We start from the raw sequence: 66,736 nt of genomic DNA, 5'->3' as shown, positions 1-66,736 counted from the left end.
ACATTTACATTTAAAAAATAAATTTTAAATCTAATTCAATTCACATATTTATATTTAAAAATAAATTTTAAATCTAATTCAATTCGATCCTATAAAATTGACTTATAAAAGAAGGTTTATATATATTTATATATTTTAAATTAATTTTATTTTTAGTTAACATGAGATTTTCAATAATTATTTTTGTTTATAAGTTGAAATAGGAGATATTATTTATAACAGATTTCAACCAGTTTTATAATATGTGTGACTTATAACATGAACAAGAAAACAACAAATAAATTGCAACAGAAAGAATCAAACGCTATTGAATTAGGTATTCCCCTGAGATATATGGTTCCACATGAAGAAGAAGAATAGGAGTGAATGGGATTGATTCTGTTTCAGAGAGAAGAGAAGTCAGTAGAGAAGAGAAAGCAAAAAAGGGGTTCATACCAAATTAATGTCCCTCTTACATAACAAAATCCTTTAATAAAACGTTCTCTCTACATAATCTCACATTTTTACACATGTCCCTTCTTAAAGTCTCTTCTTCCACACTTCCTTGCATTTGCATTTCTCGCATCATCCCCTTTATTGGTTAAGTTTTCTTTGTAATTTATACAATTTCTTCAAACATTATTGAAATTTGTTGATACTTCTTCTTTTCATATTTAGAATTATCTTAACCTTTTAAGTTATTCACATATTAGTGTTTTATGCATCAGTTTTTTTAGAAAAATTTGTTTACATTTGAAACATTTTATCTTTATAATTTTCTTTAATCCTATGTGTTACTAAGGGCTCATGGCCGACCGAACGGTAAAGGTGTAGAAGAGTCTCTAAGTTATTTTGGATTCATGGCCGACTGAACGGTAAAGGTACAGAAGAACCTCTGAGTTACTTTGGGCTCATGGCCGGCCGACCGATCGATCGAATGATATACGACCCTAAGGAATCGAACGGTCAACGTGCAGGAGAAAGCCTCTAAGTCGTTCGGTTCCGACAACCGTTGAGTAGAGTTAAGGCACAATAAATGTGATAACGACTATTGTTAAACAGTTAAGGTTTGCATTAATGACCATTAAGAGGTAAATTAATTGATCAGATTCTTTTAAACTGTATAATTAAGGGTTTAAGTTCGAGGTAAACTCATGTTTTTACTCATTACTTAATCATAAAACACCTACAGAGAAAATTTCAGACTTGAGCGTCGGAGTGTCTTCGTCACCCCCCTTTCCATGTTCGGTTAACTGGAGCTAGGAGAAGCAGAACGCTCGGTACGCAGGATTACCAGACCGATCAAAGATCAAAGGCTGGAGATGTTCGGCAACAATAAGAGGACGTTCAGCGGGGTTAACTGGAGCTAGGAGAAGCAAAACGCTCAGTACGCAGGATTACCAGACCGATCAAAGATAAGGCTGGAGATGTTCGGCAGCGACAAGAGGACGTTCAGCGAGATCCTCATTCCATTTCAGCAGAAACACTATGTTTTAAATTTACTTCCATTCTCTTCGTGTTCACTATTCTTTCGTGTTTGGACGAAAACTTTAAGAGAATAATTCATCAGTATAGAAAATATGAAGTAAATTATATATGTTGTTTGGATTCAAAAGACATTGAAATTCAAAATTTTTATGAAATTAGTTGGATTACATAAAATTAGACAATTTCAAATACCATTTAAATGGTAACAATTTTAAATATTTCACATTTTCAAACACCTAAACTATGCTAGTTCGATTTTGGTATGAGAGTCTTCGATGTGAATAAAATAAAAACATTGATAGGATCATTATTTTTCGACAAATGACGATTAGAATTTTTCTTATTAATCTTTATATTTATTCTTATTTAATTTTTTTGAATTATTTTTGTTATTATTATAAATTACTATATTTAATACTCAGTATCAATTAAAATTTTTCATTTTTTTTAATATCAACACAAATATTATTATTTATCAATAGTTTGTTTTAATTTTTTTAAACGTTGACTGAAAAAATTTCAGCAACATTAATTACGAATGTTTTTCATTTAAATAATTGTATGTATTAATAATTGAAATATCTCATCTGAATAAAAAAAATCAAATTTAAATTTACTTATCCAAATAAATGATGAAAAATAAAATAATTTAAAATAATATCAATTTAAATTCAATATATGTAAATATGTCACGTCCATTAAATTCACTGCTGAATCACCACTCTGCTTCCATTAATGCCCGGGACACGTGTTCAGTGCCATTAACGACACGCACGTACTCACTTGCATGCGACGACCAGATGTCATTTTTGGAACGTTCCAAAACGTTAATGGAAGACGTGTGGCAGCAGAAGAATGGACGCACGTCCTGCCTGAGAAGAGAAAATTGATTTCTGGAAAACTCTTCCTCTTTCTCTGCACACTTCATCTTCTTCCCCAGGATTTCTGAATCTCAATTCTCCCTCTTCTCTCTAGAACTCTTCTTCTTCTCTCTTCCACAACTCACCATTCTCTGCTCCGTTCACGTTTCAGCACCGTGAGAACGATCCCTGCACCGTGAGCTTCGTCTGGAACCGATCGGTTTTGGATTCTGAAACGGGTAAGTTTCAGACTCTTCATTGTTCTTCCTTAGCTACATGCAAGCCTCGTTCTGAATTTGCATGCACCTTCTCTGAACCAATATTGGTTTTCTGTGATTTTAGCTTAAGGAGTTTTGGGTTGAACGTTAAGGGTAGAAGGGTGTACTGGAATCTGGTTTTCCTTCCGTAGAACGAACGCACAATCCGGGTAAGGGAAGCTTATTAAATTTCATTCTTGAGTTATGCTGTGTTGCATGAATGATCTGTGATGTATAATGTGTTGGATGCATGTTCTGTGAATATTATTGAGTATGTATTATAGTATCAGATTTTACTATATGATTTTTGATGATGAGATTTTGCATGAGAATTATGAACTATACTATGATCTGATTTAGGAAATGTATGAGAATTTGTATTGAAAAATATGGTTACTGTATGTTGAAATTGAATATGAAAAATGAACGTTCATTAGCGAAACGGTCATTGACCGTTCGGTATTCATAGTAAATTCCTTGAAGTAGTCGAACCATTTCATTTGGAAAGGATTTCCTTTTTAGGACGAACGCCCTCTTTTATCTAGCTTTACGTTTGAGCGCTCGGCCGAACGTGAACATCAGGAGTGTTTGTAAGAATTTGAGAAGCCTGAAAATATACCTTTGAACTCTTGATCAAATTATTAGAACATAAACTTTCATTATCCCATCTTATGTAAATTCCAAATTTCTATGATTTTGAATCAGTGAATAAAGTTCAGACTTAAAAGCGTACGTTCTAAGTGGCGCTCGGTCTCAGACCGAACGCTCGTCCAAAAAGTGTAAATAATAAGTAGCGCTCGGTCTTACACCGAACGCTCGTTCTTTCCGTAATTATCAAACGAGCGGTAATAGCGTTCGTCCTGCATCGAAATAGCGTCCGTCCTGACTTGAAATAGCGTCTGTCCTGAATCGAAATAGCGTCCGTCCTGAATCGAAATAGCGTCCGTCCTGAATCGAAATAGTGTCCGTCCTGAATTGAAATAGCGTTCGTCCTGATTTGAATAGCGTTCGTCCAATCGATCTATTGACGTTCGTCCTCTATTACAAAGAGGGCTGGACGTTCGTCTTTTTATGGAAGTGGGACTAAGAATGAAAGTGTGAATAAGAGGAAAGATTAAGATGTGCGAATGGTGTAAGAGAGGAAATTATGATTGTGGAATTTGAACGAGCGTTCCAGGGAGGAACGACTCTTGGTTGGAAATTTAGATTGTAAAGTATGAATGTGGCAAGCTTAGCTGGCGGGTCATCCTGATATTCCGTGAGTGCTCGTTCTCAAGTAGAGAGGAGTATGTCATGCGTGGGAATGGCAGGAGGTCTTAGTCCATAACTGTAACTTGGACAGAACGGACTTATCTCAGGTGGCTGCTGACGAGTATTACAGCTATCCCACCTGGGTGCACGGACGTCGTAGCTACACAGAATTCATACAGTCCGGACAGTCGGTCTAGTATCAGGATTTTGATTGAGTTATGGATGAATTGAATGTATGTGTTATGATTCATTTGATATATTTGATATGTATGAAATGTATGTTTTGGCTTGAATTAAATTCAATAAGCTTACCCTGTGTTATTTCCTTGTGTTGTTGTTCGTCCATGAACTTTCGTCTTGTCTATGCAATGATCATCCTTGTGGATGTGAGCAGATGGAGAGGCGTTACTTGAAGAAACACTGGAAGAAGAAAATTTGGAGGACGTCAATCTCGTAGAAGTAGAAGTGAAGGCCGAACAGTAAGGGCGTTCGGTTTTTAGATATAGTAGTTGAATGGCGAGCGGCTGTGAGTGAGCGCTCTTTTTGATTGTGTAAATATTAGGACGTTCGGTAGTAGTTTTTGTAAACCGTTCGTCCTCTTTTATTTTGTGAACGCTCGTTAAATTATGTGCATGAAAGGCCGTTCGGCCACTTTCGTTATTGTCGTTCCCTTTGTTTTAAAACTGTTTTGAATTATTAATATATGTGATTATTCTAAGTATATAGTTGATGACGGTATAATTTTGGGATGTTACAAAATATCTTTTGAAAAATCTCTATAAAATTCAACAAAATACTTACACTTTACAGTATTGTACGATTTACATTTGTCACAAAGTTTCAATTCAAAGTCCATTTACAGTATTATTATTATTTTTTTAATTTTTGATTGGGTTTATAGATAAAATTGTTGTTATAAAGCTCTTTCATTACTTTTTTTTATTCAAATTAAAATCTGAAAACGGTCTGAGCATCATCATTATCTTGAACTTTTAATAACCGTTGAATTTAATCGTCATTACAATTTTAGCAATATAATGACAGTTAAATATAACTGTTGTTGTTTGAGAACTACTTTTAATGAAGACTTATTCAACGATGGTTTTAGAATCGTAGTGGAAAGAAGTTTTTAACCATTGTGGTAGGCCTCTACAATAGTGGTACTACCCAAATCATGCATGTATTCCAATTTCACCTTTTCTTTTATCGAGCCTATTCTTATTTTTGGAATATAGAAGTTGCAGAAATCACTGAAAATTTCTCTAGCAAGTGTAACGATAAATTATTTAAATATTTTTCTTTTTATCGAGATGAGACATTCATTTTTAATCAGATTTAGACAAAAACTTTTAATTCAGTTCATTGTATATACAATTATTTTTAACGTTATCTTTAGTGTTTGCTTTTACTATGATACTACTACTGCAGAATGCTTGGAAACTATAGAATGGAGTGTGCGACAGCTTTAGGGGACAGAGATGGCGGTGGACTGTTTGAACCTACAACTTTGTTTAGAGACACTCAGTGTTTCTATCATGTAACGAAAACAATTAATTAAAAACATTATCTTAAAATTATATCACACGACTTTGCCATGAATACAAAAGTAATTGTTGTCAAACACCACTGAAGATTTTGAATATAAAACACAACTTTTACGTCACAAAATTGTACAACTTACTTATTATTATAAAATTGTTAAGATTTATTCATTTCAATCATGTATAAGCTCAATGGGTTCACTAACTCGTTCCGCTGTAAAAAATTTCTTTCGTCGAACCATTTTGCTATACACATAAATAATGTTTTTTAGGTCTTGAAATTCAAACAAATTATTTAGTATGTATTCTGCGAAAAGCACACATGGTTAGATATACAATCTATTTAAAGCGAGAAAAAATTTAAGCAAAATTTTCAAAAATGGAGTTGTTTATCCGTAAATTAAAAATGTGATAATTGATTTAAAATTTACAGATTAAGAATGAGTCATCAAAAGTATTGATGAATTTCCAATTGAAGTCATAGTTAATTTTGATGAGCTCTTCATAAAATTCTGAAAAAGTAAAATTGACTTATGAGAATTTTTTATAAATACAATAAAAGAAATTCGTTAGAAATTGTGACAATTTTCAATTTATAAGATGTTATCGGATAACAACTTTCAATTGAATTCAAGTTGTTGTGACTTATGACAACTTTAGTTTAACATATATTAAAAAAAATTGTTGAGTCACACGGACTTCACTTACGAATCAGCCATCAAAACTTATGAAAATTTTATAGTGAGGACTCATTACAACTTATCTTTAATATGTAAATTTTAATTTAATTATTCTTTTTATAATTTACAGGATAAATTATCCTATTTTTTTTAATTTTTTCAAATTTAAAACAATAGTGTTCACAGATAAAGAATACTAGAAGAGTGTATGTAAAAAGAACTCTAAAGAGAGTGTTGAGAATCCAACTATATAATAATAAGTTATTGTGTTCGTCGGTTACACAGAATTTAGTAAAACAAATTGAAGCAAAGAAACAACACGAGGAGGAAAGTAAAACTAGCGATAAATAGAAATCTAGTGGCTTCTACAGGGTACCTTTTGTCTGATGAATTGGTTTGAGAAAGTAGATCAAGCAAAAGGAAGATAAAAACACCGGACCATGTCAAATTTGAGCAAGACTAGGCAACCATAAAAGTGGACTATGCTCTCATGATTAGGTTACTTGTAGGGAATATAGAATGTACAATGTTAACAAAAACAACAAAAGCAAACCGAACCCTTCAACAACGGGACCTGCATCATGTCACATTAACCAACTCTAAGTGCTTTCAGAAGCTCAAAAAGAAAACCTTAGAACCATTAGTTTTCCAAAGAGAATGCTTCCAAACAGACCAGGCTGGTCTTCAGTGCTCTCTGCTACCACTGTCTGGCATGCATTACCCTGTTACTTGTGTCCCCAACAAAGTGCATTCCAAGTGCTTGGACAAACGTATACCCATTATTGCTTTCCAAGTGCTTAGCCTCAAGGTTTCTCATATGTCCTTCTCTCTTTATACACTGAATGAGCTTGTTTAGCTTCAAAATGGTTTGCAATCACAATTATTTTCAATTTCTTTACTTTCTACCAACACATACTTACTTCATTTATATATACTAGTTAACCCCACGAGCAGGAACAAGAGATAACGTGGGTCTTAGGCGCACGGCTACATTTTAAAGCTATACACGTTACCCTTTTCTTCTTTCAAAAGTTTGCCAGACGTTGTCTCCTAAGCAGCTGTGTGTTTTGATTTAGGCTGCAGTGAGGAAGAGTGAACATTTGGTCGTGAAACACACCAGATGACCAATTAAGAATTGTCAGTTGTACCACTTCACTCACCACAACAAGTAAACAACTAAAGGAAAAATGTTCATTTACAACACACTTTCTAGTGCTTCACAAGTTATCCAAATTCTAATCATACAAACACGCACACCCCAAAGGTGTATCAGATTCAAGTCTAGAGAGATGGCCAAAGTTGTGCATTCTTCACCTTGGATACACTCGCCAGTACCCCCATTGGTGTCACGTCTCCGATTATCGTCACTTTCTTTGTCTCCATTTCTATGCTGAATGATGTCACTCCTACAAACCCATATAATATTCTCAACAAATCACTCTTTCTTTCATGCAAGATTAGTTTATATAAATGATTATAGTAGCATTACCATAAACATCAAACTTTAATGTTTACAAAGAACATAAAATTCAACTATACCGGAGTAACGATACTGCTACGTAAACTCCTAAACTAAGTATGGATTAACCAGACTCACCTTCCATTTTTGAAATATGTTTTCTAACTTTTCCTTCGCAGGCCTTGCAATGCAACGACACCCTCAAAACCACGACCTGATAAAGGTTTCAGAAAAAGTGGTAACTGGTGAGTATCATTTTGAGAAAAAAGAAACAAAGGTTGGAAAAGAAAAGAAAAACCTGGTCCTTGGAGCGAGCTGAAGAAGAGGAGCGAAGAGTAGGAGCATGGTTTCTTTTGATAACCATGGGCCTGTCTTCGACATCATGTTGAGAAGGAACCATTTGTGTGAATTTATTAGACTCTGATACCCACTCAATGAATGGCGCGTCAGCAAGGAGATATCTTCTGGATGAACGCTCAGCACTGGCATGAGTATATAGGTCATTAACATCAACAGAACTTTTTCTACGCGTGTCACTGTTACCCTTATCAGCCGAGCTCTTTCTGTGCTTCTCCGACTGAGGCTTAGGAGTTAAGGGCAATTGGGATGAACAAGGTACACAGAGTTGGCTTTTCCTTCCATCATGGTCGTAGCTTTTTGTTCTTCCACGCGCCGTAGAACGATGGTGCATGCTAGAAGTAACAGCTGTGGAAGCTGAGGGAGAACATAACAAATCAATTCCTTTCATGGTTATTTTCCTAGTAGTTAATTTCTTTGCTTGCATATAGTTATATAAGCTTATAGACAAGAGAGAATAAAATGGAAGCAATGAACTTTGGTGTAGTAGGTAGTAGCTGAAGTCAGAGCAGAGGCAAAGAGAGCAACATAAAAATCTTAACTAGGTAGGGGAAAAGGAAAATAATGCATTTGGTCCCACTAGGGTAATGATGGCTTAGACAGAAGATTAATCTAGATTATTACCATTTGCTTTTGTTAACCATCATTACAAATTATAATGAGATAATAATAAAAGTGGGTTGATCTTTGTTGCGATATGATTACTACCACTAGTTGTGGAACTAAGAAAGTTTAGAGGGTGACGAGGACGTTGTATTATTGACGCATCATTGTTCTACAGTGGGCTCCTTCTTTCGTTTTCTTTTAATTAGCCCTTTTCTCGTGCTTTTCAAACACTGGTAATGGATGAATGGCTGCAAATCAGTCACATTGGTTGGTGCATTTTCGTCCCAATTATTAATGCCTGTCATATTACTACTTCTTGTCATTTAGTACTTAATCTCATTCAAATGGTTACGTGTGCTTTTCTTCAACTTTAGTGGGAATATCGTAATCGTGATAATCACATAGCTGTGACGAATAATGCATGTTGTGGCCTTAAATCCAACTATGCTATGAATCACAACTTGAAACTGCCACCAAAGTGTTTGTGTTTATGTTTGTGTTGCGTTTGGTCTCTGAAAGAAACAAAGTTCATTTCCGTGAAGAAGCATAACATTTAATCTAAATTAAACCCTTTGTTAGGGTTTGAAATAAAAATGTTATCCGATTGAACTTTGATCACCACACAAATCTTGTGCAAGATTTTGGGGATTACTTGGGAAGAAAGGACAAATGATAGGTCAAAGGTCGGCTACTAGAAAGTTTCAAACAAATGCAAAGAAACAAGAAAAAAAAAGGTGGGTCTTTCACCCTGCACCTTCAATTTCCTACAATATCCCTAATTAATTAAGTGATTATTTATTAATTTTATGTTTATTGATTATTTCTGTGTCTAGCACTGACTGCACCTCTATTTTTCCCTTATTACAAAACATGCACTGCACCCCTTTCATTTGTATAAAGAAACTCTACACCCAACATCTCATTTGAATTGCATCTCTGATCATCTTTTCTCCTCCTTAATATTTTTTCTGTCCATTCCATTTGAAGTTTTCCTTTTCCAATTGTGAGTGTTTTACTGTAGCTTGGAGTGGTGCTTCGGAGTGGTGTGGTGGTGCGTTCCTGGTGCGGTTGGAGTGCTTCGTGGTAGTGTCTGGGATGCTTCTTCTTGCTGTTGTTGGTGGTTGCGTTGGTTGGTGGGATATTGTTGTTGCATTGCTTCGAAAAAGGTTAGGATTTTATCTGTGTTAATCTGCTTGCATGAAATACACAACATATAATTCGAAAATGAGTTTATCGGCTATTGAGATCCGATGTGTGCCAAATTAGACATGGACATCCTATGGAGCGTTTTTCAACTTTTCAATTCTGATAAATATTTAATATAGGTTTAAATTATATTCTTTATATATTTAATTATTATTATATTAATTTATAATTATTTATAAATTTATGTATGAATTTATAATGTAAATATATAATTTTTAATTAACATAAATTTAATTGTATATGTCAGAACCAGTAAAATCCACGCACGTATCGCTTAGTGGAATTCACGTGTCAAGAGGGAGGCTCGACACTCAAATGACGAACGCCAGGTGTCAAGCGAAGAGGATCAGAAATTCAGTTAGTGAAAAACAGGTGTCGACTGAAGAGGGGACGTTCGTTCTGACGCGCGGAGCAAAACTTGAATTTTCAGAAAAATCTACCCCACTCTCTGCATGCACCCCTTTCCAGATTTCTGAAAAATCTCATTCTCTCCTCCTTCTCTCTACGTCTTCTTCATCTTCTCTCTGAGAAAATACTCACTTTCTCTCCTCCGATCATTATTCCGGCACCGTAGGATCACTTCCGGCGTTCCAAGCTTTAGTTTGATCCGATTGGTTTCAAATTCTGAACGGGTAAGTTTTTCTTGACTTAACCGTTCGTTCTTATAAACATGCAAACCAAGTTCTGGTTGCATGAGCCCTTAGTTTCATTCTGAACGAGTTTGGTTTGTTGTTTTACTTTGGATCGAAGAGTCATTGAGCGTTGAGGGTAGAAAGGATCGTAGTTCAGCGAACTGAGTCCAAGTCTGGAAACGTTCGTTCACGTTCTGAGGTAAGGGAAGCTTATTTAATTTAATTTGTATGCTGTTGAAATGTTTGAACGTTCGTTTAGTTGATTGAATGATTTTGATGCATGATGACTGATGTGAATGGAATGAATGAACGTTCGTTGAGTTACTAAATTGAAGTGAAGTATGATTATTGTGATATTTGACTATATGATATATGATGGTTGCCATGTCTGATGTATGAAAAATATGAAACTTATATGATATGGATTGTACGAAGTATGAAAGTTGATTATGATATAAAGGTATAAAGTTATGAAACTATATGTTAAGAAATGAGTTTGAAAATAAACAAGTCTGGTATGACATTTCTCATATAAAAGTGTACGTTCGTTACTGAATGGTCATTGACCGTTCGGTTTTCCTGGTGAACCTAGTTGAAACGGGATTCTTTCATTTGGAGAGCATCCTAGTTGAGGACGAGCGTCCTCGGGTGGTAATACTATGCTTGAGCGTTCGGCCAAGCACAGTTGTATCTGGGTATCCTGTGATAAACTCAATATATATATATATATATATATATATATATATATATATATATATATATATATATATATATATATATATATATATATATATATATATATATATATATGTAATTGTATATTATTGTTGTTCGTAAACACCACTTCAATAGTAACTTAATATATTTACCAAACCTTTTATTATAAGTTTAGTAGTGCTCGGTCTTACACCTAGCGCTCGTACTGAGTAGTGCTCGGTCTTACACCAAGCGCTCGTGCTTGTTTCCTTATATAATCTATCTTGATCAAAAATAACGTTCGTCTAACTTCAATAGAATTTTCTTATCTACCGTGCTCGGTCATTTACTGGCATTCGGATTTCTTGATTGTAAAATCAAATAAGTTAAACATTCATAAGCGTTCGGTTTCTTCATGAGAATTCTTCTAAGTATTTTTATTGGAATATCTTGAAGTGTCTGTATCGATTGGTTTCAGCATAGAGTCGTAGCCTTTGGCGAGGTCTTTTCAGCGTTCGGTCAGAGTTATCAAGAGTCAGTTCATATAATTGATTTACTTTGTAATGAACATTCGGTTCATTCGTTCCTTGCTATATCTATTACACTCGGTTTCTCTCTCAAACTGATAGTAAACCTCTTGGTCTTATTCTGTTATGGAATTGGAGACCTATCCGTATCGTCTCTAGTGTTCGTCCTCGTTCTGAGTGAGGATTAACGTTCGGTATTTAGTGCCTTTTATAAACTTTTGGTCAAAGAGGAAATTTAAATAATGGATAATGAAAGATGAAACTAAAGTGATTGGTAATGAAAGATGGAATTGAGAATGATTATGAATGAAATAAGAAGAGAATGTGATATGAATGAAATGATGTGAAGTTGAACGAGCGTTCCAGGGAGGAACGACTCATGGATGAATGTTGGAATTTGTAAAGTATGATTGTGGGAAGCTAATGCTGGCTGTTCATCCTGATGTTTCGTGGGTACTCGTCCTCACGTAGAGGAGGGTAGGTCATGTGTGGAAACGACAGGATGTCCCATCCTTAGGGGTACTTTGGATGAATAGGACTAACCTCGGGTGGCAACTGATGAGAGTATTTCAGTTACTACATCACCCGGGTGCACGAACGCCTGTAGCTACGCAGATTTCATACAGTCCGGACAGTCAGTCTAGTGATAGGCTTTGTATGATACGTTCGTTGAAATTTATTTGGTGTTGGATTATTTGAAATGTATGTTTATGCATGAATTAAATTACATAAGCTTACCCTACGTTTCCTGTTGTGTCTGGTTTTGTACGTCCGTCCTTGTCATTGCAATGATCATCCGTGTGGATGTGAGCAGAAGGAGACGAGCGGCTGGAAGAGGCGCTGGAAGAAGAAAATTTGATAGAAGTGGAAGTGAAGAACGAGTAGTAGGAACGTTCGGCTAGTAGATGATTAGTGTTATCGTGAGGTGATCGTTCGGTCACCCCCCTCTTTTGTTTTTATCTGACCGTTCGGTATTTTTCTTTTGTAAACTGTTCGGTCAGGTTTGCTTATCTTGTACGGATTTAACTTTGTAATCCTTTTTGTAAGGTCGTTCGGCCATGAGCGTACGCTCGACTCTAGTGTAAGACTGATTCTGGATTATTATTGTGATTATTCTAATATATAGTTTATTGCTGTATTTTTGGGATGTTAGAATATAAATATATTAAAATTAATAAAAATAATTTAAAATAAAAAAAAATTGATTATGTGTCAATCGTGTGATATCCGATGCCATGATTCTCGGATATCCACGTCCGATTTATGTTTAATATTTTACATAAAAATTTTATTATATTACTTATATAATTAATTTATTAGTTTATAATTATGTTTAAAATTATAAATTATTTTTTATGAATTTAGAGTTTAATTAGATAATATATAATTGTTAAAATTAATTTTTATGAATTTGAGATTTAATATAAATATTTTAGAAAAATTAAAGTTGTGAAGATTCGTATCTGATATATAAATCCAAGAATGGTATGGTCGGATGTTAATATGATATGGAGATCTGATTCATTTTTTTGTGTTTGTATTTTTCTTTTCTTTTTCATTTGTTGCAAAAGTATTGATTTATAGATGCTCCAGCATGAAGAACTTTTCATAAGGTCTTTAGTAAATTCTGATGTTCAGTGGCTGAGTTACTTGTCTTCAACTAGTGATTCTATAATGAAATTAATGTTAAAGGTTGAGTGGTTTTTAGCTGACATACCCAATGTTTTCTTGAACTCGGTTTACCCCGCTTCAAGTGTGCTGCTGGTGCTTAGACATTTTTTTCTGTGTTGATCTCAGAATGATGGAGAGACTCTTTTCTTGCCGGTGTCTATGGAGACTGTGCCGGTAAACTGGTGGATGAGGAGTAAGAGAGTATAACTCAATAAATCACTTGTCTTCCAAAATTTCTTAATCTTCTCCGTTAGTTGGTTCTTAGTGTGTGCTTACATTGTTGTATGATGTGTGCCTAAGAAGCAATGAAAGAAAAAAATAAAGGAAGAGGAAAGCTAGAGGAAGTCGTGCTCTGTGCAAAAGAAAAAGAGAAGAAGGGGAAAGCAAAAGGAAGGAAGAAATGATATCTGAGAACCACTGACAACTGTTGTTGCTGCTGTAATAAAAAAAAATCTTTGACCAAACTTAATATTTTGATTTTTGGGTTAAATATGTTTTTAGTCCCTTAAGTATCAGATGATTTTGTTTTTAGTCCCTACTCAGAACTTTGATGGTTTTTAGTTCTTATTGTTTTGAAACTCTGACTATTAGTCCTTAAAATTGGACGGTGTTAAGTTTTAGTGGTTGTGGCAAACGGCGATGCCACGTGATCACTGATCTGCTTTGTTCACTCTCTGCCACGTTGGATGTTTAAGTGTTGAACTGAGATTAAGTCAAGAGCACTTCGTCATCTTTTATAAATGAGATTTGAAGAAGTTGGGTTCTTCTTCGTGGCTGCAGCTGGGGGCAAAGAACTTGGGTACACTGAAGGTTGGAGTTGGTGTTCTTTTCAATATCATTTTCCCAACATCTGAAGAACAACAACCTGAAAAGGAAATTAGAAGAAGAAAAGAAAGTGTCTGTTGGGTTTTGAAAGCTTTGCCACAGGTGTGTCGTTTCAGAGTCATCTTGTATTAGTACTAGATTCCCTGAATCTAGGAGCTGCAGTGTTCTGTTTGAGGACGTGGCCAAGTTCAGAAGACCAGCGACTTTTGAATGCATCTTCTACCACCAGATTTCCATCCTCCGCAATTCGAAAAACTCCACCGGAATCGGCAACAGGATCTTCTCTGTTGGCAACCCACACCACTGTTTGTTGTTTCAAGCCGTGATACCAAATCCCCAGATATTTCCCTCCACTTTTTTCGCTAGGAGAAAAAAAGCCCAGCTCAAATATGGCGTTTGATGAAACGAGGTTTCCTTGCGGTGGTCGTTCCGGTGCTCGTGAAATTTTCTCCAATTGAAAAAATTTACTTTGCCCCAATTAAGAACCCTAATTAACTTTGCCCCAATTAAGAACCCTAATTGCCCAATTAAGAACCCTAATTGTTAATTTGATTTCAATCAAGAACGTGGCAGAAAGAGAAGAGGGCAGCTGGTATTTCACGTGGCAACGCCGTTTGCCACCTCTACTAAAACTTAACACCGTTCAATTTGAAGGACTAAAACTCAGAGTTTCAAAACTATAAGGACTAAAAACCATCAAAGTTTTGAGTAGAGACTAAAACCAAAAAACGTGTGATACTTAAGGGACGAAAAACATATTTAACCCTTGATTTTTCAAATATTAAAAGCATTTTAATTACAGGGTAATATGAGAATTTTTTTAAAGTTTGGAAGTGCTGAATGAAATGCTTGTAGATGCATGGTGAAAACACCCAAAAAAGGTTTGTGGAAAATTGTGAATTCGACTCAAAATGACTTTAATTGATAAACCCAAAATTATATAAAACAAGTAATCATTCGAGCAGTGAGTGTAACTAATTTGTAAAACTGTGTTTAATCATTCAACATTAAGTCTAACTAAAATTGTATACTTTTTAAACTATTGAAATGATTTTTAAAAAAATAAAACCGATTTGTTCCGAATTTCATTAAATAAAATATAGAAATATATAATAAAGTCTTAATTTATAAAAAACAAAACGATTTATGACTTGTGATGATGTAGGATGCTTCCCAGGAATTAGAAAGGTTTGTTTTTCCCATTTACACTCCGTAGTCACTTTTGTAAAGTAAATTCGATTGAAACAAAATATTTTCTTAAAAAAAAAAATATAGAAGTCTCCACTAGAGATAAAGTCAATTTATAATATATATATATATATATATATATATATATATATATATATATATATATATATATATATATATATATATATATGAATGTAAATCTTAATTTATTATTCGGTTTTAAGATCAATCTATAATATATATAAATGGGTGTAAATTTTAATTTACTATTCGGTTTCGTGGGATTGAGTTAGGTTTAAAAACCACTTTTTATTTTTGAACATTTTTATTCCATTTGTTGTCAGATTTTGTGGAGTTGAGTTGGACTTAAAAACTATTTTCTAATATTGTGTGCGTGTAAAAGGTTTGAATAAGGTAACTTGGATTTATTAAATTTTAAAGATAAATTATTTTAATTATATTATTATGTATAAAAGATTATTTAAATACTAAATCATTAATATTAATTTAAAAATATTTAAATTATTTTTCACTTAACACTAGTGCACAGAAATTATATTTTGACAGCTATTTTGACAGCTATTTTGACAGAAATTATTATGTGCACAGATATTTTTCACTTAAATTATATTTTGATTCTCCTACTAAAGCACACTAAGACAAAATTAAAAAAAGGAACTTCATTAGATTTCGGTTTAAACAAACTCCTATACTTTCATAATATATTTGGATTGTCTAAAATATCGAAACATAAAATAATTAAAAAAATAAAGTAAAAGACGGGCTCAACCGAAGCCTAGTACATTTTAATTTTTAAAATAATTCAAATTTATAAACGTGAAAAGAAGAATAAGCTTTGCTTCTCAAAACAACTTCATGAATATACCTTAATATGTTTTGGTTATCTGAGAGAATCGAAGCTTATTAGATATAGCTTTCAATTTTATGTGTATATTTTAATAGGCTTTGGTTATTTGAAAATAAGTGAAGCACATTAGGATATAGACTTCAATTTTAGGTGTATAACTTGATAGACTTTATTTTTAGGCTTAATTGCTTACTTGGTTTCTATGTTGAGTTGCTTTTTCAATTTAGTATTCAGTTTTAAAAGTATATATATTGAATTCTAAAATTGTAAAAATTGTATGAATTAAGTCTCTTCCGTTAAATTGACATAAACAAAGTTAACTATGCGCTGACGTGGCTATAAACTTTCCAGCATTATATTCAGGTGTTATAAGCAATTGATAAACTAAAATCTATCCCTAGCATCACAAGATATCAAGTATTCTTGTTCAGATCAGATTTTAGAAATACTTTCCAGTTAAAACCCACATTCGTGAAACTATTGATCAGATAGAATCAAGCACAAAGAGCAGAACAAAAATACCAATATTGAATAAAAATAGAAATGCTATAAATAAATATCACCAGATTACATCCGAGTTCGAATCGATTACATTCAATCCCAAGATAAAAGATCAGTCACTCATGGTGGCCATTGGCATTCTGAGAGATGAAGAAGAAGATCTTATAGCTAAAGTTGAAGAACAACTCTTTCGGTAGCTCTGTGAATTTTTTCTTCGCTGCTCTCCATCCATTTCTTTCTTTCTGACTCACGAGTATATATACTGCACGAATTCTCGCTTAAGCTAAATTATTCTCGCTTAAGCGAGAAGAAACTTCTTAGAGAAGATAGGTCATTCTCGCTTAAGCTAAATTATTCTCGCTTAAGCGAGAATGACTTTTGAAGTAATGGCTTCCTAGACGAGTCTTGCTTAAGCGAGATCATTCTAGCTTAGGCGAATTGTTGCAGGATTTACTCTTCTCTCTTAATTTACCTGAAACATATACAAAATAGGGATCAAATGATTTTCTTTTAATCAACAACTCGGAAACATATGGTTACATTTCATCTTTCTTAGATTGGGAAAAATTGATACAAATGTACACCATTTAAAACAGAAGTGCCAAAATTCCATATGAAAATTTACTACTTTTTTGCACTTATCAACTCCCCCAACCTAACATCTTGCTTGTCCTCAAGCAAAGTAATAAGATCCCAACAGCTTTTCAAAACTCAAACTTTGAAATTGGTTATTTGAGAAATCAATTTCATAGTCCTCACAAGACAACTTTTGCATTCCAACTACAGATTCAAAATCAGAAGCAAATGGTGAATCCAATTATCAAATAAAAGTAGGATAAAAGTGCAACAAATTTTTCAAGACAATCAATTGTAAGAACCATTGATACTAACCAAGGAAATTCTCTCTTGAATCTTACAAGGATGTGTTTCTCTCATTTTCCACTAAAATTGAACAAATTAAAATTGTCAGTCATTTTCAATCAAACCACACACAAAATCAACATGGATGTCAAGGTCTTTTAAAGGTTGTAATGAGGTCGGGCTTCCAAGAATTATGGTTTTTCAGGATAACAAACGCACAACTTTAGAAAATAGAGCATAACTACACTTTAAACTCACTTCCATTTCTACTCTCAATTCATCCCATCTCATACCTCAAAACCCAATGCTTCTTTTTCCTTCATTATTCACTCCTTCTTTTTATTCTTTCCTTTTCTTGTTTTTGTTTTTGTTTTTTTTTAATATATACATTTCTATACAATACTAAGGAGTGAATTATAGTACAAAATACTCAGCCCCTTTCTTTTCTAAGTACAATTCCACCAACCAATTCTCATTTTAAAGTTGAATAAAATGCACATATGCTCTCTATCCCTAAAGTGTGCAAAGGGAAAGGATACTCATTAAAGTTAAGGTTAAGGTACATAATTCAAAGCAATTAGGCTCAAATGGGCTATCACAAAAGGATGATTATTCCTAGGTTGGATGTTTGGCACTGAGTTATTTAAATTCAGCAAAACTGCCTTGATCATTTCCATGCTTCAAGTGTGATGTTATCCAAATGAAAACTCAAGCAATATCAACTTGACAACAAACAGTGGAAACTCTTAAACTGTTTAACGATTCACACACTCACTGGGTTTTGTTTTTGGTTTCTTTCCTTGGTATATCACTTGTTGTTACAATTGATTATCTTAACCAATTATCCAGCACTAATATCCTAATCCCATTTAACTATGGATTCAACCAAAAACTTTCTTCCTTTTTTTTTCAGTTGTACTATCTTAAGACACTTATTGAAATTTGATTTCTCTTTAACCAATTTCCTCAATAAAGATTTTCTTATAATTCCCAAAAAAAAAAATTAGATGTGTATGTGCTATGTGCATCATATTAAGCAAAAAGTAAAGTAAGCAAAAAGTAAGTGAAACTGTACATTCTAACCCAAAACAATTAAAGCATAATATTACTAAATGTAAAAGTTCTGCAATAAAACAAAAAAAAAATCGTATTTCATTGAGTTCTGGAGGTTGGAATAGTGTTGTGTGTCAATCTCCTCTTGAAGGTCCATTCTGATTACCTCTTCCCCAACAATGATTGTCTCTTCCCCCACAACAAGGTCATTTATATCTGCAACTCTTGATGACTCCTCACCTGGTGTGAACCCACTTGCAAAAGTGTTGTCAGGTCCAGTTTGTCCACTTCCCCTTGGAAAAATTGGACTGCCCCTAGGCCACTGTAAGTATGCCAATAATTCTGGTGGAGTCATGCCTGGATATGGTCCTCGAACATTGTTATAGAGGTACTCATAAAGGTGGAGTTGTCCTTTATGGTGCATTTCATCAACTAAGTTAGGCATTTCATTGAACAGTTCATGTGCATCTTCATAAATCAAATTTTCATGAATTAATCCATGCACAAACAACCTACATTATTCGGTTATACCAACAACTCCACTTAAGCATTCACAACAATTCATGGACAACAACAACCCGCATGGGCACTACCCTAGGGTTCCACAAAACATACAGAGAAAAACCCCAAATTTGTTCTTTGAAAATGGAAGATAGTGAAGTAGAACTTACCTTCAAGGGAATTTAGCAAAGGGAGGAAGAGATTGGTGAGTTAATTGAGCGCCATTGGATCAAGAAAATCGTGCCATTGAATCACTGAATCTAATTAAGCGAGATCATTCTAGCTTGGGCGAATTGTTGCAGGATTTACTCTTGTCTCTTAATTTACCTGATACATATACAAAATAGGGATCAAATGATTTCCTTTTAATCAACAACTTGGAAACATATGATTACATTTTATCTTTCTTAGATTGGGGAAAATTGATACAAATGTACACCATTTAAAACAGAAGTGCCAAAATTGCATATGAAAATTTACTACTTTTTTGCACTTATCAGTCGCCTAATTGGGCGCCTTATTTACCTCACCAACACCCGTCCGGACATCACCTATGTCGTTCACTGTCTTAGCCAGTATGTTGCCTCACCAACTCAAGCTCACCACCAAGCTGCCTTCCGCATTCTTCGATACATCAAAAATACCTCGGGTCAAGGCATCTTTCTCAAAGCTACTAGCAACGTTATCTTTGTTGGTACAGCGAGTTGCGCAGCGGAATAAGAAGTGAAACTCTTTTTAGCGGAAAGCGTGTTACAGTCAATAGTCGATTTAAAATGGTCCGTTTTCAAAAATTGATTTTCTTAGAGAACTTTTATCGAACAGTTGATATGCAGAAAATATAAAGAGTGTAGAGAGTAGAAAAATCACACAGATGATTTTTATACTGGTTCGAATCAATAGATTCTACGTCCAGTTGTTAATCACTATAAAGAGTGATTAACTATTTCACTAAAATTGTTTCACAGTTGCAATAGAGTGAATGGAAATTAAGAACAGCAAAAACCTTCCTGGGACGAACGAACCGAAAGAACTTTTCTTCGACAAACGAACCAGAAGTAACAACTTTGTCAACTTGAAGAGAATCGCTCTGACCTTTGACACACAAAGCGCGAGCTTCTCCTATTCACAAGACTTGACAAGAGCAAGAATTATCACTTGAGAACTTCCTCAGACAAACTGTATTCTCAAATGGCATAGATATCTTTTCAAAGGGTTTGACAAACATATATATATCCCGCTGGTCTGAAACTTAGAAGACACATTACAACTATCAGTGATAATCGATTATTGTAAGTGATAATCGATTATCTGCGAGACTTGGAATAGTTAGGATATCTCTTGAATCTTCAACAGGTCGGCTCCAATTCTTCACCTCCTTCCACCGTTCGGTTTTATTCTTATTCTCTTATATACCTTCCAACACTTAACATTTTATTCTACAGTGTTAGTTGGACTCAATATCGTTCGGCCTATCTTCAACGTCGTTCGATCTTTCACTTTGTTCCGCCTGTGTTTGGCTTTCATCTGTTAGTGACTGTTCGGTTGTACATGTGTTGTGTTTATCTTGTTTTGTTCGGCTTTATACTGTTATACACCATTCAGCCTTTTTAGTTGTGTTCGGCCTTCAACTTGTGATCGGCCTTCATCTGCTATACGTCGTTCGACTTTTTAGATGTGTTCGGCCTTCATCTGCTATACGTCATTCAGCCATTTAGTTGTGTTCGGCCTTCATCTGATATACATCGTTCGGCCTTTTAGCTGTGTTCGGCCTTCAACTGTGTTCGACCATCATCTGTTATACACTGTTCGGCCTTTTAGCTGTGTTCGGCCTTCATCTAGGCTCTTGTTCCCTTTCCTCGCAGACCAACATACATGAATGCTTTTAAACTCAAATCAAGGGTCTTCATATACTTCACTTTGTAATATCATCAAAATCATTATCTTCAAGACATCAATGCTCCTCATTGGTAACAATCTCCCCCTTTTTGATGATGATCAAAAATTCTTTGTTTAAAAGCATCTTTGTGTTACTGCATGGAATACAAACTTACAAACATAGAAACAAGTTAGTAGTAATTGCACTAGAGGTATGTCTCTTCTCCCCCTTTTTTATCATAAGCAAAAAGTAAATAATAAAGTCTCCCCCTCAACAAAAGAAATATGCAATTCAAATATTATAAAATTGTTGAGTACCAGATGCACTTCAAATATTATAAGGGAAAAAGGGTAACTGATCTAGAGCAGAGATAAATAACAAGATATCAAACAAACTTATATATCTTCCCCTCAAATAGGTACTAGTTATCACAAGATTATGATATAAGATGTCAATAAAAAAAAAAATTCTCCCCCTAAATGTCATATTCAAGCAATTAAAAATAGTTTCTAAAACAAGTAGGCACTTAAATTAAATTTAACATGCATAAAAGGACAAGTGCAGAAAGGAGAATGCACAAATAAAATAAGCATGGGGCAGCAGATGACAGAGAATACATGCAACAAAATGGTTAGGAGGGGCACACATCAGCGGAAGAGAAGTGGGTATTTGGAGGATTTCGTTTGAGGAATGACACGGGCCTAGTTGAATCCTATTTCTTCTAGCTCCATGCAATCATCACTGTTCGCCCAGACCTTTACCGTTCGGTCTTTCATATGTTTCACTTCTATTGCATTGTTTTGTTGATTGTAAAAGAACGGACATATATGTTTATATATACAGACTCGGTTGAGAAAGAGAATCTTAGCATGAATAGATCATGAATGGACCTTCCTTTAGAATTAACACAGAGAAAAGCTAACAATAAGACTAAAACAGATTCTATGCACTTGGTTTAAACCATTGAGCATTGCATAAGCATTTCACGACTCATATTGTGTTAAACCTTTCAACAACATGTATCATTTAAACTAAATAGAAACTTATTCATCTGAGTTTTTATTTGAACAAAAAGTGAATTAAACCATATGCAACCAATTTATAAACTAGAATGAATGCAACAGTAGCTTAAATGGATATATGATCACAGCTACTCCAGGTTTAACATGAAAGCATTACAGCGAGCATAATTAGTTCAGAACTAACTTTGACAGCACAATTTATAACTTCCCAAACAACAACTATGATTCATGCACTCTCTTATCCCAATCTTCTCAACCTCATGAATTCAGCTCTATATATCAAAACAACATATACAAGAACTAAAACAACAATATGCTGTAATCAGATTTAGTTCACTAAAATTGTTTATCTTGGTCCAATGGATTTCATCCCCCAACTTAATCAACTACTGTTAGGAATAAAAGAGGAGGGAATTAACCTAATATCGAACGGTAAGGCATGGGGAAATGAGACCCAACGGGGCATGAGAGGATTGGGTTAGCAGAAAGGATAGGGCACAGGAAGGCGACACTATGAATAGTCTTCCTGTAACTCTATTTAAGAGGTTACTTTCTTTCGAGTATATATTAGGCATTCTTGCTAGTGGAGGAAGGGAGGCTTCCTTGGGATACTTACTTGTAATTCTGTTTTCCATACTTTATAGAATTAATAAAATACATATACATACATTTATCTTATGTTGATTGAGTGTTGAGGAGAGAAGAGAGTATAGATTAGGTTCTTTGTATAAAGTAACCTAACAACTACACTCAAGCTTCTCTTGAGAAACTTAAAGCATACAAATGAAAGGATTGGAATGAAAATTCCCCTTAGCAGTTCAGGGCTGGAGAATCTTTCAGACCACCACCACCTAAGATGCTACTAAGCACACAAACCTTTCTTTCAAGTTTCAGAAACCAGAGTGAAACAGCTTCTCAAACAAGATTTTCTAGGCTAAGCAATCAGACATTAGAGACAAAATAGGACAGCCACAAATTGACAAACAAGAAGTTGCTCAGATGTTTAAGGAAAAGTCAGATTTGGGTGCATCAGTTTTCATATTTGAGCTTGCACTAGTCTTTCAGCTTTTTAGAATGATTTAAAAGTTTCTTTTGAATTGTTTATTTTAGATATCACACATGTACCAAGCTTTTGCTGCAAGTTTGAACAAATGTAGATGCACCATACAGACCTCAGAAATAAGCAATTAAACCAGCAACCTGTTATCAACAAAAGATCTAAAAATGGTGGTTTAGAGAGTGAAAACACACAAGGCTGTGAAAACTCAAGATTCTTTTTCATGAACATGTTTAAATCAGTGAAATGAACTTCTGATCACAACTGATTGATGCTAAAAACAGTGTTTCTAAGATTCACTTATCTAGATCCAATTATGTGTCAATTTAAACAACTCCACCAACCAATTTTAGATACAATGAGTCAAATAACTTCTGGACACCTAATTGGTCTCAAAAACAGTTTAGAAAACTTGAATAAGACACTATAAAATGATTGCAAGCTCGTGAATGACTTATAAAATGAGCAAACTTGAGAAGATTAAGCATGTTGGCCCTTGGTAAACATCCAATGGTTTTCTTTAACATTTTCTTAATTTTCGAGGGAAGAGAAGTTTTAGCTTAGAGTAGACTCCAAGCAAATTTCTTTCCCGTTGAACACCTCTCTTTCATTGCCCTTCTCACATTTTCTGCTTCTTCCCACCTCTCAATGGAGCTATACAAATTGGCCAACAACATATAGTAGCCGTTATTTTCTGGTTCAGAGTTAATAGCATAAGTTGCAATACCTATTCCCATCTCTACTTGATTGTAAGTTTTACAATGACCTAACAAAGCTCCCCAAACATCGTTGTCTGGAGAAATAGGCATAGATAAGACCATAGCTTTTGCTTCATGCAGATTACCTGACCTTCCCAAAAGATCCACCATACAAGTGTAGTGCTTTAAATTGGGACTCAAAGAATAACTCAGCATTCTCGCGAACACGTACTTCCCTTCTTCAACAAGTCATGCATGGGCACATGCTAAGAGAAGACAAAGGAAGGTAATTTCATTGGACATAACGTTTGATTCTTCCATACGTCAGAATATCTCCAAAGTAGATTCTGCATATCCATTCATTCCATAACCTGAAATCATTGCATTCCAGCAAATTTCATCCTTCTCCATCATAGAGTCAAATACCATTCTTGACTTTTGCAGTTGACCACATTTAGCATACATATCAACCAGCGTTGTGCCAAGGGGTAAATTGAGTCTAAAACTACTTTCTTGTATGTAGCGGTGAACTCTTTCCCCTTTCTCTAGAGATGCTAGGTGAGAACATGCTAAAAGTACTACCGCAAGTGTGGCTGTATTGGGCTACGACCCTTCTCTAATCATTTTATCAAATAAATCTACAGCCTCTTCATGCTGCTTGATGTGAACATGAGATGAAATCAAAGTGTTCCACAACACAACATCTCTCTGAGACCTATTAAATATTCTCGATGCATAGGTCTTCCTACCACGTTTTCCATACATCTCTATGAGCGAGTTGGTGACCGCGATGTCAACATCCAGAAAACCCTTTATCACGTTGCAATGAATCGACCTTCCCAAATTAACTGCTCCCAACTGAGCACACGAGGCAATAGCTGAAACTATCCCAATTGAATCAGAACGAATACCTACACATTGCATCTCCCTAAAGAGCTCAACACACTTCATGCTCTCCCCCATTCTATCAATACCCAAAAACCATAAAGTTTCAGCACTCTGCGTTCTCGCGACACATTGGGAAAATCCTCTCTGCCAAACTCAACATTCCAAATTTACAGTACGTAAACAACAACAAATCATTAACTTCCTCAACATCGACATACTATATCCTTGTAATCACTCCATGAAATGCTTTCCCTTGAGACACATCCGTGGAATTACCAAACCCCGAAAGCATGCAACAAATAGCAATCTCATCTGGACGTTTTTCATTTTCCTACATTTCTCTATACAACTTCACGCACTCCCCCCATCATCCCAAACCTCGCACAAACCCCGATGATGAACGTCCAAGACAAAAGATCTTTGTGAGTCGCCTCAAAAAATGCTCGATACGCTTCTCGAGGGACCCCACATTTGGAAGATTCTAGAAAGAAAGCAACCTCGTGTTTGATAACCACCCCATGCAAGCAAGCACCTTTTGTCGCAGCCCCCAGATTTCCACACGCCAGAAACCCACCCTCCCACGTTCTAACGTTGGGCTTTTGAGTATCCTCACCAACCTCATGCATGTCACCTAAACACTTCAAACCTTTCTCCGGCTCCCCATTCTGGACATGGCCGATGATAAGTGCAGTCCAAGCAGCCACATCCTGGACAGGAATTTCATCAAACACCTTGCATGCAAGCTCCATCTCACCAAAGCGCGAGTAAAATGACAAGAAGGATGTGGAGGAAGAATGAAAGAGGCCAGTTTTGAAGGCGAAGGCATGGATCGAGGCGTCGTGGGGAGGAGCGAAACGTGCGCAGAGGCGGAGACAACGATGGTGGAGAGTGAAGTGGTTGGGAGAGAGGTTAGAGGTGGGCAAGACGCCATTTTTAGCCATGTCTTGCCAGCAGATGCGAAGATGGTCCCACTATTGAGCCCTTCCGAGGGCTCTTAGAACAACGTTGTAGTGAATGGCGTTGTGGGTGTACCACGTTTGGGACCTGAACCAGTCGAAGGCCCTGGCCGCGCGCTGCGACGAGGAAGACAATTCGCTGAGGATGACGGTAATTTCTTTGGGGGTAAGGGAGGGGCCGTCCGGGAGGGAGTCAAGTGTGACGGCTACATCCGCGGCGGCGTTGAGGGATCACGAACTCACAATCAATCAATTCATAATTCATTCAACCTTGCCATGATGATAGTTATATTAGAATTATTAATTCCCTCAATTCAACTGTGACAAAAGCAATAGTGGTAATCCATACCTGAAAATATACTCTGCTAGATATAGTAAATAAGAAACCACATTTATTTCAATAAACATTTAATGGAAAATACTTTTTACACACAAGAATTTCTTCTACGAATTGAGGACATTGAAACTAACCTGAATTGAATGGCATTTGTATACGTCTTCATACAGTTTCTTGTCAGCCTCAAGAACTTGAAGAAGTTGTATCAGAATTCATCATAATCAGTTTCACTTCAAACTATATATTCATCTTCACTTCCAACTTCATATTCATCTTCGCTTCCAACATCATATTGACCTTCACTTCCAACTTCAGAATGTTCTTCTGAGTTTAACGCGAATCTCATTTCTTGGCGAACTAACTCGGCAAGATCCTTTCTATTGCAAATTTTATAAGCTTCTATAAAAGCCTTGTACAAAGACTCACTTAACTCAATCTCTCCATATTCTAATTGGCTATATACCCGTTTCACACCTTCAACCATGCCAGCTTTTCCATAGCACCCAACCAAATATATATACGTTGCAAGGTCAGGTCCCACACGCTTATCTCGCATTTTCATATATATATTCAAGACCTTGTTGATATCTCCAACTGAACCATATGCATAGATTGCCACATTATAGGTAGAGGAGTCAAGTTCAACCTCAGATTCAATGAATGTTCGAGCATATTCAAGTGCCAAAGTATGCATACCAACTAAAGAGTACAAAGCAGTGAAGGTTGCTTGTCGAGCATATGGTTTACCCTCCCGGTAAGATGACTCTAATTGTGCCACTGCTTCATTAGGAATACCTCCCTTCTTTAATATAGTGAACAATACTTTAAAAGTTCCATCATTTGGGAAAAGCTTCATAGATATCATTTCATGTATTAATTTACCACATTCATTAAATTGCCCATTGGTGGCATAACACACAAGTACCTTATTATATGAAACGCAATCTTTCAGTAAACCCGACAGTTTCATCTCTTCTGCAATCTCGATGGCTTTGTCCATCATGCCCACAGCCTTATAAAGATACATGATTGTTGCATAGGAACCTGCATCCACCCGACCCATTTCTCTCAAATTTTCAAATGCCAACTTGGCTTCAGAAACCAAGCCAAGATCCGCAAAGAGGCTGATCATACTATTACATGCAACTAAATCCAGACCCCTTCCATGTTCTTCATCCACTCATAGATGGCTTTTGCTCCTTCCAAATTTCCAACCTTACAATAAGCCTTCATAAGGATGATAACACACCTAAATTAGCTGAAAACCCAGATTCTTCCATCACGTAGAAGTATTTAAGTGCCTCTTCAAGACTACCATGTTCTACATATCCATTTAATAAAGAGCCATACACAACCTCATTTGGTCTTACTCCAACTCTTACCATTTCCACGTACACACGCTTGGCATCAGAAAGCTGACCAAGCCGAGCATAATAACCAATAACAGCATAAAAAGTTTGACAAGGTGGCTTAAACCCCAATTCCTACATTTCATCCATAAGTTCTATTGCTTGGTCCACTAAATCACCACCAGACAACATTTGAATAAGGGAATTGTACGTTCTTTCATTAAGCCCAGTCCCCTTAAAGAAAGACACAGCCTTGTCATAAAGTCTAGTTTTTCCATACGCTTTGATCATGACATTGCACTCTAAAACATCCTTTTTTACGTACTGTCAAGTCCCTTCCTCCATAAAACAAATTCTCTGTTTCCTCACAGAGTCCTCTCTCAGCAAAAACATCCATAACCGCCGCCCAAATTTTCAAGGACATCTCCCTATTTATATGAAACTTCTTCAGCAGCTGATACACTTTATGAATATACCCCTCACAAACATACATATCCACAATTTCCGGAAGTGAATGCTCATCAACACCCACAGAATCCCTCTCCATTTCATCAATCAAATCTTCCACATCCTAGACCATATTCTTTTTGCATAACATACCAAGAAGAGCTCGATAAGTCACAACATCAGGACACAAACCAGCCTCCCATACTCTCCTATAATAAGAAACCACAGCATCGATATCCCCAGCCTCAACATACAAAGCCAAAAAAATATTATAAGTCTTGGTATCGGGCGCCACCCCTTTCTCCTCCATCATCCTAAGAAAAGCCTTCGCCTCCACCAAATCACCACGACTCCCACAAATAAAAATCATGGTATTAAAAGTCCACACATCCATGGTTACACCCTCCTTCAGCATTTCTTCAAAAATCTCAGTTGATCGCTTAACTGCCCCGTCTTCCCTTACAAATCTATCAACACATTATAGGTGGTAGAGAGATGCGGCTTTTGTGGCACATTGTGCAAATTTGAATGTGCCACAAAAGAAGCAGACACTCTTCCACCAATCTTAAACAACTCAGTAGAGAGAAACTGCTTAAAGCTAATTAACATTGATGCAGACCCATTAGTACTTCTACCACTAGCATTACCACGAAAAGAACTCTCTAAATCCAAATCAAGATCATCCAACTCAACACTCACATCACACCACCCCTTGTAAAACCTATGAGTCATATCAAACTCCCCCACGTCCTTCAACACCTTAACAGCAGTGCACATAGTAACCTCATCAAGGAAAAAGCCTCTCACCCTCATGTGCCTAATCCACAAAAGCACTTCTTGGATAAGACCCGCTTTCCCATACACATCAACGAGCATGTTGTAGGTGTTATTGGTGGGCAAGACGCCATTTTTAGCTATGTCTTGCCAGCAGATGCGAAGTTGGTCCCATTACTGAACCCTTCTGAGAGCTCTTAGAACAACGTTATAGTGAATGTCGTTGTGGGTGTACCACGTTTGGGACCTGAACCAGTCGAAGGCCCTGGTCGTGCGCTGCGCTGAGGAAGACAGTTCGTTGAGGATGACGGTAATTTCTTTGGGGGAAAGGGAGGGGGCGTCCGGGAGGGAGTTAAGTGCGAGGGCCACATCCGCGGCGACGTTGAGGGATCGGAGGAGGGAGGGAAAAGTGTCGTCGTATGGTTTTTTCTTTTTCATTTTTTTGTTTTAGGGGAGGGGAAGGGTGTTGGAGTGGAGGGTGCAGAGAGGTGGAGAAACACGTGGCAGTGGGTGGAGAGGGGAGAAAGGTGGGAAGAGGAGTTTGCAGAAAATGGTAGTGATGGATGAGGAGCAAGAGGACGAGAAGGAAGAAGAAGAGGTTTAAGGGAGAATGAAACTATGAACATGGTTGTGGTTGTCGGAAAGAGAAATGAGGTTTAGGGAACGGTACCAACAAAAAAATCTCAACAATTTGTTTTCATTAAATGGTTTTCAGTTCAAGTTTCCCTCCTTATATCCCCCTTGACACTTTTATTTATTTGGTTTAATGTCTTCGGAGGTCCCTATTTCTGTGGATTCGTATCAATTGGGTCCTCCTATTCTGAAAGTTCTCAATTGGGTCCCTATTTTGGTAAAACTGAGTCAATAATGCCCCTGTCGTTAATTGTTGTAGACGGTGTTAACCAACTAGAACATACCACCTCACGCCTCCTGCCACGTCATATATGCCTTCTCCACAGAAACCTTAATTTCCAAACTCTAGCTACTATGCGTCGCCGCCGCCATCCTCGCCCACAGCCGTCCCCTCAAGCTTCATCGTGAACCTCCATGGCTGTCGCAAGTCCCCTGTCACTCCCCTCCTTCGTCGATCGCAAGCAACTTGCAGAAGATCAAACCACAAAACCCAGAATCGCGCATCTACTTCTCGCGTGAGAATCTACTCCATCATCTTCTCCATGGCAGCCACGCGAATCACATATCAACTCCATTATCACCACCACGAAATCGCCACTGGACCTGCATACCAGAAATCGCCACCAAGCGCCACTGTGAAAGTGCCAATCACGAGTTTTTCCATTCGCCAGACCTGCAAAATCAGAAACCCAGCAGAAACCCAAATTGAAAACCTAATCGCACAACCATAGTTGAAACCTAATCGCAGAAACCGAATTGAAAACCTAACAGCAGAAACCTAATCGTAGAAACCCAAATTGAAAACCTAATAGCAGAAACCTAATCGCAAAAACCCAAATTGAAAACCTAACAGCAGAAACCCAAATTTTTCAGCAATCTGTTGAGCATTCATACGTCCATTATAATCATCAGCCTTACCTTCATGCAAAAGTATGATATGGCGCAACTGAGCAATATTCAAAGTGCCAGCAGGAACCTGTCTTTCCTCATAGCGCCCAGAATCTGGTTTTGTGTTTCGCAATTTGGGCATTGGCCTGTTGTACTTCTCAACCACGAAGGCCTGTAACAATATATTCTAGATGTAAGGTGAGTTTGTCTCGGTGAATATGCACTAAAAAACGTCAAAAGTAAAGCTCTGACATTGAAACTGTATTTGTAACATTCTTTTTGAGATATAATTCTTTTGAATGTCTCGTAAGAAGATATTAAAAAAGGTTATTACTTCTCTAAAATAAGTTCATCTAAACACATATTCCAAAAGTTAACCACATTTGTCAAGTTCAAGAGTTCAAAAGAATGATGATGATAATGATGGTGTTCTGAACGATGATGTTGCAAAGTTGAAGAGAAGAGTTGGGAAGAGTTATGGTGACGAAGACAATGAAGAAGACATAGAAAAAGGTGTCAGCGTACCCTTTTTTATGTCGTCTAGTCAGCAAACCAGATTGTGTCACGTCATTAGTCAGCATGCCACCTCGCAAGAATGTTAACGTCGTCCACAGCAATTAACGACAAGGGCTTTATTGACTCAATTTTACCAAAACAGGGACTTAATTGAGCACTTTCAGAATACGAGGACCCAATGGATACAAATCCGCAAAAATAGGGACCTCCAAAGACATTAAACCTATTTATTTTACTACTTTGTATTTCACACTTTTTTCTTTCCTAGGAAAACATTCTTTATCAAGTCAATTATCTATAAATAATGAGTAAACAATTTATTCCCTAAAATTTTAATAAGTCTTCACATTTATTTAGAAATTAATAAATTATTTTAAAATATTTCATTATCAATCTATTAGCCATTGAAATTATAATGTATATTTATTGATTCTTGAAATAATTACTATGTTAAAAATGGTACCTAAGCAATTAGTTATAAGTATGATAAACGATTTTGAATGGGTAGGTAAGGAATTCAATTCATTTACAAATATGTAATTAATAGGCAAAATAGGTTTATTTTTACCTTATATTTCAATTTTTTTTATAAAAGTTATTTTAAGTATTATTATAAATTTTAAGTTTAATGTTTTAGTAGATTCCTATTTTCATCTAAAATCTTAAATAGATTCTTCTTTTTCGGTGTCTCAATATCCTTATTTATGTAAAATATTGTTTAAGAGGCCTTGACATGGCATGTTAACAACATACTTTTAATTGACATGACAGTAAAAATCCGATGGTCAACCACTCGACCTGATGGTCGACCACTCGATCTAATGGTCGATCGTCTTAGTAGATGGTCAACCTGATGGTCTGGACGCTAGGGTTTGCAAAAGAAGTGTGTGAGTAGGTGTGTAACTTTATTAGGTAAGAGGAAAAAATTATAATTTTTTACCTAAATTAAAAACATTTTTAACCAAGGTTAGTTTTGGTATTTTCTTGAAAAGTTGGAGGTGCAAACACCCGAAAATACCACCATCGAAGTCCAACATGAGAAGTTATGTAATTGTCACCGCCGAAGAAGCCATCTTAAATACATAATAGTAATCTACTCTAAATAAATATTCTTAATGAGTATGGTTGATTATACATCCTACAACGACAAAGGCATGTAATAATATAGATCATGTGCAAAGCTAAAGATGAAAAAACAACTTCATAATATATAAAGATGAATGATCTATTTCACTCATCATCAAGAAGTTTCGAACAAAATAAAAAATTTTCAATAAAACATTAAGACTTCATATTTCTTTTATAATTTTAACAATTTTTCTCTTTTAAAATAATATGCATATAATTAACGAAATATTTACTAACTCTTTAACAACTATTTTTCGCACTTTCCAATACTACTACGAGCTGTTATTTTAACTTATTTCAAATTATCTGTTATTCCATCTTAATTTACCATTATTTCTTAATATCATCAATAAGTGAAGAAAAGGACAAAATAACAATACGACCAAATATAACTATAGGCTTCTACATTGAAGATATTTAGTGACTTTAGTTGTACCAAACTTCAAATGAGAGTTGTTTTTATATTAGGAGTATCTCAAAGCATCAATAGACCAAAAGTATAATTGCAGTTAAATATGATTAGATTTTTTTTTATAAAAAAAAATTCACGATATTTAGTGACCTGTGCAATCTAGAGTGAAACAATAATCAACAAATCTTCTGAAACAGAATATTCTTATGACAATGATTACACATAAAAATAAAAACTACCTTTTATCTATTGCGGCGGGTAAGATTAGTGATTGACAACCATGGGCATGGCATCCGCAACAGGGCTGTCCAACTTCTTAATAAGCAGTCTATTCAGAGAACGTTCTTTGGCTGATGGAGTCACATCAGCATCCACAATGATTGAGTCCTCTTCTTTGAAATCTCCCCTTAGAACTCCCATAGCAATTTCATTTGCAACTAACTGTTGTATCACTCTTTTAACTGGTCTTGCACCAAAATTTGGATCAAAACCCAGTACACCAAGATATTTAACAGCTTCTTCTGTGTAATGAAGATCAATTTTCTTTTTGCTTAAGCCTGTTTTTCACTCGTTCCATCTATAGAAGGTAAGAAAACGTACATTTGCTAACCAACCACTCTCTTGGTCGGTTTGGATCAGACAATCCAGCCCTTGAACGGCGAATTGCATCAGCCACAGATTTTACTGCCATATCCTGACCAACCACTCTCTTGTGAAGAACCTGTTCCAGCAAGACTAATTTTTCTCTTTCTGTTTGTTGGAGGTTTGATAATGGTATACTAGTCCATTTGCTAACAATCTCAGTAATATCAAGGTCAGTGACCTCTTCTCGAAGCAAAGATTTTCCAGAATTTCGGAAGTCAGTTAGGTTCTTTTCAGCTTCTTCTAATTGACGCTGAAGGGACATCAAAGTTCCATACTTGAGCTCAGCAGCACGGTTCAGGTCATACTCACGTTCAGCAGCTTCCATCTCTAGGTTGACTCTATCAATCTGCAAATGTTTATAACATGTAAGGTTCAAAATTCTTTTCCAGGGGAGGACGGGAGCTGTGACTGACTATATACAAACTAAACATTACCTCTTCTTTGATTGACCTTATTCGTGTCATAAAAACTTTTTCATTGTCCCATTGTTCTGCCAATTCTTTTTGCTTCTGTTTAAGTAAACTCAAATCATTTTCAAGCTTACTTAATCTTTCTTTAGATGCCTTGTCAGTGTCATTTTTCAAAGAGAGCTTTTCCATCTCCAATTTCAATATTGCTCTGTCTATCTCATCCAATTCAGTAGGCTTTTAACAGAGAGGGAATGCTTTTTTCTTTTCAAAACTAACATTATGCTGTTCTAGCTAAGACCAAACTTCTGCAAGTAACCCTAAAATAAAGTATTACAAAGGAATCAACTCGTCATATATGGGCTAATGTCACATCTTACCTTTGTCAGCTAAAAAACGCTCTGTAATGTATCGATCCGCAAGAACTGCAGCTGAAACAAATGCACTATCTGATATTTTAACTCGATGATGCAATTCATAGCGTTCACGCAACCCACGAAGAAATTGTATCTTCAACAGATGGTTGACTGCAAAACACTTGCTGAAATCTTCGCTCAAGAGCAGGATCTTTTTCAATATATTTTCTATACTCATTCAATGTAGTTGCTCCTATACATCTAAGTTCACCTCTTCCAAGCATTGGCTTCAACAAGTTCCCAGCATCCATTGCACCACTTGTAGCCCCTGTTAGTTAGGGAGCCATTGACCAAAAACAGACCGTATTACTAACTGGTTGCATATAGGTACTGGAAAAAAACAAGATGGATAACCATATATGAATCATAATGTCACTCCGACCTAGCTAAGAAAGCATATAATCAAAGTCATGCAAAAACTTAATTAAAGCATAAGTAGTGGCGTCCAACCAATTAAAGGGTCCGCTAGAGACAGTACGACTATAGATTTATATTCCTTTACTTTCTTCCATCACTCTACAATCAGCAACCCTGCCCCCAATTCTGCAGATATTATATTCAGATTAACCTGCTTTCACTGCAGCAATCAACTATTTTGTTCGTTAATAGATTAGAACCAAGACTTGATAACAAATATTCCTGATTTTTAGGCATAGGGGGTAAAGGGCATTGAAGGTGGGTTCAAATAAATGTCCTGAACCTAAATGTCTCAAAAGCCTAAGTTAAGTGGCAGCATAAAATTGGTTTAATATGGCATGTCCAAGTGACACATTTCAGAGAAAAGTTAGAAAACAAAATATGAACAGACCCACCTATCTCGAAAAAAAAAATCGACATTTTATATAAAAATGAGGACCGGCCAAGATCAAACTCAGAACCACTAAGCTAAAGAGGCTATGGCACCAAGTAATGAACCAACTATCCTAAAGATTTAAGTTATCAGGTCATGGCATGGTAATATTACATCTCTAACAAATTAAAAACACACAATATTCTTAATGTCCATATTATAACTTGTAAGGCTTGAGCAACAAGCATAAGGTACCAACCTGCACCTACAACAGTATGATAAAACACAGAATAAAATAAAATTATATGTAAAGATGATACCTGGTACTTTGGGAAGTCCTGCATGTCTAAGAGTGAATCCTGGTATGAGGCGGAGAGGCAGGAAGAGAAATAGAAGAGACGAAACAGCCACAGCAAGTAAAGCTGCAAAGGAGTGTGTCTGAAGAAGCTGAGAAAGGAGATTAGATTTCAGAAACGTAATTCTAAATTTTGACACACAAGACTTTCTTCTACGAATTGAAGACACTGAAACTAACCTGAATTGAATGGCATTTGTATCCGTCTTCATACAGTTTCTTGTCAGTATTAGGATTTAGGATCCTGAAGAAGCTGTATCAGAATTCGTCATAATCAGTTTCACTTCCAACTTTATATTCATCTTCACTTCCAACTTCATATTCATCATATTGACCTTCGCTTCCAACTTCAGAATGTTCTTGTGAGTTTAATGCAAATCTCATTTCTCGGCTAACTAACTCGGCAAGATCCTTTCTATTGCAAATCTTATAGGCTTCTATAATAGCCTTGTACAAAGACTCACTTGACTCAATCTCTCCATATTCTAATTGGCTATATACCCGTTTCACACCTTCAATCATGCCAGCTTTTCCATAACAACCAACCAGATATATATACGTTGCAAGGTCTGGTCCCACATGCTTATCCCGCATTTTCATATATATATTCAAGGCCTTGTTGATATCTCCAGCTGAACCATATGCATAGATTGCCACGTTATAGGCAGATGAGTCAAGTTCAACCTCAGATTCAATGAATGGTCGAGCAGATTCAAGTGCCAAAGTATGCATACCAACTAAAGAGTACAAAGCAGTGAAGGTTGCTTGCCGAGCATATGGTTTCCCCTCCTGGTAAGATGACTCTAATTGTGCCACTGCTTCATTGGGAATACCTCCCTTCTTTAATATAGTGAACAAAACTTTAAAAGTTCCATCATTTGGCAAAAGCTTATGAGATATCATCTCATGTACTAATTTACCACATTCATTGAATTGTCCATTGGCGGCATAACACACCAGTACCTTATTATATGAAACACAATCTTTCAGTAAACCTGACAGTTTCATCTCCTCTGCAATCTCGATGGCTTTGTCCATCATGCCCACGGCCTTATAAAGATACATGATTGTTGCATAGGAAACTGCATCCGCCCGACCCATTTCTCTCAAATTTTCAAAAGCCAACTTGGCTTCAGAAACCAAGCCAAGATCCGCAAAGAGGCCGATCATACTATTACATGCAACTAAATCCAGACCCCCTTCCATGTTCTTCATCCGCTCATAGATGGCTTTTGCTCCTTCCAAATTTCCAACCTTACAATAAGCCTTCAGTAAGGATGTTAACACAACTAAATTAGCTGAAAACCCAGATTCTTCCATCATGTAGAAGTATTTAAGTGTCTCTTCAAGACTACCATGTTCTGCATATCCATTTATTAAAGAGCCATACACAACCTCATTTGGTCTTACTCCAACTCTTAGCATTTCTCCGTACACACGCTTGGCATCAGAAAGCCGACCAAGGCGAGCATAACAACCAATAATAGCAGAAAAAGTTTGACAAGGTGGCTTAAACCCTAATTCTTGCATTTCATCCATAAGTTCTATTGCTTGGTCCACTAAATCACCACCAGACAACATTTGAATAAGAGAATTGTATGTGCTTTCATTAGGCCAAGTCCCGTGATTTTTCATTCCCTTAAAGAGAGACACAGCCTTGTCATAAAGTCTAGTTTTTCCATACGCTTTGATCATAACATTGCACTCTAAAACATCCTTTTTATGTACTGTCAAGTCCCTTCCTCCATAAAACAAATTCTCTGCTTCCTCACAGAGTCCTCTCTCAGCAAAAACATCCATAACCGCCGCCCGAATTTTCATGGACATCTCCCTATTTATATGAAACTTCTTCAGCAGCTGATACACTTTATCAATATCCCCCTTACTAACATACATCTCCACAATTCCCGGAAGTGCATGCTCGTCAACACCCACAGAATCCCTCTCCATTTCATCAATCAAATCTTCCACATCCTGAACCATATTCTTTTTGCATAGCATACCAAGAAGAGCTCGGTAAGTCACAACATCAGGACACAAACCAGCCTCCCACACTCTCCTATAACAAGAAACCGCAGCATCGACATCCCCAGCCTCAGCATACAAAGACAGAAAAGTATTATAAGTCTTGGTATCGGGCGCCACCCCTTTTTCCTCCATTATCCCAAGCAAAGCCTCCGCCTCCACCAAATCACCACGACTCCCACAAATAAAAATCATGGTATTAAAAGTCCACACATCCATGGCTACACCCTCCTTCAGCATTTCTTCAAAAACCTCGGCTGCATCGCTTAACCGTCCTGCCTTCCCATACAAATCTATCAACACATTATAGGTGGTAGAGAGACGAGGCTTTTGTGGCACATTGCACAAATTTGAATGTGCCACGGAAGTAGACACTCTTCCACCAATCTTAAACAACTCAGTAGAGAGAAACTGTTTGAAACTAATTGCCATTGATGCAGACGTATTAGTACTTCTACCACTAGCATTACTACGAAAAGAACTCTCTAAATCCAAATCAAGATCATCCAACTCAACACTCCCATCACACCACCCCTTGTAAAACCTATGAGCCTTATCAAACTCTCCCACGTCCTTCAACACCTTAACAGCAGTGCACATAGTAACCTCATCAGGAAAAAAACCTCTCACCCTCATGTGCCTAATCCACAAAAGCGCTTCTTGGACAAGACCTGCTTTCCCATACACATCAACGAGCATGCTGTAGGTGTTATTGGTGGGCAAGACGCCATTTTTAGCCATGTCTTGCCAGCAGATGCGGAGCTGGTCCCACTGCTGAGCCCTTCCCAGCGCTCTTAGAACAACGTTGTAGTGAATGACGTTGTGGGTGTACCACGTTTGGGACCTGAACCAGTCGAAGGCCCTGGTCGCGCGCTGCCACGAGGAAGACAGTTCGTTGAGGATGACGGTAATTTCTTTGGGAGAGAGGGAGGGAGCGTCCGGGAGAGAGCCAAGTACGAGGGCCACATCCGCGGCTGCTTTGAGGGATCGGAGGAGGGAGGGCAAAGCGCCGTCGTATGGTTTTTTCTTTTTCTTTTTTTTGTTTGAGGGGAGGGGGAGGGTGTTGGAGTGGAGGGTGCAGAGAGGTGGAGAGACACATGGCGGTGGGTGGAGATGTGAGAAAGGTGGGAAGAGGAGTTTGGGGAAAAGGGTGGTGGTGGATGAGGAGCAGGAGGACGAGAAGGAAGAAGAAAAGGGTTTAAGGGAGAATGAAGCTGTGAACATGGTTGTGGTTGTCCGAAAGAGAAGTGAGGTTTAGGGGACGTACCAACAAAAAAATCTCAACGATTTGTTTTCATTAAGGGAGCTCAGGGGTTCAGGTGGGATCAACTAGCCGCAGCTCCAGGAGGCCTCGCCGGAGATAGAGGCGGCGGCCTGGGGTTCTAACGTCGCCGCTTCACGCCTCTTCTCTCGAGATGGATAGGTGGTCAGGTGTTTGCCCTGCACGTGGAGGTCTGTCCTTTGCTGAAATTGGCACGGACGTCTTGAAGATAGAGAATGGAATAGAAAAGGTGCGGTGGACACGGCGGGGCTTCGGAGATTGAAGACGGTGGTGGTTAGGTCACGCCGAAAATGGGAGCGGTGGAAGAAAATTGGAAGAGAAGAAGATTGTTCAGTGTAAATATTAGAAAACCAGATTGGGTTTGGGGCCAACAAAAATGAGTGTAGGAACAAAAGAGATTGGGCCAAAAACATAATAAAATTAGGGGTGTTGTTCTCTCACCACCACCGTATACTTTCTCCACCTCCCCACATTATTTTAAATACAATTATATCTTTAAGTTAAAAAGATTTTTATTTTTACCCTATTTTAAATAATTTGAAACCCTACCTACCCACGGAACTCTCTTTCTCTTTCCCTATTTTCGTTTCACCTCTCCACCTCACGCGCTTCCATTCCTTTTTCTTCAGTTTTACAAAATCATTACGTTTAAAAACTAATTATATATCACATCCAAAATTAAAAATTTAAATATAAATTAATATAAATATACATTATTAAAATACATTAAAAATATATTCAAAAATAATAAATCAAAACATTTAAATTAAATTATTAAAATATTTAATAAACTAATAAAACAAACCCTAAAAAAAACGAAACATTTAAACGAAGGTGACATCCTTCAACGGATGTCAACATCCGTTTAAGGTAAAATGGATGTCAATATCCGTTTAAGGTAAAACGAATGTCGACATCCGTTTTACCTTAAACTGGATGTTGACATCCGTTGAAGGATGTCACCTTGGTTTCGTTTTTTATTTTAGGGTTTTATGTCATGGTTTAAAGGTTTCGTTTTTTATTTTAGGGTTTTATGTCATGGTTTAAAGGTTTCGTTTTTTATTTTAGGGTTTTATGTCATGGTTTATTCGAGTACGCTGAAGGATGTCACCTCCGTTTAAAGGTTTCATTTTTTATTTTAGGGTTTTATGTCATGGTTTAAAGGTTTCGTTTTTTGTTTAGGGTTTTATGTCATGGTTTATTCGAGTACGCACCTGGAGGAAGCATCACACACGCACTGCACCACGAGAGCGACACTGCACCACCACGAGAAGGAGACTGCTTGATAATTCTTTCCACCACCATCAACCTTTGCAACTTGTAGTATCTCACAACAAACCAAAGAAAGAGAGGAACAAGTATAATGTTAAAATGAAAGAAAAGTATTTTACTCATACACGGTACTACAATAGGTTATTAGTGAAATAGGTTATGAAAGGATAAAATTAAAAAATAATAATCTTAAAAATAAAATTTTACTGAGGGCCAAAATAGTAAAGGAGAGGTGGGGGGAGAAAGGTGTGGTGGTAGAGGAAGCAACACCCTAAAATTAGGTGAAGTCTACTTCTTCCTTCCTGCTCTCCACTTTTTTCTTAATGCACTCCATAAAATTTATAAATCTATATGCTCTTATTAAAATTATAATAAAAATCCCAACATATTTTCTTTTTTAATATTTTCTAAATTGAGTGTTTCAGAATATAATTTTAGACATAAAAATATCTTTTAAAACACGTATTCCAAAAAATATTAAAAAATATTATAGGATGTATGTTCTAAAAAATATTTACAAATTCAAAAATACCTTTGACACGTAGAATTCTTTTATATTCATAATTGAATATTTTGAAATGTATTTCCACCTTTATAAAATATTTTCCAAAATAAACTTAATCTAAAATATAAAAAAATTCAAAATAAGTATTTCATAATCTAAAATTATATTTTAAAACCTCCAATCCAAAATAAAAAAATATTAAAATAAATATTTGAAAAGATATTTACAAATTCAAAAAAATTTTCCTAAAAAACATTTTGTCCGAAAAAATCATCTCTTGTATCTACTACCAAATGCCTTTAAAGGAAATACTTGCCCAATAATCAAATACTTACCAAACTTTTGTGTTAAACAATTTAAAAATAATTTAACAAGTAATAACTCTATCGATATTAAAAAATCATTTAAAAAGCAAATGCTTAAGAAACTAACTTATTTTGATTTATACAAAACCTTAATTTTCAATAGTGATTTTTGTCAAATATAATATTCAATAAATATAATTATGAAATGAAAAAATTGAAATATTTCATTAAAGAAAAACACAATGGAGTTTTTAAAGATTAAAAAGAATAAGAGTTAAAAAAAACAAAATAGATATTTCAACAAATGGATAGATGAAGAAAAAATATGTATTTATTTCAAATATATTATTTACCTTGTTTTCTTATGCATGATTGTGACATATTCCAAACAAACTACACAGCATTTAATGCAGGTTCATGTGTGACGATGTGTTCATATGAACAGATTGTATTGTTCATGTGAGTTTGTGAACGATGAAATAAAGCGAATTGTGTGTTCGTTTGAGAGGAAAAGCAATGAACTACGAAGATGGATTTGCAGGATGGAAAGCTTTTTGGCTACTCGCGAAAGGGGAGAAATTTGGAGGGATTAGTAGTAAAAAGTCAGTTGTGCCCTCAGTGTATTATAAAATTCCACTCCTGCAAAGGACTCACTTTATTCGGTTTGCATCAAGTGATATTCGGTTCCAGGCCAAAGATAACTTGACGAAGGAGATGTATTTGGTTACCATGGAGTGGTATTCGGTTCCCATTATGCAAAACCACTTCAAATAGCGCTGTCGGGTATCACCTTGTGTAGTTTGGTTTAACAAGCGAAGGAACTGTGGTAGGGAGGTTGTGTTTCTGCATTGAGAACGTCCGGTCACATTTTTAGAGGTAAGGGAAGCTTATTAATTTAATTGATACCTGTATATTGTATGCAAGCATGAAATGAACTGAATGTTTGAGATGTATGTTGTTTGAGTATGCATGAACGATCGCTGTTACACTGAATGAATAGAGTATATGCGGATTGAAATGTATGTTTATTTTTGATTCGTATGAATATGAGATGAGTTATTATTTGGAAGTATGAATGATTATTGTGAATCATATAAAGTTTGTAAATTGATATGAAGTTGTAAAGTATGAACTGAAATGTTGAAACTTGATAATTTAAATTGACGAAAATTTGAAATATGAAATCCTTACTATGATAAAATACGTTCGTCATCGTACGGTCTTATACCGTTCGGTTTTTGGTAAATTACTTAAAAAGGAATTCTTTCATTTGGAAAGAATTCTGATCGAGAACGAACGTCCTGTGAAATACTATGTTTGAGTGTTCGGCTCAACCTAGTCTTACCGTATCCCTTAAATTAAATAATAAAATATTTCACACTTCTGTTTTAAAATTAGTAATGCTCGGTCTTATACCAAGCGTTCGTCGTGAGAAGCGCTCGGTCTGATACTGAGCGTTCGTCATCAGTATTCGGTCTTATACCAAGCACTCGTCATAAGCAGCGCTTAGTCTTATACTAAGCGTTCGTCCTAATTAATTATCAGTCTTATATTTAGCGTTCGTCCTAATTAATTATCAGTCTTATATTAAGCGTTCGTCCTAAGTAGTGTTCGGTCTTATACCGAACGCTCGTTCTTATCTTTGATTTCCAAACGTGCGTAAATAAAGTTCGTCCAAATACTTAGTAAATGTATATTATCGCGTTCGGTCATTGACTGGCAGTCGATTCCTTTGAACGAAAGGTTCTCAGTGTAGTTAATTACTCGTTTTGTTGTATCTTCATCCAATTGGATTCGGCCTAACATCTTGGTACTTAAAATATTCTGAATATTGATTGTATCACTCTAGAGTCAGTTCATTCAACTGATTTGAGTAGAAATGACTTTCGTCAAATAATCATGTGTCGATTCATTCTGATTGGCAACGAGTCCTTCTAAGTCTCGCTTTTTAAACGTTCGTCCTCGTCCTTCAGAGGGTTGAACGTTCGTTATTTTGGGTATTTGAAACAAAGGATGAAAATGATAATAAAGTATGAAATTTTAAAAGGTGAACACTATATGGAACGATTATACGATATTGGATTTTGGACGAGCGTTCCAGGGAGGAACGACTCATATATGTTGAATGTGGAATTTGGTAAAGTATGACTGTGGGCATGCTAATGCTGGCTTGGTCCATCCTGATATTCCGTGATACTCATCTTCATGTAGAGGAGAGTAGTTCATGTGTGGGAATGGCAGGAGGTCCTTAGTCCATAAGTTAACATGGGCGACGTAAGAACGGACTAACCTCGAGTGGCAGCTGTTGAGTGTATCCCAGTTACTACACCACTCGGGTGCAAGGACGCCTGTAGCTACACAGATTCATACAGTCCGGACGGTCTGTCTAGTATATATATATATAGTTCTATGTTGTTATATGTTAAGTTACATGTTGTGTGTGAATTGAAATGTTAAATGTATATGTTGATGTATGAATTAAATTATATAAGCTTACCCTTTCGTTTTCCTTGTGTTGTCTAATTGTCTATGTACGTTCGTCCTGTCCTTGCAATGATCATCCGTGTGGATGTGAGCAGATGGAGGTGCGTCACTTGAAAAAATGCTGGAAGAAGAACATTTGGATGACGCTAAGCTTAGTTGAAGTGGAAGTTACAGCAGAGCCGTAGAGCGTTCGTTCTTATTATTAGGAATTTTAGATGCTAGCTTTAAATTCTGACGTTCGGTTATTAATTTTGTAAAACCGTTCGTCCCAGCTTCTATTATTCTGATCTTACTGTATTGAATTCTATAGCTAAAGCGTTTTGGCTTTTGAACTTTAATCTTAGTGTAAAGACTGCATTGTTTACTGTTAAATGTAATTAATTCTGATTTATGGTGATTACTGTATTTTGGGATGTTACAGCTTGCAGGTTTGTGAAGAAATGGTGAAAGATGGAAATGTGATGGTTGATGATGGCTCGAAGATGAGTTATCGATGGTCCTTCGTGGAGGTGCTACATGTGGCTATCAAGGTTATGATGGTTGGATTAAGGTTTGCAAACCAAAAAGAAATTGGGGAATTGGAAGGATGAATCGATGGGATGAATGTAATGGATTTGAAGGCTTTGATATATGATAAAAACTGATTTTTGTCTTGAATTTCCTTTTGTAGAATGATACTTGAAGGCTAATGGTACATGCGTTTACAAGAAAATACTACTGGATAATTGGTAAAAAAAAAATTGTTAGGTACAAACTTTTAATAATTAATTTAATTTTTTACTCTTTATAAACTTTTTTACAATTAAATATAATATTAAAAATTATCATTTTATATTAATTTAATAACTATGGGCATTTTGGTAATCTTCAATTTCTACCAATTAAACAAAAAAAAATTATGTCACATCAATCAAATCTTACACTAGTTCTCATATACTTTACTTCCAAATCTACTCTAATTTACTTGTAAATCTTCTCAAATAAACAACAATTAATTCACCTTCAAATTCATTCACTCACTCTCTCCCAATTTCTCTCCTCCAAGTGAACAAAGCATAAATGGTTTGCAATTAAGGTTACAGTTCAAGTTTCCCTCCTTAATATTCCCCTTGACACTTTTATTTATTTTACTACTTTGTATTTCACACTTTCGTCTTTCTCGGAGAAAAAATTCTTTATCAAGTCAATTATCTATAAATAATGAGTAAACAATTTATTCCCTAAAATTTTAATAAGTCTTCACGTTTATTTAGAAATTAATAAATTATTTTAAAATATTTCATTATCAATCTATTAGCCATTGGAATTATAATGTATATTTATTGATTCTTGAAATAATTCCTATGTTAAAAATGGTACCTAAGCAATTAGTCATAAGCATAATAAACGATTTTGAATGGGTAGGTAAGGAATTCAATTCATTTACAAATATCTAATTAATAGGAAAAATAAGTTTATGGCTTAATTGCTTACTTGATCCCTATGTTAAGTGAGTTTTTTCAGTTTAGTACCCGATTTTAGTGTATACATTGGGTCTTAAAGTTGTAAAAATTGTATGAATTAAGTCTCTTATGTTAAATTGGCATAAACAGAGTTAACTCTTAGAGTATAAACTTCAATTTTACATAAAATCAAAGCTTATACTTCTCTTTAGACATGTCAATTTGACTCCATCATGTGATTTAATTCTGACTCACATGGATTGTCAGAAAAATTCACAGATCAAAAAGTCTTCCATTAAAAAAGTTCACAGGATCAAAATATTCACAAAAGTTTTGTGATCAGTCAAGTTTAGCCCATGGAACTTATTTTAAAAAAAATATTTATTTTGAATACAATAAAAAAAAGTGTAATTAACTCTTAATTTCTCGTAAATCTAAGTACTTTTAATTTTTCAAAAAACTATATACAAACATTTTAATCAGACTAGCATAAACTTTGTAAGGAGTTTCAATAAATTAGATTACTTGCTTATAAAGAAAAATTACATAACATAGCATGTTGAAATCCTTAACTGACTAAATATATTTAATTTTTTTGGACTGGTTAAACATATTTTTAAAGTTTATAAGATGGTTATTTAATTTTTGTTCTAAAAAAAACTCATTTAAATTTGACTCAAAACTAAATACGACATCTCAATTTGAAAACTTAAAATAATGAAATTATGAATAATAAATTTATGGTTTTTTTTATTACATGTTGTTTTTCTTTATTTTTTTTAATATATGACTTAAATTTATACTTAAATTTTACTATTTATTTAGTTTTCTTTAATAATATATATATATATATATATATATATATATATATATAGTAATTATGAAAAATACTTTAGTTGAGAATTTTATTAAAATTAACCAAATATTCTCACATTATGACTATACTCATGTTTAAAACTTTATCACAATGTATTGTCTTATTAAATGTTATAAGTTTTTGGTTTAATGTCTCGTTAGGTCCCTATTTTTGTCCAGAATCAAGTAGGTCTCTTTCTTTTTCGGCGTCTCAACTAGGTCCTTATTTTGTGAAAATTGCATCAATTAGACCCTTACCGTTAAATTAGACCTAACAACGTTACTGTATATTTGACGTGGCACATTGGACTATATTTTTAAATGACGTGGAATTTATTATATTCTGACATGTCTTATTTATTTATCTTTTTTCAAAAGAAATTGACAACCATCATCGGGTTGTCGTCATCTTCGCGGTGCTGCCACCATCTTTGTTATTCTGTCAATTGGGGAAGATGTTTTTCGAATCAAGGTTTCGCCCCTTCATTCATGACGGCCAACGGTGGATGCGAAGGGTCTCTCATTTTGTGATTTGAAGGTACAGAGATGGCTCTTTGGTGGTTATGTGGTTTTTTTATTTGCAGGGTTTCCATGGAGGCTTAAATGGTGTTTGGGTGGCGGCATGATTGTTGTCGCGGCATGGTGGCCATGGAGGCTCGCGGCTGACAGCGAGGTTGATGGTGGCGTTTCGCGAACTAGGGTTTATCGCGATTGGGATTTAGGATGAGCTCTTTTTTATTTTGTGGTTTGCAGGTTTGGGCTTGATGGAGGTGACGGAGGTCGGCGATGTGTTATTGGGGTGGTGTAGAGATAAACTTTCAAGTTCATGGCTCAAAACAAAAAGCAAAGAAGCGGGTCAGGTTTGGGCCCTAATCTGCAAAAACCTAGCCCATATTAATTTTCATGTTTTATAAATGTTGAGAAGCAAATTTCTCCGGTAGGGAAACCCTAATTAAGGTTAGTAAAAATGGCGGTACCCTTGATCTCGAAGAAGATCGTGAAGAAGCGATTGAAGAAGTTCAAGCGCCCCCAAAGCGATCGCAAGATCTGCGTCAAGGTTAGTCAACTGTGTGGGTGAAGTTCATTACGGTTGTTATTTTTTTAGCTTTATTTAGGTTGAAATGATGATGATTATTGTTGCCCTAGTCTTAATTTGCACCAGACAGTGTAAGATGGTGAATGACATTATTATCTGATCCCCTGTTTTTCAATTTTAGTATATTATTTTTAGGTTTAGATTCTTCCTTTCTTCCATGTTTGTGAATTTCTTCGTTTACAGATTGCTCTTTCTGATTGCTCTTTTCTATTTTTCAATTGCTATTTCTGATTGGGCTAGGTTATTTAGAGAAGTAATAGATTGAGAACTTGGTTTCATCTATTATAATCAAATGTTTGTTGTTGCTTTAGCATCATAGTTCATTTTATTCTTGTTATTTTTTTAGCTTAGTTTGTTTCTGGCTTCTAAAGATTATCAATTGGTGTTGCAGAAATAAGGATGATAGGAGAAGGGATTGTGATTACGATGAAGATATGATGGAGCATATAAGGATGATGAGGATATGATGGAGCAGATAAGGATTTTGAGGATGAAATTGGTGAAGATAATGATGCTCTAATTTTTTTTCTCAATTTTTTAATTTTAAAATAACTCAAATCCATATCATTTAGCCACGTCATTTAAAAATATAGTCCAACGTGTCACGTCAAATATATAGTAACGTCGTTAGGTTCAATTTAACGGTAAGGGTCTAATTGATGCAATTTTCACAAAATACTCAAAAAAGAATGGGACCTATTTGAGATTCTGGACGAAAATAGGAACCTACCGATACATTAGACCTAAGTTTTTCTTTAAGAAATTGATAAAAATAATAAATTTATAGTCAATAACTATATTAAAAGTATATATTATATATTTTTATTTAATAACGTATGATATAAAAATATTGATTTAAATATAATAAAATTACAACATATTAAACTATATAATAAGATATAATTTTATATGTATAATTATTTTTAAAAATTAATTAAATTCTTATGATCAAATTCATTTAATCTTGACTCTAACCTATTCGAAAATGAATTTTGAAAATGAAATTTTTTTTATCCTCATTTAAAGGAACCTCCTAAAATGAATTTTTTTAATAATAAGTTAAGATTGGTCTATAGATCAAGTTAACACATCTACTTACCACTTAAACAAAATATTTTACATAGACATGTGTGTGACCCAAATGAATTTCAATAATTGACACTTTTGTTTATATTGTTAAAAAAATATACTAGGTTTATATATTACGTGGGCCTATGTTCCGTTGAAAGGATTAGTTAACGGTTTGAGACTTTTCCAATATTTAAATTTCTCCCATTCAATGATCAAGGTTGACACCGGTGAAACACCTGTATTGACAAAACAAGACCCAAAACAATTAATAACATACTTTTCAAACACTTACAAACTAAAGAAGAGTGTTTCCCCTACACCTCCAACTCTTTCGCACTGCACCTCCAAACTTTAATTAAATACCTATATTACCCTTAATTAAAAAGGTTTTTAATTTTTTGAAAACTTAAAAAAATCTTACTAAAAGATTCTTAAACAGTTTGATTCAGACTTTAGGTTTTTGTCAGTTCCAGGTTCTCAAATTGCATTTCTTTCTCTTTCCACATCACTGCAGCACAAGCTTTCTTCTTCTTTTTCACAGACACATGTTCGTCTTCGTATTTCATTTTTGTTTCCTATTTTTGCTTCATCTTTCACTGGCACAGTTAGACTTTCGTCTTCCTCATTTTCTGATTTCACATTCTCCTTCTCTTTGCTCTCTTTCGCAGACAAAGGCACAACTTATTCTTCTTCTTCGTTGAGTTTGTTTTTTTTGGTGCATCCAGGCAGACATTGTCAGTGTTCTTCGTTAGTCCATTTTTGCTTCCTTCCTCGCGTTGTCCATCTGATACCAACATAAACAGCAGATATGAAACACAACACAACATAAAAGCATCGAATATGGACATCCGAATAGGAAAGTATCGGATCTTCATATCCGACTTTCCTTATCGACATCCGATACAGAGAATTTTGATATGATATTTTTTCTTTTTCAATTTTTATATCTGATACACATTTTCATATCAATTTTTATTCTTTCTAAAATTATTCTATTAAATTTAATAAATTTATACAAATTATTTTTGAACAATTAATAATCATCTAATTAAAATAGAAGAGAAGAACAGATTTAAATAAATGGGGTGCAGAGTTCCTAATGAATGAAATGAAATGGGAGTTAGGTTTCGTAATATATATTCAAAATAAATTTAAGGTTTTCAACACTATGCACAGAATTTCTCAACAAAAATTAATGTATAATCACCTTCATTAATTACAGGGCATTTCTGGAATTTAGAAGTGCAGATGAAAGGGTTGAAAGTGCATGGTAAAACACCCACTAAAGAATGTTCAACTAAGTTATGTGAAACCTTGGGCCCAGGCCCATTTTCTTCCCTTTCTCTTCTCTCTTTCCTCTAAAAAAAAGAGTGTTACTTCTTTCACCATCTTATTTTTCTCCTTCCACCTCCCCAATTTTTTCTAAATTTCAATCTTACTTTTTTTACTTTTCCCTTTACCTATTTTACTTTTTAATTTTTAAAACCCTAATCCCCTTTCACTTTCATTCTTTCTCTCATAGACAAGCCCCACCCCATCCCCACTTTCACTCTCTATCTTTCTTTTCAATTTTCACATCGGTTAACATTATTCTCCATTTTCACCTTTTCTTCATTCTTTATTTTGTAAAGCTTAGTTACGTTATATTGTATATCACTTTTGTCATATTTTTTAAAAAGTAATGGAAAAAAGTTGACAGTTTGAATAATAAATTTCATGTCATAATTCATCAACATATGTGGATGTGAGGATTTCTCAATGTAGTGTAGATTCAATAAACTAGTTCTGATATTTAAAGTCACAGGGTGTGATATACGATGGTGACGTAGAGAAGGTGAAGGGGACTCGTGATACTGTTGGCAAAGAAGATTGTAGGGATTAATTAGATTAGGTGTTAACGGATGTGGAAATTGAAAAGAAACAAAAGTGAAAGTGGAGATGGGGACTTGCCTCTAAGAGAAAGAGTGAAAGTGAAAGAGAATTAGGTTTTTAAAAAATAAAAAATGAAATAGATAAAGATGAAAGTAAAAAAAAGGTAAGATTGGAATTTAGAAAAAAATTGAAGAGTGGAGGGAGAAGATGAAGTGGTGAAGGGAGTAACACTCCTCAAAAAATGAAAAATAATACTTTGCATGTGTTCTCTCCTCCCCTCTAACTCTCTCTTATTTCTTTAATTCTAATTCCTATTTTCATATCTTTCTCAAGATTATAGCCTGTAGATAGGGAACATATTCATTCAATTGGAATTTTAAAATAAAAATAAAAATAAGTTAATTGATGTTTTCGTTTTTTATATTCACAGTCTCTCTTAGTTTTACAAGTTGAGAATCGTAATTCTGCTAACTAGTATTTTTAATTATTGTTTTACTTTTTCTTGGAATTAAAAGTTTGCATGTGTTTTTATTGTTAAAGTTCTAATTGTTTAACCCTTTTTTAGGATATAAGAATCTAATAAGTATTGATGTCTATATATTTCAACATTCTTGTTTAAGTAAGAAAGAGATATAATTTATTTATTTTACGATTTTCGTTTTAAAAAAAAATTAACACTTTTATGATGAATTTTTATGCATATTACGTTTATATATATATATATATATATATATATATATATATATATATATATATATATATATATATATATATATATATATATATATATATATTTGTGTGTGGTTTGTTAACACCTGGTTTTCAGTTGGTACATTTTAACAATGTATACCAGGTTTTAGTACACAAAAATATCCTTATATATCATCATGGATTCTAAGTTTTAAGGTTAAGGGTATTTTAATAATTTTCATTCTCAAAACTAAAAAAAACTCAAAACCCTTCCTCAGCTCTCTCATTCCTCTCAACCCTTTCTCTTTTGTCTTTCTCACTCCAACCTTTTCTCTGTCATCCCTACTGTAGCCCTAATTGAAATCAGAAACATTTGTCTTTAAACAATTTGCCTTTGTAAAAAGTTGAGTCATTGACATATTCACCTTCAGGCAAAGATTCATTCGAGATCTCTTCAATTTCACCATCTTCACTAACTTTCTAATTTCATCATCTGCATATGTTGAATCACCATCTGCATATGTTGAATCACCATCTGCATATGTTGAATCACCATCTCTAAAAAAAACCCTCAAGGCCAGTTACCAATTCCTTGGGATGTCATTATGCTTGTGAAAATTATATAAAATTATATACGACAAAAATTATAAAATGAAAGTTCATTATAAAATCTTTTTTGTAAGAAATTGTTTAACAATGAGTGTTTCTGATTTTTTTCCAGGCCAATTACCAATTCATTTGATGTCATTATGCTTGTAAAAATTAGATCAAATTAGATAAGACAAAAATTATAAAATTAAAACTCATTATAAAATCATTTTTTGTAAGATTGTTTACCGCCAGTGTTTTTGATTTTTGTTCAGTTGGGACTACCATAAGATGACAGAGAAAATGTTGGAGTGAGAGAGATGAAAGAGAGAGGGTTGAGAGGAATGAGGGGGGTGAGCAAGGGTTTGAGGGTTTTTTTTAGTTTTGAGAATGAAAATTATTAAAATACCCTTAACCTTAAAACTTAGAATCTATGATATATAAGGATATTTTTATCTACTAAAACCCGGTACACATTACTAAAATGTATCAACTGAGAAAAACAGGCGTACGCGCGTTAGCAAACCCATATATATATATATATATATATATATATATATATATATATATATATATATATATATATATATATATATATATATATATATATATATATATATATATATATATATATATTTATTTATTTATTTATTATTGTAATATATGTAAATTCACACATACATATGTTGTTTATTTAAATGATGTATTTTTTTAATTAGTATAAGGTATGCTTTTCATAAAATTATATCGGTTTGAGGTTAATATGATAAAACATATCTGTGGTGTATGTACTGTTCATTTGTGCTATATTCATCGTAAAATTTTAAATGCATAAAAATAAATGAGAAATTATTTGTTTGATATGAGATAGATGATTTTGGAGGATATCCTAATATAAAATAAGAATTAATTTTTTACTTTTATATTTATATTTTTGATTCATTTGGCTTTTATACCTTTTTATCTATTTTAAAAAAAACCAATTAAGTTTTTCTTTTTGTAAAAACAATTTAATACCACAATTTGGAACTGTCATATGTTAAAATATTACTCTGTGTAAGACCCATGAAAAAAAAATATTTATAATAGTAAATTTTAGCATTTTATTAGTAATAATAATTTTAATGGATAGAAAAATATATATTTTGAATATAAAATTATAGTAATTTTAGAAGGAGAGGTTAAAATTTTTGATAACTTATTTAGTATTTTTTTTTTAAGAAAATCGAATAGTAAAAAATGAATAGTGAATAGTAAAAAGTGAATAGTAAATAGTAAAAAGTGAATAGTAAATAGTAAAAAGTAAATAGTAAAAATAAATTTTCAGCATTAAGATTCCTTAGCATGGAAGAAAGTAGTAGGTAGAAATTAGGATCAGATTTGGTAAGAAAATGATTGAAATATTATTTTTAAATAATATTAAAATAATAAATAATATTAAAATATTAATGAATAGTAAATTTTTTTAACTATAAATAGTCATGGGAGGGAAGGGTATTTTGCACCAAGAGAAGAGGAATCAAGTGAGAGCTTGAGAAATAGAGAAGAAAGAGCTAGGGAGAAATTTTTTAGAGGTTCTGAAGGGTTTCGGGAAAATAAATTCAGATCAAGAGGAATCTGGAATAGAGGTAGGGGAGCTAATCTTTCTAAGCTTTTATATTATGATTTAGTACTGTTTTATTACTATTCATGTCTTGAAATTATGTATGAATATTGTTAATGCTTACTGTATGTTTATCTATATTGATATTCGGTGTAAATATTATATGCTGTTGTTTTGAATCTGTTAATAAGAAATTTGTTAAAAACTAGTTGAGGAACACTTTGGCTAAGGAAAGACTTGGTACTTAAGTTGTCCATTGTGACGCACCTCTCTTTCCTGGAAGTCTCCTCGACAAGTTTTTAACTTAAATCTTGTGTACAGATTATGTACTGTTAAATTATCATGTAATATATCTTGTTGGAATATATTCAGTTTGTATGATTTCTGAAATGATTGAAGTTTATTTGATTTGAATTTATGCATCTGAACATGTATGAGTATTATGGGGAAATGTCGTAAGGGTATAATATGAGTCGAGGAATGTGAGTATGGTATGAGTCTTGCGGAGAGATTCTGTAATGTCATGGTATGTGTATGAGGATTATGGGTAGATTTCGTAATAGTATAATATGAGTTAAGGAATGTGAGCATTGTATGAGTTTCGTGGAGAGATTTTGTAATGACATGGTATGTGCGTATATGTTGATGTTGAGGGTCATGAAGTTGGAGGTTATCCTGATACTCTAATAATCAATCAGTCTCAAGTAGAGAATGATGAATTATGTGGTGAGAGGGGCAGGAGGTCCTGGTCTATGTGCCAGTTTAGGACATAGTGAGGGGACTAACCTTGTGAATGGTATGGAGGGCAGAATGTCCTGGTCTATGTGCCGGTTTAGGACATAGTGAGGGGACTAACATTATGAATGGTATGGAGGGCAGAATGTCCTGGTCTATGTGCCGGTTTTGGACATAGTGAGGGGACTAAGAATGACATCACAAGTGAAAAATCTTCCGTTGTATCGCTCATCAACATATCGTTGGGATAAGTGCCTATGGAATATCGTTGGGATAAGTGCCTATTGAATATCGTTGGGATAAGTGCCTATTGGGTATTGTGGAATGAGTGTCTATTGGGTATAGTGGTGTTTATTGGGTATTTTGGTGTTTATTGGGTATTGTGGGACGAGTGTTCAATGAGTGTTTATTGGGTATTATGGAATGAGTGTCTATTGGGTATTTTGGTGTTTATTGGGTATTTTGGTGTTTATTGGGTATTGTGGGACGAGTGTTCAATGAGTGTTTATTGGGTATTATGGAATGAGTGTCCATTGGGTATTTTGGTGTTTATTAGGTATTTTGGTGTTTATTGGGTATTGTGGGACGAGTGTTCAATAGGAATTGTGGTACGATGGTATGAGGGTGTCTGACATAATTATTATATGATGTTTGTATCGAAGTAATTATGCATGTCTTATAAATGATTTGTTGCATGTTAGCTCACCCTACTTGTTTGTGTTTTGTGTTTGGGTATGTGCGATGATCGTATAATTCGTTATACGGGAGCAGATGAAGGAATGTCGCCTCACATAGTGCCAAGGAAAGGGAGGAGTAGAAGAACTATAATTAGAATCTTTTTACATGTATAGACTTATATCAACTAGGAAATTTTAAAGGGTGAGATTACGAAATGTTACCGTAAATGTAATGTTAATTATCAAGTGTGAAAATTTGGGATGTTACATTAATGTGAAAAGTTGGGATGTTACATTAATGAGAGAATTTGGGATGTTACATTAATGGTATCAGAGCAGTTCGTCCTTAGGATGACCTTTGTGTCGTGGGTCTGTCGTGTCTTCTCTATGAAGAATTGAGTCTAAATGGTATACTTACCATTTTCTCCAAGTCTAGATAGTAGATTATTGTGTCTAACTACTCATGACTTTTACGAGAGATGATTTTCCTTTCTTAATTCTCAAGGTTTATGAAAGATATTAGAATTAGTTAAAGCCTTCATAGGGAGATATAATACTAGAATTTGAGTTTCAAAGGATAAGTGAAGATGTTGGTGTTTAGAAGTTATGTTTTAAGATGTTTGCAGGACAAAATCAGGAGATTAGATATCTTACGTTTCACAAAAAGGAGTTAAGTTCAAAGGCTAGATTAAGAGAAGCTTTGGATAAGCATGAATGTAGCAAGGTTTGAGAAATCAGTTTGGTTTAGTATATCAGTAATGTTAGAAGTCAGAAGAGAGGGAAGTGTTGATGAGAAACGGAGTGGCATTGTGTGAGATTGGTAACATGGATTGATGTATCAGTGATGGTTGGAATCTGAAAAAAAAAAATGGTGGAAGATTTGAAGATAAAGTTTAAAATAAAAAGGGATAGGAATACTGAAGTAGATTAAGGATAAATCAAATATTAGACGAAGAAGAGTAGAAGAGAAATGGTATAAGGCATAAAGAGGATTGAGAGAAAGTTTAATAGGAGGAGAAATTTGTAAGTTAAGAGAACACGAGGTCTTTAGAGAAGAATGAAGTATTAAATGGATTCTAAGCTAAATGGATGATCAAAAAGAGATGGTTAGATTTTTCCAGTAAATGTATTAGAGATAAAATTTGAGAGTATGTGATTTTGGTATGATGAGTGGTAGAGAAAATCCAGGTACGAAAATTTTGGCTTTCAGCTTATGCAAAGTTTTGGTATTTTTATGAGAGGATTGAAGAGTCATGATTTATGGTTGAAAATCTTATTGATTTTGGAATATTAAAGTTAGTAGAGGCAGTGTAGGTTGAATTAATATTATGAACATGGCAAGACAAGGAAGAAGAAGAGTTTGGAAATAGATAAAAAGGAGAGTTGCAATACTAATGTGATTAGGGAATTTGGAATAATTATGAAGTTGTAGGTTGTGATTGGAGCAATTTTCATCAGGTATAGTTATATGGTAGTATTCAAACCTCAATGGTGATGTAAAGGATGGGTAAAGATTTATATGTCGCACCTTGATCTCTATCCAGTGATGTGTGTGAGTGAACTTGTTGATACTTACTTTTAGTTCGCATAAGATAAAAAATTTAGATTTAGTTAACACTAAATATCCTGGGGATATGGTTTTGATCTAGGGAAGCATGTTATAATTGAGGTTGGTTGTGGTTGATTGCCTTGATAATCTCTCTAGATCATTTAACTTATGTGGCATAAGTGGTTTATTTAAATGAGTGGGTGCAGTACTGATAAGGAATCTAGTTAGTTTTAAATTTGACCTTATTGAGATTAAAATAAGTGGTTTCAGAATTTATAACATTGTTGATTGAGTGATCTGTTGAGTCTTATTAGAGATACACAATTGTTAGGTACTGGATTAGAGACAACATTAAGTTTGTGAATTCATATTAGCTTAGGATGTGGGAAGGTATTTTGAGGACAAGGTTTATATTCCTAAGATTTAGAGTTTATAAGTTAATTCTTGAAGAATGTTTTAACTTAGGCTAGTAATGTTTGCTAGGAAAATAATTACATGAAGGTTGAGGTAATTTGGAGTATAATCTCGAAAGAAGTTTGATTATTCTAGTTTTGTTAAGTATTTCAGAAGTGTTTATCAGGTAAAGAAAATAGTGGTTCAACATTTAGTGTAGGTTAAATAAAGGATGAGGACTAGTATTTTAGGGATATCTGACCAATGCAAGTGAAGGATAGATATTGTAGTCTAGAGTATGATCGAAAGGATGGTTTGGTCATGTTCCAATATGTTTTTAGAAGTTTATGGTCTTCAAGAATTGTGAGTTGACTGTTGTAGTTAAGGGTAAAGGCAATATTACCGAGAATCAGATAAGTTCATCAAGGACGAGTGAAGGAAATGATGCATGATCTTAAGTGTGGAAGGGTTTCTATGGATGTTATAAAGCATACTCAATATAGGTATTATTTTTGGACAAGTTCTTGTTAAATGGGTATAGAAAAGAAAAACATAAAGGATGAATTGTTTAGTAATAGTGTTTTGGACTCCGTGTAATCATCAGAGTAATTATAAATTTTACGGAGAATAGAAGTAGAGGGTAAGGTGGAACAATCTAGTATAATTTTGGTAAACATAAGTGGCTTTTAGAGGTGTACGATTTCTAGGAGTAGAAATTGTGTTGAGAAAATATAATGGAAGGTTGTTACGGAAAAAGAATGATTCTTAGAGTTTTATAGGGTCATGAAAGTCTTAAATAGGGATCTATAAAGAGAATCACTTTCTGGTTATAGTAGGAATGAAAAGTTTTCTGGAATTTTGTGATTAATAGTTTATGAGTAATGAGTTCTTTTAAAACATTAATGGATTATTTTGAGACTAGTGGGGTATGTTTAATGGTGGTTTTGACGAGGCTAGAAGTGACAAGTAAGAGTGTTTTGAAGGTTTATGATTTTAAATTTTTCGTGAGTACATTTCAATTTGAGATGCTAGAAATTTTATGCACAAAATAAGTAGAGTAAATGAATTTACAAGGAAACTAGAAGATAAGGTGAAATAATCATAACTTTATTTTTATGTCGAATTTTCGAATTTTCGAGGACGAAAATTTTTGTTGTTGGGGAGAATGTAAGACCCATGAAAAAAAAATATTTATAATAGTAAATTTTAGCATTTTATTAGTAATAATAATTTTAATGGATAGAAAAATATATATTTTGAATATAAAATTATAGTAATTTTAGAAGGAGAGGTTAAAATTTTTGATAACTTATTTAGTATTTTTTTTTTAAGAAAATCGAATAGTAAAAAATGAATAGTGAATAGTAAAAAGTGAATAGTAAATAGTAAAAAGTAAATAGTAAATAGTAAAAAGTAAATAGTAAAAATAAATTTTCAGCATTAAGATTCCTTAGCATGGAAGAAAGTAGTAGGTAGAAATTAGGATCAGATTTGGTGAGAAAATGATTGAAATATTATTTTTAAATAATATTAAAATAATAAATAATATTAAAATATTAATGAATAGTAAATTTTTTTAACTATAAATAGTCATGGGAGGGAAGGGTATTTTGCACCAAGAAAAGAGGAATCAAGTGAGAGCTTGAGAAATAGAGAAGAAAGAGCTAGGGAGAAATTTTTTAGAGGTTCTGAAGGGTTTCGGGAAAATAAATTCAGATCAAGAGGAATCTGGAATAAGGTAGGGGAGCTAATCTTTCTAAGCTTTTATATTATGATTTAGTACTGTTTTATTACTATTCATGTCTTGAAATTATGTATGAATATTGTTAATGCTTACTGTATGTTTATCTATATTGATATTCGGTGTAAATATTATATGCTGTTGTTTTGAATCTGTTAATAAGAAATTTGTTAAAAACTAGTTGAGGAACACTTTGGCTAAGGAAAGACTTGGTACTTAAGTTGTCCATTGTGACGCACCTCTCTTTCCTGGAAGTCTCCTCGACAAGTTTTTAACTTAAATCTTGTGTACAGATTATGTACTGTTAAATTATCATGTAATATATCTTGTTGGAATATATTCAGTTTGTATGATTTCTGAAATGATTGAAGTTTATTTGATTTGAATTTATGCATCTGAACATGTATGAGTATTATGGGGAAATGTCGTAAGGGTATAATATGAGTCGAGGAATGTGAGTATGGTATGAGTCTCGCGGAGAGATTCTGTAATGTCATGGTATGTGTATGAGGATTATGGGTAGATTTCGTAATAGTATAATATGAGTTAAGGAATGTGAGCATTGTATGAGTTTCGTGGAGAGATTTTGTAATGACATGGTATGTGCGTATATGTTGATGTTGAGGGTCATGAAGTTGGAGGTTATCCTGATACTCTAATAATCAATCAGTCTCAAGTAGAGAATGATAAATTATGTGGTGAGAGGGGCAGAAGGTCCTGGTCTATGTGTCGGTTTAGGACATAGTGAGGGGACTAACCTCTTGAATGGTATGGAGGGCAGAATGTCCTGGTCTATGTGCCGGTTTAGGACATAGTGAGGGGACTAACATTATGAATGGTATGGAGGGCAGAATGTCCTGGTCTATGTGCCGGTTTTGGACATAGTGAGGGGACTAAGAATGACATCACAAGTGAAAAACCTTCCGTTGTATCGCTCATCAACATATCGTTGGGATAAGTGCCTATGGAATATCGTTGGGATAAGTGCCTATTGAATATCGTTGGGATAAGTGCCTATTGGGTATTGTGGAATGAGTGTCTATTGGGTATAGTGGTGTTTATTGGGTATTTTGGTGTTTATTGGGTATTGTGGGACGAGTGTTCAATGAGTGTTTATTGGGTATTATGGAATGAGTGTCTATTGGGTATTTTGGTGTTTATTGGGTATTTTGGTGTTTATTGGGTATTGTGGGACGAGTGTTCAATGAGTGTTTATTGGGTATTATGGAATGAGTGTCCATTGGATATTTTGGTGTTTATTGGGTATTTTGGTGTTTATTGGGTATTGTGGGACGAGTGTTCAATAGGAATTGTGGTACGATGGTATGAGGGTGTCTGACATAATTATTATATGATGTTTGTATCGAAGTAATTATGCATGTCTTATAAATGATTTGTTGCATGTTAGCTCACCCTACTTGTTTGTGTTTTGTGTTTGGGTATGTGCGATGATCGTATAATTCGTTATACGGGAGCAGATGAAGGAATGTCGCCTCACATAGTGCCAAGGAAAGGGAGGAGTAGAAGAACTATAATTAGAATCTTTTTACATGTATAGACTTATATCAACTAGGAAATTTTAAAGGGTGAGATTACGGAATGTTACCGTAAATGTAATGTTAATTATCAAGTGTGAAAATTTGGGATGTTACATTAATGTGAAAAGTTGGGATGTTACATTAATGGGAGAATTTGGGATGTTACACTCTGACCGGTTAAAATGTAATTTTTTTTTTACGTTAAATATGTCACATGTCAAAATTAAAGAAATTCTTAGATAAAGATGATTCAGACACATGAAAGACTTAAATGTTAGATAACACGTATATAACAAAAATGAATATGTTAAGTGTTTTTAAAAAAATAAGAACTTAAGTAAAAAATAAATACAAAAATCAAAATGAATTAACATATAAATATAAAGATCAAATTACTAATTAGAACAATAAATAATTTATGTGATGGTTTGATTTAATTTTAAATAAGTTGTCCCATTAAATGATTATTTGATTTCATGATGTTATTGTTGTAGTTAATGCATGAATGAGAAATAATGCAAGCTTTCGTGAGAAATATTAAGAGTAATTAAACTGTATTCTAGAAGAGATTTTTGACTGGTTGATATCCCTTTGGAGGTTTAAGTTGTAACTAGGTTAGGCGAAATTTGGGGAAGGAGGAAAATGTATAGTGAGAAATAGCATTCTAGAATGGGAAAATCAATATCCCTATGCTGAAAATTCTTTAGCACTGCATTGTTGGCGTGCAACATTTTGTTCTCTTGTGTTTCCATATTTTTTCATCGAATTTATCATTCAACACGTCTTAGGTTTCCAATTCGGAGTGCCTGGTTTTCTTGGTTCCAAGGTTTTCTGTCTATTTAATAATTTCCATTCAAGACACTTATGTTATGGACATCATTGCTGTGTTCTGGATCCTCGATAATGAGTTGGAACTATTGTAAACAGTTGTGCTTTTGATCTTCGGTAATTCCAAGGAATAGACCCAATAGAGTTCAATTATAAATACTTTCACAACCATCCAACACTCAAGTCAAATGACATAAATGAGATTTAACAATAATCATTATGATTCTATGATTCTGGTTGAGCTCAAAGGTGTAGCTTAATTTCATGAACTCTCTCATCTCTTAAACCTAATTCATGGGATTGAATTTGGTTATGGGTGGTCCACAACAATTTCACTTATCTTTTTATACCAAACTGTATAAAAAAAATATTTAATTAAGTTTTGAATCGTAATAAATTAAAAAAAAATATTGAATTTTTATTATATATATTTTTTAATTTATTAAGTTCTTACAATTATAAAACTTTTCTATGAAGATCTTACAAATAATTTTTTTATTAACTATCAGAAGTGGTAATTATTTTGTAATGTTTTATTATAAAAAAGCATGGTGACAAGTTATAAAATTATATGCTCGAATACAATAAAATATAACTGTAAGATTAAATAGTAAAAAAAAACTAATTATAAATTTTTAATTAAAAATAAATAAATTTTAAAGACCCAATAAACAATAAAATATAACAGAAATTCAATTAAAATTTTCAAAATTATCATAAATTCAAAACTTAATTAAATCTAACAAAAGAAAATTATACAAATTTTATTTTAAAATTTTAAGCTTGACCACCGATTATATTAGTCTTCTAACAATTCCATAATTTATTCTTCCTATACAAAATTAAAATTTTCTAATTTATTGTGATATCTCTTAAAAAATCAATTTCCAGAATCCCTATTACACCACAAAACATACTTGACATTAAAAATTATCCCCAACAATTTTATCAAGGACAACCTTTTCAAACATAGTTAAGAAATTCAAATTTTATAAATATGAATAAACTTATTTGTAAAGAAATATGTCATAAATAGTCCTATGAGAGTTAGACTGAACAAGGTTTTCTTTTTAAAAAAAAAATAACATACATCTGCAGAATTTTAATTTTTATATTTTGGAGATTTCAGAGTTGGCTCTACAACCAGTCTGTCGATAATATTAACATTTACGTATTATAATTTTGGGTTATACCGTTTGAATTATATAAATATAAATAATATATTTATTTAAAGGAGTTTGCAAACGCACGTACGCCTGTTTTTCAGTTAATACATTTTAGTAATGTGTAGATAAAAATACCCTTATATATCATGGATTCTAAGTTTTTATAGTTTGGAGATTTCAGAGTTGGCTTTACAACTAGTCTGTCGATAATATTAACATTTACGTATTATAATTTTGGGTTATACCGTTTGAATTGTATAAATATAAATAATATATTTATTTAAAGCGGTTTGCTAACGCGCGTACGCCTGTTTTTAAGTTGATACATTTTAGCAATGTGTACCGGGTTTTAGTAGACAAAAATACCCTTATATATCATGGATTCTAAGTTTTAAGGTTAAGGGTATTTTAATAATTTTCATTCTCAAAACTAAAAAAAAAAAAAAAAAAACCCCAAACACCTCTCTCATTCCTCTCAACCCTTTCTCTTTCATCTCTCACTCCAACATTTTCTCTGTCATCCCTGTAACCCCGATTCAAAAAATCAGAAACACTTGCAGTTAAACAATCTTACAAAAAATGATTTTATAATGAGTTTTCATTTTATAATTTTTGTCTTATCTAATTTTATTCAATTTTCACAAGCATAAAGGAATTGGTAATTGACTTGGAAAAAATCAGAAATACTCGCGGTTAACAATTTCTTACAAAAAATGATTTTATAATGAGTTTTCATTTTATAATTTTTGTCTTATCTAATTTTATCTAATTTTCACAAGCATAATGACATCAAAGGAATTGGTAATTGGCCTGGAAAAAATCAGAAACACTCGTTGTTAAACAATTTCTTACAAAAAATGATTTTATAATGAGTTTTCATTTTATAATTTTTGTCAGTATATAATTTTATCTAATTTTCACAAGCACATCCAAAGGAATTAGTAATTGGCTTGGAGGGTTTTTTTGTAGAGATGATGATTCAACATATGCAGATGATGAAATTAGAGAGGTTAGTGAAGATGGTGAAATTGAAGAGATCTTGAATGAACCTTTGCCGGAAGGTGAATATGTCAATGACTCAACTCTTTACAAAGGCAAATTGTTTAATAGCAAGTGTTTATGATATTTTCAATTGGGGCTACAAGTAGGGATGACAGACAAAATGTTGGAGTGAGAGAGATGAAAGAGAAAGGATTGAGAGGAATGAGATGGGTGAGTAAGGGTTTGGGGTTTTTTTAGTTTTGAGAATGAAAATTATTAAAATACCCTTAACCTTAAAACTTAGAATCCATTATATATAACGATATTTTTGTATACTAAAACCCGGTACATATTGCTAAAATGTATTAACTGAAAAACAGACGTACGTGCATTAGTAAACCCCTTATTTAAATTATTAACACTTATTAAATAAAATTTAATCATAAACTATTGTTCACAAATATAAATAAAAAATTCTTAATTTATTTTATTAAATAATAAATTAAAAATTATAAAATAGTCACATAATGAAATATATTTAAAAAATATACTGCCAATTCGCTAACTTGCTTTAAACCATACTGCCTTGTTTTGTCGTTTTCCCATATGAATTTCAAATTTAAAAATTCAAAAGATAAACCTGCTATTACTTAAACCAACAATCTATTCCTTTATTTACACTTTTATTAATAAAAAATTGAACCTCATAAAATTATAAATTTAAAACTTAACAAGAAAAAAATATTATTTCCCTTCTAGAGACATAAGCTTTCACTAGGAGGACGAATAAAAAAACAGTCATAAGCTGAAAATTAAACTTTGAGTCAGCTTTAAACATTAACAGTTGGAATTCATGCAGATTGAACTGCAAAATATTGTATTTTTCGAAACATTTTGAATTGAACAACCACATGAAATCCGGCTAAAAGTTTGGCTGAATTTACCAAACATCCTTTTCGTTACTTCTGTTTTATTTTTTTGTTTAGAATTTCTTATTCTTCTTCTATTGATTCGTTACTATTTAATGTTTACGGTAAAACATGTTTACCTATTCTTAAATACAAGGAATATTTGTTCCTCCATGAAATTTGTATTTAGTAATATATATTTGTGCTTCAATTCACTTGTCTTATATATTTTTGTATTATCTTGAAAGTTTTATATTAAATAGGTCAATTTTTAAAATATATAATTAAATAGGTCCATTTTTAAAATATATAAATGTATGTAAATTTTATTTTATAAAATTTAAAATTTATTTCTTATTATGTATCACAACTCTGAGTTAAAATTTATTACAGTAAAATTTATATTTGTTAGATATATTATTTTATTTATTACTAAATTATTTATTAACGTCTAGTTTGATGTAGTTCGATATATATATATATATATATATATATATATATATATATATATATATATATATATATATATATATATATATATATATATATAATTAAGGTGATGAAATGTGTTATATATGTGAATGGAATTCTAACTTATAAATTCATAAATAAACCGATTTTATAAAATTAAATTATATTTAAATTTCAGTCTCTTAATTAATTTTCTATTCTATTCTACACATTTCACTGTCTTATGACTGTATCCTGTTTCGTCTTTTCATTTACGTCTTCATCATCTTCATTTTTTTTAAATTATATTGCAATATTAATCTATGTTGAGTGCACAAGGGTTGGGTTTGTTGTTTCTTTGATCAAGTCATAGGAACCATAATTATGAGCATATGCTATTGTTAATTTGGATGTGTTTTCCTGTCGTTCTGTTTTTTCTTCCATGCTTTAAGCAAAGAAAGACATGCCAAAAAGCACTAAAGACAACGAGATATGATGTCATCGTTTTATATAAGAATTAATACAGTTTTGCAGTCAAATTCATATCATTATTTTAATGTTAATTGCCCACGTATGGTTCTTTCTTTCACTTAATTTATTCCAAAACACTTTCCAATAAAGTTGGTAATATATTTTACCCCGGCTTATTTGGTGTAGGCTCGGAAATTCTTTTGAAAAAACGTGCGTTTATTCAAATAATGATATAATATGTTTAGATATTCTAATCAAATTTTCGAAAAAAAGAAGAAATAAATTACATCAAGAAAGTCAAACACATCACTAATTAGAAATCCAATATGTAGTTCTTTTGTTTCAGGTTAGGTCTACAAGAATATTAGGAACCTTTTATTCTGTTGCCATTACCTTTAATCCTTAACTTAGAACTATATCTATCGTAATGAGTTTATGGATTTTGGGATATTATGAAGTTAAATTATTATTTTTTGTTAATATTTAAATAGAGTTATTGTTTCGTTAAAAAAAAATTGCAAGAATTGATTTGCAAATATATTGATATTAATACACATATTTCTTAGTTAGGTGTTGGTGTAAATACTGAGTTAAAATACCAAAATTTTGTATAGGATTGGTTAAGATGATTTCTGAGTAAAGTTCTGAACCAAGATCGTATCAATTTAATACGTATAAAACATCATGTCGTTTTTTTATATTGATACTCATTCAAATATTTATTAAATAATTTTAATAAACTCATAATTAAAATAAAAAATATTATAAAAAAATCTAGTAATAAAAAATATTTTTTTATTGATAATAATATAAATTTTAAAATAAAATGTCAAATAAATCATAAATATGGTAGTAATTTAAAAACTACTATGAAAGCAAGATTATATCCAATTTAAAAAGTTAAATATTAGAATTTCGAGTTACTTTATGTCTTTCTAATGTAATTGTATAAAATTATTTTGATGTATTAAGTCATTATTTACTCTATTTAACATATTTTAATTCAAATATTAGTTTAAAACATCATTTTAATACGTAAAAAATTAATATAATTAAATTAAAAGAATTATATTAATTTATTTTTAAAGTATAAACACATAAATATATTAAAATTTAAAACATAAATGAATTTTAATTTTACAAGTTCAAAAATTAGAAACATATTTATTTAATTTTATTAATTGTGAGTATAAATTGTTAATACTATATTATTTCACTAATTTGCACATTCATCAATTGTGTGTATAAATTGGTAATACTATATTATTTCGCTAATTTACGCATTCGCCTTGCAATTAGTTGACTTATCAAAGTTAAGTATTATTATAGATAAGTCTTGAAATCGATCCCATTATCACTTTTTTTCTGGTGCTATACGATCTTATCGCGTATTGATTAGCTTACACGTATTTCTTTGATAATGAGATTCCAATTTATCCCTTGCATTGTTAAGTCAACACTTATCTATAAATAAATAAGGATATCATATTTCAACTAATTAATACATAAAACATTTTTACTAATAAAAGATACGTTGAAAATATCAATTTGATTAAATATTAATAAATTTTTTTAAGATAACTCTACTTTTATATATATATATATATATATATATATATATATATATATATATATATATATATATATATATATATATATATATATATTACAATTATCTATAGTGTGTAAACTAATAAAGCATGCATGTTAATTACATGGCGTGCGATTTATAATATTGCTAATATATTGCATGTGAATGGCATGATAAAATTTAATTAAAACAATTAAAATATAAAATACAAAATTCAAAATTGTGAAATTTAATATTATAAAAAATATGATAAAAATAGAAGAAAGAAACATATTTGCAACGAGAAAGTGGTTTATATAAATAAATATAAAAGGTGTAAAAGTATTAGCAAGCGTAAAATAGAAAAATTGAATTTGTAACACGAGCATTGAAGTGTAAAATACTACTTTGTAACATGAGCTGTTTAAGTATAAAATATCATATAAATTACAATTGTGTGGTTGAAAATTGTCTTGGAAGATTTATGGCAACGTTAGAATTTATTTTCTCTATTTCTTTCTTATAGAATGTGGATTTTTATGTTTATTTTCTATCAAATTATCATTTTTAAAAATGAAATATTATTAATTAATGTTGGGTATTTATTCAACTGTACGAATATTTAAGAAACGTTGACAAATAAAAGCTAAAACACTTATTTCTAAAACTGTTGTAAGTATTCAATAAATTAAAGAATTAAAAGTGGTTTTGTTTTCCCTGTTTGGTTTGTAAACTTGTTCGATGTATTCAATAAAGGAAAGAATAAAAAGTGTTTTTCTTTTTCTTTTCGGCAAATAAGGTTGAAAGTCAAAAGGCAAAGACCAAAAAGAGCCTAAGAATTAAATTCCTCTATTTGGGTGAACAGAGTTGGAAACTGAGAATGTGTTAGTTGCCGTCCAGAAAGAAGAAAAAAAAACAAAGTTGAGTTGTTGACTAAGCCATGATGCACCTGACGCGTTATTCCTTCCACCATTATAATGGGTATAGTTACAAAATGCTCATATTTTTAGTTAAGATTTCATCTTCACTAACTTTAATTTCATTAACAAGGATTAGTTAACAATAATAAATTTAATTAAATTTCAAAGTAATTGATAAATTCAATTATAAAATATAAAATAATAAGTAACTAATTATTGAGTTGAAAATATGTCTGATAGCCTTATTATTTTGACATTTTTCATCAACTCCGTCAAAATTAACCTATCATACGCTCTACCTATGACTCACAGTTTTAAAATAACTTATTTTAATCGCGTTTGAAAACTAAAAACAGTATTTAGAGACAAAAATCAAAGATACCCTAATTCGTTCTAACTATTCCGTTTGCAGCAAGAATCCATGAATGGAGTTTTTTAAAGCCCAGTATTCAGCAAACTATCTAGGTTGGTCAGAGGAGAAGTTTTCTCCAACTATAGTCCCTATCACATTTTAACTGAAAATAGTTATTTTATATTTAAAACAATAAATTAAAAACGTACCAGTAATTTAATCACAGCAGAGAAGTACTATATTATTGTTGAGTACAGCAGACGGAGTCATCAACAGCTTTATTTCTGACCGCTGTGTATTTATTTAGTGCAACTGTTCTCTCTGACCTCTACGTCCCTTGACTTCAACTTCTTATTTTTTTACTTTCTTGATTGGTTTAATCTAAGATAATTTTTTATTAAGATAATTTCATGTTTAAGTATATTCGAATCAAGAATCATTCTATTTCTATAACCATTGATACAGTCAACTGCTTCAAATAAGAGATGATTCAGTCAAATTTTGCAGTAAACTTTCTTAATATTGCTCTCTCTTCATTTTAATCTTATGTGAATTTTAAAGCGTTATGAAAAAATAAATTAACTCATTTTATTTTTAACAGAGCTTTAATTACTTTATTATTATTTGATCTTCAAATGAATCATTATTTATATTTTCAACGTATAAAAATAATATACATTTATTATTCTTGTTAATTTAAGTAAAAATTAAATTGCGACCTTTTCTCGAACAGATGTGGTAGTACCTTTTTGGGTGTTCAGTTGAG

At 33.4% G+C, this 66,736-nt stretch overlaps 2 protein-coding genes, 1 long non-coding RNA gene, 1 other non-coding gene and 2 pseudogenes across 17 annotated transcripts; 2 read left to right on the top strand and 4 right to left on the bottom strand.

Annotated features, from left to right (window-relative positions):
- Positions 1-6,288: 6,288 nt before the first annotated feature.
- LOC108323445 (protein SODIUM POTASSIUM ROOT DEFECTIVE 3) lies at positions 6,289-8,389 on the bottom strand. Of its 2 annotated transcripts, XM_052878571.1 has the most exons (4): positions 7,814-8,389; positions 7,654-7,729; positions 7,371-7,462; positions 6,289-7,133 (listed from the first exon to the last, which is right to left on the bottom strand). In XM_052878571.1, the coding sequence occupies exons 1-4, from the start codon at positions 8,297-8,299 to the stop codon at positions 7,107-7,109; spliced, it is 681 nt and encodes a 226-aa protein (XP_052734531.1). In that variant the 5' UTR covers positions 8,300-8,389; the 3' UTR covers positions 6,289-7,106. The 2 variants fall into 2 exon arrangements, with proteins under 2 accessions (XP_052734531.1, XP_052734530.1); XM_052878570.1 differs by having other exon boundaries at positions 6,289-7,462; positions 7,814-8,386.
- Positions 8,390-9,323: 934 nt separating this feature from the next.
- On the top strand, positions 9,324-13,637 carry LOC128196819 (uncharacterized). 2 transcript variants are annotated; one of them, XR_008249215.1, is made up of 4 exons: positions 9,324-9,644; positions 9,932-10,316; positions 10,435-10,515; positions 13,337-13,637. It is a non-coding gene; the product is annotated as an uncharacterized LOC128196819 (long non-coding RNA). The 2 variants fall into 2 exon arrangements; XR_008249214.1 differs by lacking the exon at positions 13,337-13,637 and adding an exon at positions 12,354-12,630.
- Positions 13,638-16,649: 3,012 nt separating this feature from the next.
- LOC108323443 (pentatricopeptide repeat-containing protein At1g73710-like) lies at positions 16,650-30,071 on the bottom strand (annotated as a pseudogene).
- Positions 23,144-25,787, bottom strand: LOC128196818 (pentatricopeptide repeat-containing protein At4g39952, mitochondrial-like; annotated as a pseudogene).
- Positions 30,072-32,080: 2,009 nt separating the features above from the next.
- Positions 32,081-38,279, bottom strand: LOC108323459 (pentatricopeptide repeat-containing protein At1g73710-like). 12 transcript variants are annotated; one of them, XM_052878566.1, is made up of 5 exons: positions 34,782-38,278; positions 34,567-34,693; positions 33,068-33,724; positions 32,589-32,979; positions 32,081-32,509 (listed from the first exon to the last, which is right to left on the bottom strand). In XM_052878566.1, the coding sequence occupies exon 1, from the start codon at positions 37,848-37,850 to the stop codon at positions 34,860-34,862; it is 2,991 nt and encodes a 996-aa protein (XP_052734526.1). In that variant the 5' UTR covers positions 37,851-38,278; the 3' UTR covers positions 32,081-32,509; positions 32,589-32,979; positions 33,068-33,724; positions 34,567-34,693; positions 34,782-34,859. The 12 variants fall into 12 exon arrangements, with proteins under 12 accessions (XP_052734526.1, XP_052734523.1, XP_052734524.1 ...); XM_052878563.1 differs by having other exon boundaries at positions 32,081-32,979; positions 33,068-33,360; positions 33,421-33,724; XM_052878564.1 differs by having other exon boundaries at positions 32,081-32,979; positions 33,068-33,348; positions 33,421-33,724.
- Positions 38,280-45,888: 7,609 nt separating this feature from the next.
- LOC128196883 (small nucleolar RNA U31b) lies at positions 45,889-45,970 on the top strand. Its single transcript, XR_008249289.1, has one exon. It is a non-coding gene; the product is annotated as a small nucleolar RNA U31b (small nucleolar RNA).
- The last annotated feature ends 20,766 nt before the right edge of the window (positions 45,971-66,736 follow it).

This window comes from Vigna angularis, chromosome 5 (genome assembly GCF_016808095.1).
Source record: "Vigna angularis cultivar LongXiaoDou No.4 chromosome 5, ASM1680809v1, whole genome shotgun sequence".
Lineage (NCBI taxonomy): Eukaryota > Viridiplantae > Streptophyta > Magnoliopsida > Fabales > Fabaceae > Vigna > Vigna angularis.
Note: the sequence above shows the minus strand (reverse complement) of the source record. Positions and strands in the feature narration are given on the sequence as shown.

Coding starts and splice junctions, on each gene's coding strand:
- LOC108323445 (XM_052878570.1), bottom strand. CDS start 8,299: ATGCAAGCAAAGAAATTAACTACTAGGAAAATAACCATGAAAGGAATT. Junction 7,730..7,813: donor CAGCTCGCTCCAAGGACCAG/GTTTTTCTTTTC, acceptor AACCTTTATCAG/GTCGTGGTTTTGAGGGTGTC. Junction 7,463..7,653: donor ACATATTTCAAAAATGGAAG/GTGAGTCTGGTT, acceptor ATGGGTTTGTAG/GAGTGACATCATTCAGCATA.
- LOC108323459 (XM_052878568.1), bottom strand. CDS start 37,850: ATGTTCACAGCTTCATTCTCCCTTAAACCCTTTTCTTCTTCCTTCTCG.